The sequence below is a fragment of the Mustela putorius genome, unplaced genomic scaffold, assembly GCF_011764305.1.
Source record: "Mustela putorius furo isolate JIRA1106 unplaced genomic scaffold, ASM1176430v1.1 tig00000224_pilon_pilon_pilon, whole genome shotgun sequence".
Taxonomy (NCBI): Eukaryota; Metazoa; Chordata; class Mammalia; order Carnivora; family Mustelidae; genus Mustela; species Mustela putorius.
In genome coordinates this window covers 29,565,508-29,637,596 of record NW_025421321.1, presented here as the reverse complement: position 1 = coordinate 29,637,596, position 72,089 = coordinate 29,565,508, and the positions used below count along the sequence as shown (strand labels likewise).

Here is a 72,089-nt window from a genome sequence, read left to right as displayed (position 1 = left end):
GATAATAACAAATGCTGGTGAAGATGTGGGGAAATCAGCACTCTCCCCCTCAGCTGGTAGGAATGCAAAATGGTACAGCTACTTTGGAAAGCAGACTGGTAGTTCCTCAAGAAATTAAACATGAAGTTACTATTTGACCCAGCTCTACTTCTGTCCCATCAAACAAACTTCACATTAATTCAGCATGACATAGGGGAAGGGTAGCACTTGGGTTGGGGGACTGGAATTTTCTGGCTTTTGGAAAGAGATAATCCATATAAAAAGAATCAGCTGGTATTCTGACTTACATTTCAGCCTCCTGTGAGTTTAGTTAGCTGGAGTTTACCATAGAAAGTCTGATCATCTTGGGGTTTGTTGATCAAGTCCATTTTCAAATACCACACAGCTGAGAGTCTGGAGCTAGGCAGTTATTTATTCATGACTTTATTCATTATTTATTTATTATTTATTCACCTCAAGCAGTGAGGTCCCCTGAAGGCCCAGCAGCTGAATTTCCCTGTACAACATTATGACCTTTCTGCTCACACATCTTTCTAACTATAACCAATGTGGCCTCATGTTACATGTGTTGACATGATCATCAGTAGCCCAAGCAAAAATTCTGCCAGTGCTACGGATCAACCAGCCAGTTTTTAAGCAGGACCCTTACTTGCTGTTGCCTGACCTGACACTGTGAGAATGGACCTGTGGTCATTTGTTTGGCTGCTTTGACTTAAACGAGTGAAAAATGCACTCAGAAATGGAATAGGGTTTGACCCTGTTGGTAGGCTCAATGGCCTAGAACTTGTTACTGAGGCAATTTTGTGCATGTCTCTTCTCTCCGCCCTGCCTTCTTGGCTGGTGAGAGTGGGCAGCAGTAGGCACAGGGAGAAACAATCCCAAGCCAGCGATGAAGAAGGAGATGAGTGGACAATTCAGGACGTGGGCAGACTTGCCTGAGTGGGTACGATGGAAAGCCCATTTTGAGTTGTATAATCACTTTGGGGATTTTCATTCATACAACAAATACTGACACAGTTTCAACCCTAGACAGCAAAGAAGACCAGCTACTTCCATCAAGGAGTTTGTGTTCTGAAATGTGTGTTAGGTGACCATAGTAACTAAACTGCTAGTGGAGACACCTAGTTGGTAGCTTTGTAGGACACATTGGTACTAAATACTGAAGTCAGGGTGCTACCAGAAGGTTCAGAAGATATGAGTCTGGGGAGGGTGGGAAGGACACAGATGATGATAGAATTTGTATGCTTCACGACCGAGGCTGAGAATCCAGAGTGGGCTTGAGCAGCAGAATCCGGGCGTGAGATTGACATGTTGACTCGCATACTCCGTCGAATGCATATACATATCGCATACAGACTACAGTTTTCTGCTCCCTTCTAGAACACCCCCAAAGAGTGCCATATTTGAGGAACCCTATAATAATCACCCGATTTGCGTAATGTGCATCATGGGCGAGAACACAAAGCTTGATTTTCGAGGAAGGACAGGACCTGGGGCGGTGACTCTGGGCCTGTCAGAGGCTAAGAGAAAAGAACTAGAGAGAACATAAATTAGCGGAGAATTGGAGACAGAGGTCAAAGGGAGGGGAGAAGCTGGTCAGAGGCTGGGCGACAGGGAGAGAAGGGGCCCTGTGGGGGCTCTTCACCAGCAGAAGGCCCTGCTATGCAATGGAAGGGGTATGCACAGCCTTCTTCTATTTGCTGTTCACCAGACTCTGTTGTTGTTTACACTTTAAAATATTATGAGGTGCAGCAGAGAGAGAGGAATGCTATGAAATACAGCAGCAGTTTGACAGTAACAAATATAACTAGGTGGCAAAATGAAAACAAGAAGATAAGAATAGATTAGGATATTAAGAAAAACAAGGTATTTCTTTTTTAAAAAAGAGGAAGGGAAACTAAACTCAAAAGAGGAATTTAAAGAAGATGAATTTTATTCAAGCGCTGGGAATCAGAAGCTGGCGCAAGACAATAATTACTACTCATTGGGGGGCAGACTTGGTTTGGGGGGCCTAAAGCTTTAACAGTTTTAAGAGGAGGCTTTATAAGAGAAAGATGGAAAAATTATGAATACAGAATTTGAAAGAGGCCTTGGAGGGGGCTTGTACTGGGAGTGGGCCCTGAGCTAAAACTGCAGTAGCTTTGGAAGGAATCCTCCCCTGATGTGCTTGGGGCTTGCTGATCTCCCCAGTGCCAACCACCTTATCCCCCAACTCCCATTCCACAGGACCTCCAGCACCATCAGCAAAAGGTCCCATCCCCTTCTTTCACACCCAGCCATTGTCTCCTGGGCACAGGTGAAGCTCCTCAGTGGGCACGCCAATCCCCCTCGGGGCCGGTCTGGTCCCTCCCCTTCCCCATTGCCCATTATAGTTCACCAACCTCACATCACTTGCCACTCCCCCAAGAGTCTACCAATAACAAGCACTCATTCTATTGCCTCTGCCTAGAATGTTCCTCCATCCCCACTCTCCACCTTGAAGAAACCCCAGTCTCCCATCCCGGGCTGGGTTACCTAGCCTCATGCTTTCTTAGAATTTGGCATGGCTTTTATCATAAGACTTTCTACGTGGCATCTTATTTACCCATTATTGTCTGCTGCCTGCCCAGGCTATACACTGCAGATGGTAGTTAGGGACATGGGCACTGGAATGGACTGCTCTGCTTAAAACTCTGGTTGTGCAACTTCGAGCAAGTAGCTTAACCTCCCTGATACTTCCTCACTTATAAAAGGGGAATAAAGATTGTGCTTAGTTAGGGTTGTGCTATCACTGTTAGAGGAGATAATACATGTAAAGTGCTTATCTGGTACTTGGAGAGTGGCCCTGGGCTCTGCAGTGAGTTATTCTTGGATTCCCTGTGCCTAGCGTATTGCCTGGTTTAGAATGCATCACTGAATTAGCCAAAATGTATACTTTGCATTAATCTCCAGATGACCAATTTAAATAACGGAGACACGAACATTACAAAATGCTTCCCCCCCAATAAAAATAGCTGTTTTCTTGATGGTAAGAACAGGCCAAGATGCAAAAAATACAAGAGTAAAGTAAAACTACCATATAGGTGACCATAGGGTGGCCATATAATTTATCATATAAACAAGAACACTGTTTATATGGTAATTGAATGGGAGTAAACAGGCGTATTCTTTTAATTAGACTGTTCCAGGTACACCGGGGAATAGGGACACCTACATATAAGCTCCAGCCCCCCAGAATGGCCATGGGTAGCATATTTGTTACATTGCCTTCTAGGTTTTTTTCCCCCATATATACTTATGCTGTAAATACTATTTTCCAGCCTGCTTTTCTTTTATTTAACATTATGTCATGAAATCCTTTCATGTTGATGTATATCGGTCCTTACCATATTTCTAATGGCTGCATACTATTCCATCTGGAAGTACCATAATTTATTTAATTCATCCTGCAGTGATGGATTGATTGTTTTTGATTTTTGAGAATTATAAAATATTCAAAAAGAAATTCCCTTATTATAATAAGTTGCTTATTATCACTCTGTGAATTGGAATTTTTGAGGGATAATATCCATGAGGCCAATTATTTTCCCTAAGCTGCTTGGCCCTCCATGGTGCCTATGTCTATTACCTCCAGAGGCTCAGTTACAATCTTTGGACTGGCATATGCAAACGGAAGTTAGTGTATCCTCTCCCTCAATTAAATGGGATTTTTAAATGTAACCTTTTTATTAAAGGAACTAAGCACAGACAGTAGCTAATATTATTGACATTTGTATTTAAACGGCTGACACACCATTCATTCAAGAAACTGTAAATGCTGATGTTTAATTAGGTACCATTCTTACATGCTCTTTATTCTATTGCTGCTGCAATACTATGTTTTGCTCATTCATTCATACATTCATTCATTTAAAAACTGCTAACCATGTTCTCATGCCGGTCATAGAGAAGTCTTCTGCAATCTAAACCAAATACAGCAAAACCTCATTTGTGTGGTTTCCGCTGGTTCATCAGAGAAATTTTACTGTAATTATGTTTGGTGTCATTCATTCAAAGACTTCACTTTAATTGAGAATATTGGTTACCGGTCCTGCCAATTGCATCCTGTGTGGAACTCCGGGGTACAATAGCCTCTGGACGTAGCCAGGTGAACTTTACAATCTCCAAATCCAGAAAGTCTGCAATATCGCTTCTAGGGGATGCAGACAGGAGTGGAAAAAAAGCTGTGCTGAGATGCGCATGCTAAGCTATCAAACCCAACCTAGCAGGTCCCAGTGACGTGGGATACTGAGGATTTCCGTGGACTGAGGATTGAGCAATTGTTTCAAAGCAGGACAGGGAGCCAAGACTTGGGACCATAAAAGACAGAGAGCGCCAAACTAAAAATGGGCAGATGTGTGGGAAGTATTGGGGGAGAAAGATTAGAGATGAACAAGCTAAACAGGAACGGGTCTATGTTAAGCCCTATCTTAAAATTGATGTGATAGGAAGAAGCCCCAGCGTGAGCTCACAGCTGTAGGACTAAACCCATTTTCTTGCTGGATGTTGGCAGGGGTTGCTGTCAGTTCCTAGGGCTGCTCTCAATTCTGAGCTACATGATTCACTCCACCGGCAGTTCATAACATGGCCATTTGCTTTGGTTGCTTTTTTGCCGGGCCCAAAGGGAGTGCCTCTTGCTGCTTCCTGTCTCTTTTTAGGACCCAGTTAATCAGATCAGATGCATCCAAGATAACCCCTCTTTTGATTAACTTGAAGCCAGATTAAGGACCTTAATTACATCCGCAAAATCCCTTGTGTTATATGAGATACCATCCTATTCATGGGGATCGACAGAAGGGTGTTATAGGATCTGTACACCAGGGGGCAGAAATCTCAGGAGGTACCTTTGAGTTCTACCTACCACCATGAGATGAACCAAAACAACTAGAAAAAGCATTTTTATTGTGGGGCTTAAAGTGACTTGGGTTCTTAAACAGGAATGTGGTAAACACAATACATGCTGATATGGATGTTTTGGTGATAGCAATTACAAACCTTTGAACAGCATAATAAAAATCTCTAGGAGCCATGTCACCGGGCCATCCCTTTGGTTAAAGTGCCAGGTTGAAGGGGCAGTCAAGGATGGGGAATGTGACAGAGTTTGAGTGGAGACACAGTTCCAGTTCTTTCCGCTGGGGCCCAGTGAGCTCATTACCTAAGTGTACTGGTCTAGTCCTGAGGGACCATTCAGGTGAAAGACCACTGGGAATGCCCAGGGCCCCTAAGAGAAGGTCTTCAGGAAATGAGCTCCTAGCAGAGGGTGGTCAGGATGGTGTGTGGTTTCTGGGGATAGGCAGGTGTGTATGGGAGCAGGGGTGATGGGGAGATGTGGAAAATGTTCAATTTAACCTTCAATAGCCAAAACAGGGGTGCCCACCCTTAACCTCCACACTCACTCTTGATGGGCAGACAGCGGAGATTTTGCATATGAAAAGGCCACTGACAGGGGACAGTAGCTCTATCACTGAGCTGTTGTTCTCTCTTAACTGCCAGAGGTTCTTGTGGATGGACCAGTGAGGTACCATTGTGGAAGCTTTAAGAGTACTGGTCACCATTGTACACAAGACTATGTTTTCTCTCAAACTTCAACATTCCTTCCGTGGCCAAAGCTGAAGGAGAGGGGAAGTAAGGGGGTGTCAGGCTGTTTTGATTCTGAAGAGATGCCCTGCTTAGCCAGACTCGAGCACGGAAGAGGGTCAGGGAGGGGAGCAGAAATCCTGGTCATCACGGGAACCACTTCGATAAATCCGAATGTAAAGACTCGGGCTTTGAGTTAACCACACTGGAGTTAACGGCCTCTGAAACTCCTCTCCCTGGTAGCCGCTAGCTATCCTGTGCTGTGGATTGAACTGATTCAACTCAGGTTCGCAAAGCCAATGGACAGAATTCCATTTACAACTACTGGGTGCTGTCAGCATCACAAAAAGATCTTGGCGGAAACAAAAAGCAGCAAAATTCTGCAACACCAGGTCTGAAGGAACTAAAGCACCCACACAGGTGGGGACTTAGAGAACGGTGAAGCAGGGGAGATGTCTGCGGGAGGGGTGGGGGGGTGGGGGGGGTTGTAATCTAATGCTGGGCAATTGGTGGGCCTCACTCATTGGAGATGTTAGCACCCTCCCTGCTCCAGTGAACAGTGAAGGTCAATTCCTTTCTCTGCCTGGGCCTGTGCTAAGAATCAGAAGGGAGAAGGGGCCCAGCTCCATGCCTGTCCTCGAATGTCTTGCTGTCTGCTGAGGGCTATTGTAAGTGACGTCTGTAGGTATGCTTATCCCTATGTGACAGATGGGGAAGGTTAAGGCATACACAAGACAACTATTTGAGGTCATTATGAATAATATGTGGCAGAGCTGAGATTTGCACCAGGTCAGTGTGGGGTCAGAGTCCTTGTGCTCAGGGGCCAGGCTCTTCTGACCTCCGGCCATGCTGTGCTGCCTTATTCGAAGAACAGAGCCTTCACAGAACTTGAACCTGTTTCCAAGGCAGGTAATACTCACACCCAAGCAAGGTAAGAAACATCTAGTGGACAGAAGACTGGAAAGGGGCATGTGGGGTGCCTGGGTGGCGATGATGAGCTGAAGGAGGTGTCCTTCTTTCTCTTCCATGCACACTACCTGCAGGATGACTGCGGCATTCCAGAAATGCCACTCTCCCCTTCAGGGCCGTTGGTACGCGCAGCGCCAGATGGCTGTCCTCAGGGTTCACTGCAGCTGAACATAAATACAAAGCCCGCCATTTCTAAGGGAGGCCCCGACGATGCCCAGGTGTGTGGTTCCGGAGCAATTTTGCCTCAAGTAAATCAGTAGGTCCATATTAGGAGACACGTGTTAATTTATTACAGCAAGATTTTATGTCTTAGTCGGTCATTAGCAAAATTTCGTACCAGAAATTCTTTCCTCTTTAATCTTGGCGGGATTGGTATTACACATAACTCGACTATTAAGACAAGAAAATCTTGCAGATAGGGAGGTCATTAATCTAAAGGGTTTTTGCAGTGTGAAATGCAAATGCTCAGTGACAGGTATGCTGGGATCCCCCAAAGCCTTCTTATTCCGCCATAAAGGGATCTAAGGAAAGGTTTGATTGTTTTGTTAACACAAATAAGAAGCCCTTCTGCAGCTCAGCTCTCTTTGTGGCTCCAATTCCTTTACCATTTGTTCAGATAAACTTTCCAGCCTTTGGAGGGCTGGCTCATCAACACCTTCTTTCCCTCTGTGTTCCCAACAGCAGACCTGGGATCCAGGGTCTACATTCCCAGAAGGTGAGGGTAAAGCAAAGATGTGCCCTCTCGCTCTCCCCCCCCCCCCCATCCCCAGTATCTCTTCTGTGGGCTGCTGTGACCAGCTCTTTCTCTTGGGCTTCTCCTCCCTCTGGGGGAGCACACCTGGATCCTTCCACATATTTCTGGGTTGATGGCACCACTGGTCAATTCTGAGAATTGAGTAGTGTTGACACGTGAGTCATCCTTGCTTCAGGCCAGAAAGTTAGGAGGCCCTGATTCTAACCCAGCTCTGCCACAACTACGGTTGTGTGACCTTGAGCAAGTCATCCCTATTGCCTCAGTTTCCCGCGATGGGACTGATGCTTGCTGAAGCCCTTGCAGCTTTAAATGTGATTCTGCAACCTTGACTCCACAACATGCAGAGGCCTTCAGTGAAGAATCTCCTAGTTCTCCCATTCACAGTATGGTAAGCCTTCTAATGTGTGTGACAACTGCCCAGACAATGGGGTGGTGGAAAGTCCGTGTTAAAAGGGTGGGCTCTGGTGTTGGACAGCCTTGCTCTAAGTAACCCTGGGCAAATTTTGTGACCTGTCTGTGTCCTAGTTCTTTCATCTAATAATAGTATTGACCTCACAGAGAACTTGTGAGGTTTAAATAAACAAATGAGCATAGACAACTTGACGGAATTCTTGGTAAATACTACATGTTAGCTGAATTGTTAATTTCACTATTCTCTAGAGTTTGGAAAAACTATGGACTTAAATTTCTATTACAAGTATAACCAGCAAACCACTCTCCCTATCCAAAAAAAAAAAAATTAGTCTTTCTTTAGAGACCTTGAACTCCTTTTTCTCCTCCCCCATTCCCCAAGTTCTTAAAAGAGTGTTGCCCTCACTTGGGAGGATGAAGGTGAGAACAGGAACTTTTTTGAGTTCTGTAAGCAAGCCTATCTGAAGCTGGCTAGTGATCTGCTCCAGCCCTGCCTTTTTGAGTTCACAGATGCCCATCCATGTTCCACAAGTGCCCCAACTACGTGTAGTTTTTTGGCTTACCTACTCTCAAAACCTATGGAGCACTTATAGCATCTTCAATGGTCTTGAGGCCATAAGGGATCTTTGTACTTTTCTTTTCCCCTTCACCATTTCCTCTCCCTCCTTCTTGGCTCTTTCCACCCCCTACCATTTTCCTCCCCAGGGAGTGCCTTCTGGTTCCTCTCACCGTCTTCTCCTCATCCCCAAAGAGTCCTCCAAGGACTCATCTGCAATGGTCTCGGCTTCGTGCTTTGCAAAGAAAATTCTGTCTTTCTGCACCTTTCAGGAAAATGATCAGCCCAAAAAGTTTAGGGGAAAAAAAAATCATTATCTTTAATAGATTTTGTTACCAGCCCTGGCCAGGAGAGACCCGAGTTCCCAGGAAATCTAAATTAATAAATGCCCTACCAAGAGGCGTAGAGGGGGGTGAGCAGGAAAGCCAACCAAACCAAGATATGATTTCTTTTTGAGCTTTGCCATGGTGAGAGTCTTAAACAGAAAACCTAAAGTGCTATCTAGCTAGGAAAAAGAATTTAAAGCATCCCCGAGAACTCCAGGACTGTTTGGAATCCATTTTGAGTAAAGTGGAAATATTTGGATGAGGGAAACGGCTGCTCTCTTTTAATTGGCATCTGGTTGATCAGGGACTGCTATCTACGACCAAGAGAGGGTTGTCAGGAAAATCGGCGTATAGAACATTTCACTAACAAATTCCTAATTTCATCTGTGCCAGCCACAAAACTTATTGTGCTCATTTTGGCTCTCAAATGAAAGAGCAACTGGCGGGTACCTCTGGGGTCTTGGAAGAAGATTTAGAGAGGTTTGTTAGTCTATTAGAAGGCAGAGGGAACCGTTCTTCCCTTCAGCTGTAAACTCGAGAGAAGTCTATTAGAAACTCTCCATGTGGGGCTCAAATCCCCTTCCCTTTTGATTCAATCACCCTGACTCATTAGGCTGGTTGAACACCGCTTTAGACTGTGCACTATAAATAATTAAAGCGTACAAACATGTACGGTCACCTGATTCAGTCCCAAGAGGAAGTGGTAATGCAGAGGACGTTTGACTTTGTGCCGAGCTTCCTGCTGATGGCTAGGATTTAAAAACTGTCTCCCGTCCTAGCCCAGTCCTGCGAGCAACAGCCCTACATCACACAAGCGCCATCCTGGCATTTGCTGCACCTGACAAACTCTGTCGAGTGAAGCTTGAAATCGCAACCTACTCCTTGAGGTTGACTTGTCCTTCTGATGTGACATTGCAGGACCAGATGTCCAACCTTCAAGCCACTGAGTATGGCCGATGGTATTCTCTAAAAAGCGCTCAGTATTAGTTTCCTATCGTTGCCCTAACACATTACCACCTATTGCAGAAATGCAGTCTCTCACTGTTCGGGAAACCAGAAGTCCAAAAACAAGGTGTTGGCAGGGCCGTGTCCCTCCAAAGCATGATCCTTCTTTACCTCTTCCAGCTTCTGGGGGGCTCCTGAAGTTCCTTGGCTTGAGCCAGCATCACCCTGGTGTCTGCATCTGTCTTCACACGGTATTATTCTTCCCTGTTCCTGTCTCTTCTGTGTCTGCAGATCATCTCCTCTTTTTAAGGACAGCCATCACTGGATTTAGGGCCTACCTTAATTCACTTGGACCTCAACTTACTTACCTTTGCAAAGACCTGATTACTAAGTAAGGTCATATTCTGAGGTCCGGGGTGGATGCGAATTGTGGGGTGATACCATTCAACCCGATTCAGGCTGCAACAAACTTACCCCTTCCATTTTTGCTTCCAAAACCTTGTCACTCTCCCATTATGAGGTGAAGTCTAGGCTCCCTCCCTTTGACATGGGTGGGCCTTTTTGACAGCGGCAACTAACGGAATGGCAGAAGTGAGGTGGTATGGCTTTTGAGGCCGGGTCATGAGAGGATATTCGGCCCCACCTACCTCTGTCTCAGAATGAACTGCCACGCAGTGAGGAAGCCCAGGCACACAGAGGAGACCACCCTTCCGCCCCAACTGAGCTCCCAGTGACTGCCAGCACTGACGGTCCAGGTATGCGAGTGAGCCATCTAGGAAGAGGGTCCTCCAGTCTTCAGGCAGCCGCCCCTGCTGACCCTTCATGGAGCACAGACAAACCTTTCCTACCAAACCTTGCCCAAATCGTATATTTGTAAGTAGAATAAAGATTGTTGTTTTAAAACACGAAGTTTGGGGTGGTTTTGTGTGCAGCATTACACATCTGGAATACGGAGCCTTGTCACTCCTCTCCTCTGAGTCTTCCTTTCTACCTCTAACCTGTTAACCTGCACGTTTCTTCCTCCCTTCTGCTCTCACCTAGCTGGGCACTGAATTTTTTCACTCTGGATTACATCCTTAGTGTCTTAACTGGTCTCTGGACTTTGATCCCTACTTTCTCCATCCTACTAAGAGATGTCAGTCGCACCTTTTGGCCTTGCCACTATCCTACTCAAAATTCAGTGATGCCTCTCCATTGCTTGGAGGCTTTCCCTAAGTTCCTTACCTGAGAGATAAGACTTCATTAATCTGGTCTCAATTTACCTTTGCTGCCTTATCTTTTATTCTTTCTCTGTCTTTTTAGGCTTCCAACAAACCAGATTATTCTAAACACACCTTGAGCTAACTCTTCTGCCTCGAAAACTTGGTTTAGCTTTTCAACATATAATGTTTTTTGAGTACCTGTTCATGCCAGGCAGAGTGCAGGAAACAGAAATACTGGAACACCACCACACTTCCCACTTCATCTAACTGAAATTCTTTCCTTTTCCAAGGCTCAGCTCCAAACCTCATTTCCTCCATGAAGCCTCCCCAGATCCCGAGCTTAAATGATCTTAGCTTTTCTCTGAATTCTTCCTACATCTTCTTCACCAAAAAAACCAAATGACTTGCAGCTGACTACACCAATCTTTCCCAAGCCTCTTGGCCCTTGTGCATGCTGCATGTTTCTCCTTCACCCTTTTCTACCTAGATAACCCTCACTAACCTTCATACCTCAACTCAGATATCATTTTTTTTTTAAGATTTTATTTATTTATTTGACAGAGAGAGATCACAAGTAGGCAGAGAGGCAGGCAGAGAGAGAGAGGAGGAAGCAGGCTCCCCGCTGAGCAGAGAGCCCAATGCGGGACTCGATCCCAGGACCCTGAGATCATGACCTGAGCCGAAGGCAGCGGCTTAACCCACTGAGCCACCCAGGCGCCCCAGATATAATTTTTTTTTTTTTTTTGAGAAATTTTCTGTAATTCTACCTGGTCTGGCTTAGATGTCCCAATGTATGATTCATCTAGGCCTGGAATGGATCCTGTGTCTATGGCCTGGAAGGCATGGACTGGGTCTTCTACTCCTGTATCCCGTGTACCCAGCCCACAGAGAGTGCATCATAAATATTTATTGAATGGCTGGATGTTGACTACTTGGGAAACTCACTAGAAAAGTCTCAAAGACCTATCAACATGGCTGGATATAGGGAAAGGATTTGGAAATGAGGCTTTGTTTAGCCATTAAATGTTCATAGCTGTATTTCAGGTTCCTTGAGCTGGGTTTTTGAGCTCAGCTCCAGGTAGAGGAACTCTACACACCCCTTCATTGGTGCCCAAGCATATTTTGATAGTGAAGAAACGTTTTAACTGGAAGACATTCAATTTAGCGTTTTGCTAATTGTTCTTTGTCCTCTGTGTAAAAGTCTTATCTCGTCAACAAAATTATAAAATTTTCAGCATAAGAACTGCACATTCTATTTTTTGTTGTAGTTCTCCCACAGCCCCTATTTTATATTGGGAACACATAAGCTCCTCAATATTTATTCAGCAGATTTTTGTGGGGAGATATAACTAGCCCCCCAAATTACTGATGGTTTCCTTTGAAAATCACTGTTCTTATGTATACCAATCTACAAAGTTGCTTCCTTGCTTTGAATGGATAATGAGGCTCCTAGACTCACTGGACTCTGGGAAGAAGAGAATTCTAAAGAGAACTGCATTCTGGGAGGAATCCTCCATCTCACACTGTTTAACTTGTCTTTCATTTTGGGGGTAAGATGGTGAACCCAGAGTTTCCTGGGATGTCATTATACATCCTGGGGTTTAATCACCCAAGACTTGCCCCACCCTGCTAAAGTGAGCCTGGGGACCATGAAGACATTACTGCGGAGAGAGGTAGCTTCTTAAAAAGAATGGATTTCTTTAAAAAGGAATCCAAGCCTCAAGTGATAGTTAGACAACCTCTCTTAGGCTCTGATGTTAAATCTGAGACTCTTGAGAACATTTGCTGAGGGAATCCATCATCCTTTTATTTTGTGTTTCCTGGGTCTTACTCAACATTATGACTCTAGGAGAAAAAAATGCCATGACTAGTACTTGAAATGCTGGCACCTATAGTATCTTGAGTTAATGTTACTTGCAGCTTTATCCACGAACAATTCTGCCGTGAAATACTCAGCTGTAAAAGAAACGAGACTACTGAGAAGGATTCCTTTGAGTGTCTCTGGCATGCAGAGAGGCGATGGGGATCTGTGTGTGTACGTGTGGGAAAGTGAGGGGGGATGATAAATAGTGTGCTACCTCTCCTTTAAGAGCACGTCCTTTTATTCCTGACACTTAAAAAGACACTGTCAAAAAGATGTTTTACTGATTTGACTTTCTGTGCAGGAGAACGTGCAACAGTTACCTAGTAAGTGGTTTTATAGGGAGTTTCACCCACACGTTATAATAAACTGAGCCCGAAGATAACATATCTTTTGTGCTTTTACAGTGCTTGGATGATAACTGTGAAAAATTATCTAGTGGAGGTTAGCAAACTGTACCTGTGGTCTTTTTCTCATGACCTCTGTATGATAAAGTTTACTATCTTGGAGCATGAAGCATTGTCAAATAATAGGTTTGCTTGTCTGGCCAACAAGAAGTAATTGAGGAGTGTTATAGTTTTACAATCCATGTTTCAATGACTCTGCGGCTTTTGAGTTGTTAGACCTGAACAAAATGGGTCAATGTTGAAAGAATGAAGTTTTTTTTTTCTCTCCCTCCCTCCCCCATCTCCTACCTTCTTTATGGAGGTGTTTTTGAAAGGGAGGGATGGGGTCTAGGCCTTGGCTAGGATAGTTCTCTGCCTTGGCATCCCCAGCTTCCAGTTAGGGTTTGAGGTGGGAGATCTTGGTTTTTCTAGCTTAATGACTGAGAACAAATCTGGATTTTTACCTAACAACAAATAACTATGGAGCACCCTCGTATTCCTTCTGTCCTCATATTCCTTTCATCCTTTATTTTGGTTTAAAGAGTCTTTGGACCTCAGATGTATGTCTTTAAGGAACAATCTTCCCCTCACAGTCTTTAGATGTATTGGGAGCTGGGGCACCCGGCTGGCTCAGTCAGTTAAGTATGTGTCTTTGGCTTAGGTCATGATCTCAGGGTCCTGGGATTGAGCCCCCTCTTCTTCCTTTCCCTCTGTCCTTCCACCCTCACGCATGCTCTCACTCTCTCAATTAAATAAATAAATAAATAAATCTTTAAAAAAAAAAAGACAAAACTTATTGGAAGCAAATCAAAGCTTGGGTGATGGGACTGAGCTGGGGCAGGTGACACATTAAAGGTTTTTGCCACATTCTATTTTCTTTGGGGCTGGGTCTCACCCAGCATTTTACAGAATGTGTTATATATAAAACTAGTTGCATGAGATGCTCTGTGGTGAAGTGACTTTGGGAAACATAGCACACCTAACCTGAACCCTTATTTTAGTGCCTCACAATGAAAATTAGCTTGGGGGAGTCCAACTGTAGAGAAGCACCTTCACTCTAGCATTTCCCAAAGATTACAACAGAATCCCACCCACCCCACCCCCAACACTCTGCAGAACTAGTGTGCTGCACAATGTATTTGGGGGGAATTTAAAATAAACTGAGGTTTTGGTGATTTATAAATATAGTTGTCATTCTTTCCAGAAAGAAACCATGGGGAGGCCAATCACTGCTTTGGCCTACCCCCCACCAACATATACACATATACTTGTTTTAGCAGTGTGGTTGTTGTTGTTTTAAATAGGGCTATGAAGGGACACCTGGTTAGCTCAATTGGTTGAACATCTGCCCTTGGCTCAGGTCATGGTCCCAGAGTCCCGGGATTGAGCCCCACATCGGGCTCCTTGCTCAGGGAGAGTCTGCTTCTCCCTCTTCCTGCCATTCCCGTTGTTGCTTGTGCTCTCTCTCACTCGCTCTGTCGAATAAATAATAAAATCTTTAAAAAATAAATGTATAAATAAATAAATACGACGATGAAGAGGAGAAACTGCAAGTTTCCTCATGTGTTATTTCATTGTTATGGGGACCAAAGAGCTTCAGTCGGTAAGTGACTAGGATTTATATTGGTGTAAGAATGTTTGATGGACTTGTTGGTGTTTGCTGACGATTAAGGTCACTAAAGGTGCAAGGAGGCTGTAAAGGACCGGTATCTAAAACATGCAAAGACCTCTTACCACTCAACAGGAGGAAAACAAACAGCTTAACTAAAAATAGAGGCAAAGACCTTAACAGACACCTCGCCAACAAGATAACACAGAGAGCAAATAAGCATATGAAAAGAAGCTCCACGTCCGGTCATCAAGGAAGTGCAAATTAAAACGACAATGAGGTATCTCCACACGTCTATCAGAAGGGCCCAAATCTGGAACACCGGTAACACCAGTTGCTGGCGGGGATACGGAGCAACGGGAATCCTCGGACGCTGCTGGTGGGAGTACAAAACAGCACAGCCACTTTGGAAGACAGTTTGGCATTTCTTACAAACTAAACATACTCTTACCATATGATCTAGCAATCATGTTCCTTGGTATTTACCCAAAGGAGTTGAAAACTTATTTCCACACAAAAACCTGCACATGTATGTTGATAGCAGCTTTATTCATAATTACCCAAACCTAGAATCAACTATGATGCCCTTCAGTAGATGAATGGATAAACAAACCGTGGTTTATCCAGGCAGTGAAACATTTTTCAGCACTAAAATGAAATGAACTATCAAGCCCTGAAAAGACATGGAAGAACCTTAAACGCATGTTACTAAGTGAAAGAAGTCACACGGAAAAGGCTACTTATGTATGATTCTGACTGTGGAACATTCTGGAAAAACCATGAAGACAGTAAAAAGATCAGTGGTTACCACGAGTTGGGGTAGGGGGAGGGATGAATAGGAGATGCACACAGGATTTTAAGGGCAGTGAAAATACGCTGTATGATACCATTATGATACATACATGTCATTATACATCTGTCCATACCCATAGAATATATGGCACCAAGAACAAACCCTAAAGTAAACTCTGGGCGTGGGTGATAATGATGTGTTAGTGTAGGTCTATCGGTTGTAACAAATGTACCATTCTGGTGGGAGGTGTTGACACTGCGGGGAGGCCATGCATGTGTGAGGGAGAGGTATGTGGGAAATCTCTATATTTCCCCTCAATTTTGCTATGAACCCAAAACTGTTCTAAAAAAATAAAGTCTTAGAACAAAAAATGCAAGGAGGGGCCTACTGGGTCTGGGGGAGAATTTACTCTGAAGAACAAGTATTACATGTGATTCACCAAATTCAACAACAGGGCTGTGGGGGTCCTTCTCTGGTGGCCTGGCTGCTACCTGCACGCAACACCCCAGTGGTGGCAGTCTCCCTGCAGAGGGACGGCTGTGTGTATAGTTCAAGTAGCTCTGATTCTGCTTTGGGATACATCTAAGAGATCCTAATGGAGGGGAGGACCGCTGTTAGATAGCCCAGTATACAGTGACAATACCAGGACCCCACGGAGTGTGATTCAGTCAGTATCCAAGAGGTGGACAATGGTGGCCTCAGAAGATGAGCCTCAGAGATACACAGTGGCAGTTGTCTGGCATGTGGGAAACAGACAGGATTGAGTTGGGAGTGTTGTGGGCTTTTCCCCATCCCCCTAGGAAATTGAGAATTTTGAAAGTGGGCCTTGGGGCCAATAGAAGCTAGCTCTATTAAATACAGTAGAACTGAATTTTACTCACAGGGTCAAGGCCATGGACAAACTTCCCATTACTTGTTACCAGCCAATCCAGCCCAACTGTTTCAGAAAAACAGACAAGAATCTCAGGGAGTGCAGTCAGGATATCATATAAGAACTCATAAGATGGTTGTATTGAAAGACCCCCCCCCAGTCTTTAAATAATTAACTGCTCTTTTGTTGTGTAAGAGTACCCCTCCTCCCCTTGCAGTGAAAAGACCCTTCCCCCAGGGTTGAATTCAATGTAACTGCTCTTTTGCCTTTCTGTAACAGCTTGGCTTTTAGGGCATGACACTTGACTCCTGTTTGAACAAGATACCCTCTCCTAATAGCAGGGGCATGGTCATGTAGGCAGGGGGCCACATAGTCACGTAGACAGGATGTCTTTCTGCTGAGTAATAAGGTCTAACTTCCCCTCTTTGTTTCCCCCTTCCCACCGCTCTCTTCGCGCGCGTGGGGCCAACCCGCATACTCCAAGTATGCCTTTTTCAAAAGTTCAAACTGTCCACCAATCAGTTGCGCCCCACCCAAAACTTGTTTGTACCTGTCTATAAAAACCCGGCACCACCCCAGCCGGGTGTGCTCAGCTAGCAGGAGCTGCTGACCACCCGCAGGCGCGCGCTGACCACCCGCAGGCGCCTGCGTAACAATAAAGAACCTCTTGCTGATTGCATCCAGTGGCAGTGTTGGATTCTTGGGTAAGGGGATCCGCGGGTCTTTCAGTATTAGTAATCTATTGCATTGTAACAAATTATCCCAAATCTTAATGGCTTAAAACAATAATACATATCTCAGTAGGTCACAAACCTGGGAGTGGCTCAGTTGGGTGATTCTTTCTCAGAGACTTTTATGGATGCAAATCAAGGAGTTGGCTGAGGCTGCAGTCTTCTGATGCCTCAATGGGCAGAAGGATCCACTTTGAAGATGGTTCCCTCAAAATGTCAGGGCCAAATCCTGGCTAGCTATTGGTAGGATGTCTGAGTTCCTCAACATGAGAATCTCTCCATAGATCTGCCTGAATGGTGTCGTGATGGCAGCTGGTTTTCCTCAGAGTGAGTGATCCAAGAAGAAGGCCACAGTGCCTTTGATCCTGCAGCCTTGGAAGTCACCCACTTCCCTTTGTAAGAAGTGTGTGTTACTAAGTCCAGACCACACACGAGGAGAGGGGTATTAAGCTCCACCTTTTGAAAAGAGAAGAATTGAAGAAATCGTAGACATATTTTAAAACCACCACAATGGTGGTTCACTTAGTTTAAAGGGTTAACAAGGATGTCAGGAAGCATGGGAGAGAAGGACTTTATTTGGAGAAAGGTGTGGATAAATTTGCTAGCCTTCCCAGAGGTGAAATCTATTGTGAGTCAGAGAAACTCTTTTTTATTTATTTTGAAATCAAAAGATGGGCTCCAGACATGACTGCTTGTTAAATTGGATGAAATTAAAAATAGCTTAAACGTTTGGGAAGTGGGGGGAGCTGATTAGTTCTCAGGATATATTAAATGTCCTCACATGAGAAGGGAGTCAGCTATTGGGAAGGGCTGCTTTGGAAAACATATGCTGTGTCAAACTCCGCCAGCAGATGCAGAATCTGCTGCTAAAGTTAGCTCCCTGAGAACAGAGCTGGATGGGCTGCCATCACAGATGTCTCTGGAACCAGCACCCGAGACAAATATAATTCTTACCACTGGAAAGCAAGGCCTCACACAAGAGCCTTCTCGCCCTGGTTGGAGGGAGGTGCGAAGGCAGATTTATGACCCCAAATGTTGACTCTTCTGTGATTCTTCAGGATAACAGATGATTTCAAAGCCACGAGGCGTCCTGGTATTTTGCATTTCTAAATTTGAGAATCCCTCATAAGGTGAATTCACGTTACCTTAAGCGGAACCCATGCTATGTAAAAATCTGAGGCCTGATTGGAAAAGTTTTGAAACGTGCATTTTGAGATTTATAGTCTGAAATGTTGGAACCAGACGAGTGTTCCAAATGCCTAAAACAGCAGAGCGGGAGTTAGAAAACCACAATAATGAGAAATGATTTAAATTATTTCATTAGCGCAAGAACCAAATGCTTTCCCCAAACAAAAAGGGGACCCAGTTTCACGGCCGACAAAAGACAGATGATGTCATGTGCTGAGCTTCCAGTACATAATGGAGCGGGATTCCTCCAAAGTGGGTTTACAGAATTTAGTCTCCAGGGATGTCTCACAAAAGGATTCTCTGATAAATAATGCTGGGGAATGATGCAAACACAGTTCCTCTCTTGAAAGGTCATGGGGCACATCAGCCTTCTAACGGCCCTGAGAAGCCCTTAAATGAAGAAATCGGCTTAATTTTGTTTGGTTCCTTAGTTCCCAAACATATATCCACGGATTTTTTTTTTTCTCCTCTATATTCAATTAATCTCCCGTTTTCTATTTCTACCTTTTTAGAATATGAGCTCCACATGGGCAGGTATTTTATTCATGATTGTAAACCCACATCCTGGAATAGTTTACAAAGGCACCATGAAGTAATAGAGTTTAAGCTCTGGGATGTCCCTTCCAAGGCCCAGGACCTACTTTTGTATTTACAATTCTGTGTTCTTTCATTAGAAGGGACCTCCGTGATTGGGTGGCTTCTGGTCCCACAGAACCTAAATCTGCACCTGCCTGGAACACATGAGGTGCTCAATAAATCCTTATGGAATAAAGGAGTAAGCGACTTGGTGCTTCAAAATCACAGTTCCTTGGAATACACATTGGGAAATGTCTTCGTAGAGACAGAAGACTGCGGCAGGAGGGCCCAGTAGTTACTGATCACATTAGATTGAGAAGGTGGGAGACAGGAATAAAATCTCTCTTGGGAAAGAAAATTACTGCAAAATATTGGAGTTGGAAATAAAGTCCAATTGATTTACGATGGATGATAAGGGTTTACCAGTGTCTTGTGTTCTCACCAGTTTGGATTTATCTGATACAGCGTTAGAGAATTTCATTATGAGGGCTTAGAGGGCCAACAAAAATCACAATGCAGTATTTAGTCATCTCGCTTAGCCACCGAGGTTCCCAAGAAACCAAGTCCTGGTGCTCCTGGACAGAGACCCCCCCAGTAGCTCCCCACACAGGCTACTGCTCTGCCAGCCTACAGCAGGTCCCTCTCCAATGTGGTAAATTAGATTCTGGCAGTTTTGGATAATGACCAGAGTTCCATAAAACCCAGGGGCTGTCCTGTTCTGACCCTTCCTCCAGTTTTCCCCCCTTCCAGTTCTGAATGTAAGTTTGGCCCTTAAGGAATGAAGCAGATTTTTAATAGTTCCTCCAGACCTCACATGTCCAGGTGAACATTGTTTTTAAAGACAGTACTTTGGGGAGCAGTGCACAGACTCCAATACAGCTGTTACTAATAAAAATGTTGGGGCCCTCTTTTAGAATTGCCACTGTGTCGGTTTTGAGGCACATGAGATAAATCCATCCCCTCGGCCATATGTTGTTTTTGACCAAAAATGGTCTTACCCAGCTTATCTTGCAAAATGGCCCTGCATATTCAGCTGGCTTGATTTTAGAATCACTTTAGGATTTTTATTCAAACTCAAATTCACTGTCAAAAGACAAAAATTTGCCAGTACTGAGATCATTCCAAAATATATGCCATGCAGTCTGAAAGCAACTCCCCAAGAGGAGACCAAAACCAGTTTCAGCAAGGACAGTGTGGAGAGTTTCTGGGAGGGCTGGCATCTGGGGCATAGTCTTTGCTGTCATTTGTCAAGTTCTAATAGAGTTTTGAAAGTTCTGATTCTGAATCCTGGCTACACATCAGAATCACCTGGGGAGTTTTAAAAACCTTTCCCCAAAGGTTCAAATTCAGCTGGAGTAGGGTCCAGGGATTGATTTTGTATTTGTGTGTGTGTGATTTGAATGTGCAGCTAGGATTAGCCTCTATGCTGAAGAATCAACCTTATTAACTTTAGTCACATCTGTTCCTGTTTAATTTTTCTGTAGAGATAAAAATCTGTTATGACTAGGCCAAGAAGCACCAGTGAAGGTTAATCGGATGGGGGTAAATTGGGGGGGTCTGAATTGTCATTAGCAAAACTGGCACTGTGCGCCACAACCACTAGAGGGCAGACTCTAGCGCTTATTGATAAATGTGCAAAGAAAGTAGCTTTCATGAAAAACAAAAACAAAAACAAAACTCCAGGAAACAAAAGGAAAAGTGTTCTGAGCTTTTCCTTGTGATCAGATCCTCCCCTTAGATGTCTTATTTTACTAAGTCTCCTAAATGCCATGATTTCTTCAAAGATACCAGTCATGGAACTGCCAGTGCTAACTATGGAAAAGGGACTGGCACAGAAAGAAAAGCTACTGATGCTTTTTGAGCTCTGTGGTGTGTCAGGCACCATGTTGAGTGCATTGCATCCATTATCTCATTTAATCCTAGATAACGCTATGAAGTAGCATTATCAGCTCCTTTTTATAGATGAGGAAATTTTTTATGGATGACTGAGGCTAGAAAGGCAAAGTCTCTTACACAGCATTACACAGCCATTAGGTATATATATTTTTTTAATATCTTATTTTAAAGAGAGAGAGAGAGAGCACTCACAAGGAAGCACAAGTGGTGGAGAGGGAGAAGTGGGTTGCCCATCAAGCAGGGAGCCAGATGCTGGGCTCAATCCCAGGACCCTGGGTTCATGACCTGAGCTGAAGGCAGATGCTTAACTGACTGAGCCACCCAGGTGCCCCACAGCCGTGAGGTATTAACAATAGATCAGAGTTTCAAATCCAGGTCTTTCTGGTCCCTAAGGCTGCGCTCTTTCTTTACTCACACAACCTTACTGGGGACAGATGTTGTTTAGGTATGTGAATTTTCGTTTTTGTTTTTGTCATCACAGATCAGATGGATTAAAGTGAGTGGTGGTGCTATTGTCATTTTTGTCAGAATAGCTGTAAGTGGTGTACACAACTGCAGATGTACCATTTTCTATAGATGAGAAGAGTCAAATTTGTTGTCCAAATACCAGCTGTGAGATTTAGGGGCAGAGCGCTGGGCTGTAAATCTTTGTGGAAATGGTCCACTTATGGCCTATGTGCCCTGAGAGAATAAAAACTCTGAGGGGAGGGCTCTGTCTTATTTACATACTACTGCTCAACAGGTCACAGATACACAAAAATATTCATCAAATATCCCAGTTGAGGAATAAATGTATACAAACATACATGAAAGTTTTGAGATCTAAATTGTATTTTTGGATCTAAAACAGCCATTGTATAAATCCTGTCTCCTCCCTGGACTACAGCTTCCTTAACAAGTGAGTTGAAGTGATGATTCTAGCTGATATGTAAGATTCCTTCCAACACTTCTAGAACGCAACTTTCGTCCTCTCATTGGATAGACAATATGAGGAGGGGCTCTGGGCTTCAGCTCTGGTGTCAGAGATCTCCAGGCAGGGAAATGGTAGGAAAGACCCTCATAAGGTGATGTGGAGAAACCCCACCCTACTTGCTGATGGTTAAAAGGTCTGAATGTGGAAACGGGAAGTGACAAGAGAGGAACTGGGAAAGCATACTCATAACTTTAAATGAATCTTTGTTGTTTTATCTTTTAAAGTCAAAAGGAGATGGTGGGGCTCTAGAGGTTGAATTCTTTATATAAATTAAGTTTAATTACCAAATTTCACTATGATCTGAAGGAGAGTGGATTGGTTTCATTTTTTGCTTTACATATTAAGTCATGGTAAGGGTGGCTCAATTTCTCCTATCCTTGGCTTCCTTGACTGCCATCTAGGGCTGCGCCATCCATGTGGGACTGTCTGTGACAGCAGAGCCTGGAAAGAGGGACAGGGAGGACATTGCTTATTAAGCTGGCTTTAAAGAGCTATTTCGACAAGTTCTCTAAACATTTCTCAGCCTCCAGAAAGCTGGTTTCAGCAGAGCATGCAGCACATATGATGCCTTCATCATGTTCAAAGAGTCTGTGTAAACACACACTGATCACCAATAGATACTTTTGAAAGATTAATTTAGTTCTTATGGACTTTCTGATTTGTCTCCAGACACACCAAAAATAACTCACTTCTCATCCTGTTAATGAACATAATCACAAAAGCACATGAAGCATGGCTTTACATCATCAAGGATGGAACCTTGCAGGGAGATACCCCCAAACCCAAGTAGAATATAATTGAGAATATATATTGGCCATTTTTTCCCACCCATAGAGAAGGAATTTAATAATTCAAGACCAGCTTTCTGAATTCAGCCCTTGTTTCTGCCACAACCAGCTCAACTTTCATTCATTCAAAATGTAGTAATACTAGGTAAAAGTCATTAGTTTCGGACTATGTGTCAGACATGTTCTAAGCACTTTAGAGCTATTAATTAGTTAATTATCACAACAACTTTATGAAGTGGGTACTATTATTGTCCCTATTTTATGGAAAAGGAAACAGGGAAAAGAGATGTCAAGTAACTTACACAAAGGCACACCGTAAGTGGTGGAGCCACTGGCTTCAGGATTTGTACTCTGAACCACTATAGACCTTCTCGAAAAACATTTAGTAAGCACCATTGTATAATGGACCAGGACCATGCTGGGAAAATAGCTTTCAGAGTGTCAGGCCAAACTGGCTAGAGTTTGGGTTGTGTCCCAAGTATGCCAGGAGCTAGGAGACACACGGAGAGTGGAAGGGAAGCCCAGTTGTGCAGACTAGGCATAGGAGATTGGAGATAGTTATAAGAGATCATGGCTCCATGGGTGTGCAGGTCTTTAGGGGCTCTTTCCAGGAATAAAGCATAAACTAGCCCAGCTCCCTGCAGATCGAGGCTACCCCCAACTCTGATGCCAATCACCATCTCATTGGCTCAAACCTTGGGGAAGGGCCTATGAGGTAATGGTCTTGGTAAGGCTGGGATAAGGAGAAGGTTTTCTGCCCATGAGAAATTGGGTTGCCCAGAACCCCCTCCTGGAGCTCCAAGCCTTTTTGACCTTCTGGAGTTCATGTCATTCTTTCAGTGCTGGGATATCATGAGTAGGAGGAAAAGTCAACATCACTTTTTTCCCTGTAGCTTTGGGTCAGGGACAGCAGATTTCATGGATTAGGGTCCCTTCTAGAAGCCATTGATGTGGCTGGACTAGATAGTCTTTTTTTTTTCTTTAAAGATTCTTTATTTTTATTTATTTGATACAGAGAGAAAGAGTGAGAGAGAAAGAACAAGTAGGTAGAGTGGCAGGCAGAGGGAGAGGGAGAAGTAGTCTCCCCACTGAGCAGAAAACCCAATGTGGGACTTGATTCCAGGACCTTGGGATCATGACCTGAGCTGAAAGAACATGCATAACTGATTGAGCCACTCAAGTGTCCTCTTTTTTTTTTTTTTAAACCAAATTAGCATTAGTTTTATTTAAGTTGATAAGTGAAAGAAACATACTTTGTACACAAATATATTAAATATTATATACTAGACACTGTCTACTTTGGTGACAAAATATGTTTTAGTGTAGGTTGAAATATATTTATCCATTATGACTTATAAGTGCACATACATTTTCTGATCTGATATTAGAAATTCTATATATTACATATGAAAATAAACTTTTTGAAAAAATTTCAGTGTAGTTAACATATAGTGTTACATTCATTTCAGGTATACAGTATAGTGTTTCAGCAGTTCCATGTATTACTCAGTGCTCATCAAAATAAGTTTACTCTTAACTCCCTTCATCTATTTCACTGCCCCCACCCCTACCCTGTACTAGATATTTAATTCTTTCCTCCAGATCTCCGCCTTTATCTATGTCCTTGGAAGGCAACCTTGGCAGGTTGATTACCCTAGTTTCATTGTGTTCTGGGTTGGCCAAGAGGAGTCATGGGCAGGCAGACAGAAAGCTGGAGGAGAGCGCTCTGGTTCGAGTAGGGTTGTATCACTCTGTGAAGTTAGCTCCAGCCAGGGGGCCCCCTCCTCCAGTTCTCACTGGCATTCAGCAATTCCTCCCCTGGCCCCTTGAGGGGGGATGGAAAATGCCACCCTCTTGGCTGCAATCTGGGGCCTTCACACTCATTAAGGTTCACTTAACTCTGACTACGCCTCCCTAAAGAGGCCCTTCATTCAATACTTCAGTCAAAGCTTTTTAAGTGGCTTCTGATTCCTTCCAGGGCCCTGCTTGATATCTGGTCCTTGCCCCTTCTACCACAGCTGTCTTAGCTCCAGGTCTGATCCCTGATCTGCTGAAGCTGCTTGGCCTGCTTCTGGTTGCTGGTGCACTCCTGGGAACACCCATACTCTTATCATGGGACTTCTCTCCTCTGGCCTGCCACACAATTCCGTCTGTCCCCAGCCAACACCACCTTTGCTGGCTTTCTGCTCTGAAGTTTCTGTCCTGGCTCTTGACCCTATTTCTTTATGATAGATATATTTATGATAAATATATCTATGAGGCTCCTGCTCTGCCTGGCATTATACTAAATTCATTTATACATGTTATCTCATTTAATTCTTATAATTATCATATCTGGTTAGTGTTATACTAAGAGATGAAAAAAACCCCGAGCTTCTGTTGCCTCTGCCTGACCAGCATAATTTCTCCCTTTTCTGCTAATAGCACTCCCAGTTTCCTCTGGGAAACCACTCCTCCCTCACTCTCAGCCCTTGTGATTCAGGTAATACCAGACCCACCCAGCTCCCTGGCCAGTTAGAGACACTGTGATAGGCTCGGACAAGTGTAGATCTCCTATGCTGGACCAATTAGAGCTAACTCTGGATCTCTGGTTAAGAGAATCAGAAAAAGGACTCTTCTTCAATGGGGGGACTATAAGCCCTGCTGGTAAACTTTCTGCTCCTGATGATACAATCCACCTGGGAAAGATGCCAGCTCTGGAGGGAAGCAGAGTCAAAGACTGAAACATCATCACATGATTATATGCAGTCATTCTTGAAGCTAGTCGGCATCTTAAACTTTTGGGTTGGGGCAAAGCAGTAAATTCCATATGTAATTTAAGCTAATTTGAGTTGAATTTCCATCATTTGCAACCATAAGTAACCTTAGCATCACACATCTGGTAACTGATGGAGCTAGGCATTGAACCCAGGTTTGCTGGAGAGACTTGAGTTAGCTCCTTCAAGGGCTTAAGGTTACTAATGGTCGTGAAAGCTGCACACGTTTAGCTTTCCTCTCCAGTGATTTTCATTAGGGCCTGAAGCAGGTTGCATGAAATGGACCATTTCTTGCCTGGGTGTGATCTTGCTTCCAAGTGGTAGAGTAATGACTATCATGTTCATTCTTAGTGACCTCACTGGGAGCTCTACAGTCTTCCTTAAAGGAACTTGAGTTCTGTGGCTAATTGATTCTTACTATACACTTCCTCTCTTTCCTTAGTAACAGAAACCTTCACATTTAGTTGTTTGCATGGTCATCCAGAATAGAGACCATAGTTCTTGGTATGGCCATGTGACTAAATTCTAACCAATGGGATGCAAGCTTAAGAGATATGTGCAACTCCTAGGCACTATCCTTAAAGAGAAAAATATGCATGTCCTCCAGAAGTTGATCCTTTATGTTGGCTATAGGTGATTATTGGACTCAGGCAGCCATCTTGGGCTGTGAGGTAGAAACCATACATTAAGTATGCAACAAGATAGAAAGAGCTTGTGTCCTGGATGACCATTAAGTTGCCATGTAAACCAAACTGTCCACATTTATATGGGGAGAAGTAACCTTTTCTTTCATTTATGCCACTGGTTTGGTGGTATGGTGGTGGTGGTGGTGGTGGTGGTGGTGGTTGTCACTACTTGCAACTGAACCAAATCCTAAACAATACAGGTCTTTTCTGTAAGTTGGATTCTGGGAGGACAGGAGACTTTCACAGCTTTGTAGAAGGATCGGCAGACGGTTCCTGAAAAGAGTCTGGGCCTTATGAATGTCAGTGATTGACCAGAGGTGGGTTTATGTGATGCTAAAGATTTTTAGGGGCCTGTCCTAGAGGGCCCGGAGCATTTTTATATTTATAATTTGTATTGTTTTTTTCTTCAATATTACACATTTCAGACTCCACAAAACCTGGATCTATTGATGGCACAGACTGTTGTTTTTGTCTTGAATTGTAAAGGCAGGAGTTGAGGGCACCTCAGGTCATTTTAGGGAGGAAGGCCTGACCTTGTGCCTAAGACCTCTTCTTCCCTTTTTCTAATGCCCATCCATCCTATAGGTTCTCCCCCAAATCTTGTCTCCTTCAGGAAGCCTTCCCTGCATAACAGAACCCACTTGTGTCTTTTTCTCCTCCTGCTAAAAGTCCTCAGGATTCACCTCACTTCCTTTTCTGTTTTCATCTGGATATTGCAGAAGGAGAACTGACCAGGACACCCGGGCAACTCAGTTGTTAAGTGTCTGTCTGCCTTTGGCTCAGGTCATGATCCTAGGGTCCTGGGATCGAGTCCTGCGTCAGGCTCCTTGCTCAGCAGGGAGACTTCTTCTCCCTCTCCCACTCCCTCTGCTTGTGTTCCCTCTCCCACTGTGTCTCTCTGTATCAAATAAATAATAAAAATCTGAAGGAAAAAAAAAAAAAAAAGAAGGACACTGACCTTGGAATCAGAAGATCTGGACTTGAGACTGGGCTCAGCTTCTGCCTAGACCTAAGACTTTAACCAACTAACAGGCTCTCTGGGCTTCAGGTTTTTCATCTTTACTGAGAGGTGAGAGCACTTGCTTCCACTAGTCAGCCAGAGGGTTAAATTAGATTAAATATGTGTAATTGCTTGATTGATGATGAAGTATGATAAAATCAAACATATTATGATTACTGGTGTCATAATACTAATCCCCAAGGGTTGTGCTCTTCTTTTAGCTTTAATGGTATCTGATGAGCCATACAGACACTTGATCACCTGCTATTGTATATTGTTCTCTCATTGTTTTGTGGGTCCTATTTAATTTTCCCAAGTAGATTGGCAGGTACAAGACACCAAGGACAATACTTTATAACCTCTGGGCACCTAGAGTGGGGCTGGGCATGTGAAAAACAATTTAGGTACAAAAGGGGGTAAGGGGGAGTCAGAGTTGCTATTCAACCAAAAGATAATTTGTTGGTAAATGTACTGTTGTCTTGGGCCTGGCTCTTCACTGTATTATTATCAGAAGCTAATCGGACTTGGGGAAACAGACTCACATCAAAAAAGCTCACAGGAGACTGATGTATAGAAGTCAGACATCTTCTCAATAGTTAAAGAACTGCTTTTTAAAAAATGACTGAAATGCTAGAGCTTCCTGCCTAGCTCCTTCCTGGCATCTGTGCTTGGGAGGCCTGAATTGTCTTGAAAGGGTTGTTTGGTGAGTTTGGAATGATGGTGTAGAAAAGTGGACTGCTTTGGGGGAATATTCAGTCTTGCCCACTGTGTGGCTTCATGAGTCACCTCTGCCCCAGAGTCCACTTCTCCAGGGAACAGGAAGTTCACATTCCCTGGTCTTGGTGACTCTCCCGCCTGAACACCAATGAATAAACAGGGTTAATTTCCCCCTCCAAAGACTTCTCTTTCTACGTTCCAGGCTTTCTCCTAACTATGTATAATACCATTGATTTTTGTGTCTCCTTATTAAATCACAATTGTATTAAATTCTGCTTCCCCAAGTGTCTTAGTCAACTCAGGCTGCTACAACAAAATATCCTAGACTGGGTAGCTTAACAGAAATTTATTTCTCATAGCTTGTGAGCCTGGGACTTCAAAATCAAGGTGCCAATTTGATTCCCAATGAGAGCCCCTCCCAGGGTGCTGAGAGTCTCCCTGCTGTATCCTCAACATAGTAGAGAAGGAGAGAACTCTGGGGTTTCTTTCTCTTCTTCTAAGGACACTAATCCCTCCAGGAAGGCTCCCCTCTCAGGACCTCATCTAAACCTATTTACCTTCCAAAGACCCCACCTCCTAATACCATCACATTGGGGAGTTAGGGCTTCAATATATGAAATCTGGCAGGGAGTAGGGGTGGCACAAACATTCAGTCCATATCAATTATCAGTTGGGGTTTGAGAGTCCCAAACTTCTCAACCTCTTGGCTTTCTTCCAAAAATGGATAATCATACCAATAAGTGCAACTTAAAAAAATTATTTTAACTCTTGCAGAGAAACCTGATTTTAAGTTTTTGAGGATACCGCATTGCCATCCTTTCTGGAATCAGGGAATCTGGGACTACTTGTACATGGGATAACTGAATAACATTCGTGGTGTTGATCACTGGGCTCCGTCCTGTCTTCCAGACTTATTGGCAGGGACTGACTTGCTGATTTTTTATTGCCACCTGTTTTCAGTCCACCTGAAATGGATCATCTGAAAATTTACCCAGTCCTGAGCCATAATCCAATGCAGTTAAAAGGCACTTTTTCTCCTGCTGAGAAATTAACACCTTCTCTTTTGTCCCAACTTTCTGGGATCATTTCCAATATGTCCTGGCTAGGAGTTAATTAAATCTGTGTTGACACATACTCAATTTCAAGTGGCTTTGCACATACAGGAAACCTGTTGAGATTTTCCCTTTCGAGTCCAAACCCACTGATCTATCTCTTTATCCCAGTTTTCAGGGTAAGTATTCCACTTGCCAGGAAAGGATGGAATTTCAAGTGGGAAATTAATGGGATTCCCCACTTTAAGAAAATCATGGTTTTCTATTTTCCTACAATGCTTCCCAAATTTCGAGACATGTCTTGTGTGAAAATTGCTGTTTTCTATTAAAACAACTGGATTTATGATTACAGGAAGCCCTCAGAGGCAGGGCACAGGCAAGTAACAAACAAGGTTAGAATCCTCAACTCCACAGCAGCTGTTTCAAGAACACAGTACTCAAAACCAGAGTCAGAAGATCTAAATGTAGGTCAAGTAATTTTAAATTCTGATTGGATATTGCAAATGCACAGCCGGGAGCTTTTTTTTTTTTTTTTTCCATCTAGAGTTAGAGATTTGGGTGGCTTACAGGAAAAGTTATTAGCAGCAACATCTAGAGTCTTTGGTTCACCCCAAGAGGCACGTGTTAGTCTCATCTGATGCTATATGCTTATTTTAGTGTCCGGAGCATGGTTGGTGAACATCCAGGGAGAGCATCTTTCCACGCTGAGCTGCGGCCACCGTGCTAAAATTCCTACATATGCTGGTCCTCACATAGCTAGTCTGTCAATGCTGCTGTGTTACTTTGGGGCCGAGGTTGCAAACTAGCAGGTGTGGGCTGTATTTAGACTGCAGGTATGTCTTGTTTGGCCTATAAGGTATTCATTCGTTTTAGAAAATGAGCTAGCTTAAAAAAATTAGAACACTTCCTACAAAATCTTTATTGTGGGGTTGTTTTTTTTGTTTTTTTGTTTTTAAATTTGGGTGTTCTGGTCATCCTGGCATCACTGCTTGGTAACAAAGGGCTGTTGCTGAGTGGGGCTGCCCACTTTGGATGGAATGTGAATCTCTGGTTTGCCAATTCCCATATGGCTTACTTCATTCATATACATTTTCTGCTATATATAAGAATTCACCACTCTGCCATCAAGCAGTGTCCTACACAAATGGCCTGATACTCTTCAACAGCACAGGATAGATGCTCATGGCCCCTTTTGGATCAGAAGACGCATGTTATTCTCAGTTATTTACATGCAAGTCCAGAAGGAGCATGTCAGAACTGTTGGCCTTGAGAAAATGAGTCAAGAATTAAAGGCTAGGGGTTTTGGTGAAGAGATATAGAAGGAAGATTGGAGATTGGAGTAGGGGTGGGAAAGAAAAGGGGTGCCTCTGAGACCTGGGGGAGGGTCGTACCAGACGGGAGAAAGGAAACTGAAACTTTTGCCAAGAGGACTCTGAAAAAGCTTCCGGTTGTCTGGGATTATGCCAAGGAAGAGGTTATGATCATGAGATATTGTGCACCATTATTTGAAATAGTCTCTTCTCCTCAAGAGACTGTGTATTCCCTCAAGTCCAGAGCCCTAGGCAAAGGCCCTGTTCCATTTATTTTTGAGTATGGTATCCACACTAGGGGCTCAGTAACAGCCTTCCAACGGGACTGAAACGTATGCCTGTGCATGTGTGCACATATCTGAATGTGGGAAGGGGCAGGCTGGAGGTGTGGATGAAGGGGGGACATTAACAGAGACAGAGAGGAAAAGTGTCTTGGGAATACATAATACGTGCCAAGAAATACAGGGCTTTGTCATCAAGATGACAATGGTTCATTGAGAAATATTTCTCCTCCTTTCCTAAGGACAAGGAGTGGTGACGGTTAGTGGATTATATTCTTGCCCCTAAGGCCCAGGAACGCACAGCGACAGCTCTGAGTAATGGAGACTGGGGTGAGCGGCCTCATTTGGTGAATCACTGGATATTCACCAATCCTCTTTTCACATTCATTTTGTTTAAATCTGTCCCTGTTTCTAACTCCGAATACTCACTCTGTCCCTGCTTCCCCTTAGCTGCGTGGCCATGCCATGGGCAAGCTGCTTGCTAGCTCTGCTTTGGCTTCTTTGCTGCAAGTGGGGAGAATCACACTTTTTACTCTTAGAGAGGATGTGAAGAGGAAAGAGAGCCTAGGATTTAGTGAGTGCTCAATAAATATTCCCTATGATTATTCTCAAATCGTGGACTTTCCAATCTCTGACTTTTCTCTAAGATGATTTCGCACTGTTCTACACCATCAGAAGACAATTGGCCTGGGTGTTTCAGATGAAGTGCAGTAGTTGGTTCCCCAATACTTCAATTACTTTCCATGTTTTGGGGTGTAGATGTGCTGTGGTGGCCCATGGGGATATGACAGAGCAGACTTCTATTTGTGTGCCATGACCCTTTTCACCTCGGAATAAGGAGTTGGCTCTGGTCCCTATTGTGTCACACCAACTCTCAGATCACTTACCCTTGTTAAAAAGTGCCATCTGCCTCAGTCCTCTTTGCAGAAAGCTTCCCTGACTCCCATCGGGGTGTCCCAGGGAGCTTCCTGACCACACTGCTCAGGCCTAACCATGCTGGCTGCCCACATCACAGCGGGAGGGGTTGGCTCAAAACCTCACACCAATTTTCCCCTCCTCCTCCTTTAGAAACCTGGGACGTCTCCCAAGTGTTGACAGATACCCACTTTGGATCTGAACTAGAGAAAATTCCTTATAGCCCAACATATGAAATTGAAGACTCTTTCATGCTTTGCCCATCTCCACCCCTCCCCCCGCCCCTTCCCCATGATAGAAAGGGAAGATGAAATGCAGCATTAGCCCTGTTCCTACAGCCCAGCTCCTCGGATGAGCATGTCAGGCTGGATACTGTAGCTAAACATAAATGAACGGTTATTAATGATGGGCATAATGTTTTCTAGCAGTTAGCTGGCTGTGATTCTAGGATTTTTTTTTCCACTGTGTTTTGAAGGGTTAGGTTATTTAAACTTACCATCAAATAGAATCAAATCAAAGTGAGCTAATTTTTCTTAAACACTAATCATTTTAAGGCTATTGAACTAAATATAGAGGCAGTTCATTAAATCATTAAAACAGCCTGCAATAATGCTCACAAAGTCATTATGGAGCTATTCCCTAGCCAGAGAGGTAGTGTTGCCTTAAGCACAGTTTAATCAAATTAGATGGTGGGCTATGTCATGGGGTTTCTCCTATTGATATTCATTAAAAATACATGATTTATCACTAATCTCTGTGAGGTAGATCCCACTCTTCCAAATGAATTTTGTAAATGTCAAGGGGAAGAAAACAGAATGGCGTATTGTTATAATAATTTAAGAGTGGTGTGATCACATTTACATTTTATATACTATGCAGTTTAGGAACAGATAATAGCTTTAACAAGGCTAAACTTCTCCTTTTAGTTAAAGTTAGAACAGAAAGGCTGAACCCTGAGGATTAGCCATTACATAGAATGAGCCCCAACAGTTGAATGATCTCTAAGTATAATGGTAGCTTGTCCCATTGTTCACCAAATGCTTTTCTCCCATTCTTGGGTGGAGGGATTTCTACATAGATGTATGCTGTCCTGTTTTCAGATCCTGTCCTGATTCAGCAGCTGGGAGAGTCTGGTTGGCTTTTGCCCCTGGGAGCTCTCCTGCTGTGTTCACACTTCATTTCCTCCAGAGTTCTCTGGCCTCCAGACCTCTCCTCACAACCCTAGTGAAATTTGCCCAGCTCCTTCCTCCTCAGTGAACTGGAAAAGGGCTGATAACAGTTTAAAAATGTTACCCCACCCAGAGGTATTTGCATTTTAACTGGGATCAAAGCTGAAACGAAAGGGATTAAGTCGTAATAGTAGAATTTTAAGCATCAACCAGTGGGTGGAAGAGGGATTTTCTGTTGCTGAAGGACTCCTCCCTCTGGCCTCCATTGGAGAGGAGAGTGGTCCTTGGTGGGTAAGGTCAGACCAGAGATGGGGGAGGGAAGTTTGGTGATACTACTGCTTTATCCTTTTCTAAGTTGTATCTTTTTTTTAAAACTGGGAAATGAGCTTTCTCTGTTTCAAGAACTTTCTTCCGAAACAGATATCTTTCTAGAGGGTACACTTTGAAATATTGATATTCTGACTTGTCCTCTAAACATTTTTCCTCCCCAAACTGAGGACTAACATTTGAAACTCAAAATCACAGTTTGGTTTAAAACTCTCAGTCTTGCCTTGAAAATACCCCGGAAGGAAGGAAGACACTTATAGAAGGAGCAGCAGTACCTTTTCGATATGAAAATGTGCCGGTTCTTAGCAAGACACATGAGATGTCTCCCTACAGTTAAGACAATTATCAAAAGCTTTTCAGAATATGACTAACAGCCAGAATGGTCAGAATCAGCAGACAGAGGCACTTGACTCCTGGACGATAGGGAGCTTTTAGCATCTTGGCCATTTAACCTAATCTAAAAGAGAAACCCAGCTTAAATGAAATCCTACTTATTTTACTCTGCTGTATTGCAGAATAATGGAATGCCCACCCCTTTTCTGCACAGGAGATCTCTAACTTGACTCTTGGCTCAGTGGGATGCTCTCAGAACCATTTCCAATGCCAAACTCAAGATACAAAAGGGTCTGGCCATTAGCCCTGGAATCTCCCGCCCGTGGAGTAATGGAGATGTGAACAGGACAGTACTGAATTATCAGCAGGAACTGACTTAACATCTCAAAATAATAAACGAGGGTCCTAGCAAAGCGTCTTGTTAAGTAGCTAAACGTCTAATTCACCTGGGATATTGTTTCAAAATTCATTTCATCTTCAGTAATTTGATGAAATGAAGCTCTGTACTGGTGCTTTCTCTCATGCAAGGCTGCACGCACCTAAGGGCAGGGCACATTTATTTTGATGATTAATACCTGCAGGTTTCGTGGTTTAATGGGAAAATGCTAGATATATTTGAAATGATACTGCCTTCTCCCCCCTCTTCATTCATCAGGTAAACACCTTGATTACTTGCCTTCCAACTTTGAGCTCAGTAGAACTTATGTTATCCATTGACACTCTGGAAACATTATTCTTGCATATTTGTGGTTGGAGAAGCCTGGGAGTCACACGGTGACTGATTTCAGGTGGGCAGTGTTGGGTGTGCATTGTTTAACTCAACAGCTCTTTTCAAAGATGGATAACAGGAGGCTGGGAGAATAAATGGAATGTGATAGAGTATTTTTCCTTCTGCTCTCACCCCTGAAATCTCCCCCAGAACCACAGGGGTAGCTTCTTTGCCAGTCCCTTAAAGGCTTTTGCCCTGATTTTCATAGGTTTATTTGAACTCTGTTAGAAGTGAGAGGACTCAAATTAGAGGTCATGGAATGGAGGAGGATGAACAAGAGAGAGTGAGCAACTTATCCAGGGTTTAGCCCAGATAGTCCTGCATCTGGAGACTGCCCTCAGGCCTAGGTAAACCACCATGAAGGGCGACCCTTGAAACTCTTATGCTTTTGTCCTCCTTAAACTCCATTTTAAACAACCTGCAGGAGGGTACTGAGTCACATGCATTTTAAATATTATGTATCCAGACAAAGAACATCTCCTTTTAAAGCCTTCTTCCACTCTTACCCTTAGTAAATTGAAACATTTAAACAGAAAGCTAACCTATTAATAAAAATTGTTGTTTACATCCATGCTCATGTTCATAATTGAAAAATATTTTCATGTTATTGTCCCATGTAATCCTCAAAATTAAGGCAACAGCCCCATTTTAGAAAAGAAAGCTGAGACTAAGACTGTTCCTGTGTCCACTCTTCTCCTGCCCTTGGGTGATGGAAGGCAGACTTGCCCATTTTTCTTACATTTGAAGAGCTTCATTTGGCAAGTATTCACAGAGCACGCATTCCACTCCTGGGACATACCAAGGTGGACACCGTTTTCAAACCTGCCCTGTTGACTCCTTGTCAAGCCCTTCCTAGTTGTGATGCGGAAATTATGACCTTGCTTTAAAATCTCCCTGTAAGAAATCCTAAACCCTCTCCAGGCTAGGCTGCTGCATTTTGGTATCTTCAAATGGGTTTCACGCAATATTCAAAAGTTAAGTTCTCCCAATTTTAGCTGATGCCACAGTCATTTGAAAATCCAAAGACAGTAGAATGAGTCTCCTTGGCAAAGTGCTTGGGGTGTACACAGATGTAAGGGTGTTTGTGTGTATATGGCTTCTAATACTTACCCCTTTCCATGGTTGTATTCGGTGCACCCAAGGAGCAGTTATGGTCAATTATGTCATTGTTTTTTTTTTTTTTTAAAAAAAAAAAGGTCTATCTCTTTGTTGATACAACATAGACTTTTCAGTATATAATAGTGTCATTAACCTTCACCTTATCACCTGGCAGCCCCTCCCCACAATATCCCTGAGTGCAAGCTTGTTGGGATGTAATTAACCTCAGACCCATATCTACCTCTTTTTCACACGCTGAAGCTTCGTCCAAGACCCGGATCCCACACTCACCATGGGCCTTTGAGCTGCAGTTTCCTGTAGAGTTTGGTGTGTGCCAAGGTCCTGCAGGGAGAAGAGACACACACGTGCTATTAGCAAGAGCATCTACCACAGGGCTATGTACAGGTGGCAGCTTAATACGTACTCTTGGGTGACAGAATTGAGTTGTCAGGCCCTCTGTTCTCCTGGCTATTAATCCTTTTCTGTCATGGTTTAAAAGACAGGATGAGACAGCCAGAAAAATAAGAAACCAAAAGCTCTTAAATCCTAGCCTTCAAATGACCAGAATAGAATAAGAGTATTTCAAAAAGATGAGTGAGGTTTGAGTCATTTGCATAGAATGAATGACCACTGGACTCCCAAAGCCTGGGCATGGTCTCAGAAGGCAAGTTTTTAAACTGAAAGACAGGGATTTCCTTTCTAAAATTTACCTCTTCCCCTTTTTTCTTACATATAATAACTAGCTTTCATGGTCAAACGCATATACCCCCCTCCAGGATAGCAGGGATTTGTCTGTCTTTTCAGTGCTAATTCTTAGTGCTAACCAGTGCCTAACACATAGCAGGTGCTCAATACATGTTTTGTTGAATGAATGAATGAATGAATGAATACCATAAGCCCTGGCAAAAAAAAAAAAAAAAAGGAGTAAAGATAGTATTTGTCACTTACCTACTTCTGCAACCCTACACTCACTAATGCTAGGCAGTAGTTCTAATTATAGACTACTCTATGCAATAGCAGGCAACAAAACTGGATTTGTATGAAGCATGTTTGGTGAAATCTTGACTGTTGGGTGGTCATATTAACCACCATTCACACTTCTTCATCTACTTTAATTAAGCCTTGAAATTTCTTCTGAGCAAATACTATAACTACTAAACAAATACACTCTGGGGAGTAGGACATGGATTCTGTTTAGCATTTGACCTATAATACAAAGAGTTACCAATGGACACAACATGGTATATGTTCCTAGAATGTTGAGTGATAGAGAAAGATAGGTTGGTGTGTAGCCTTAGAGCCAGACTTGATTAGGCAGGCAAGAAATACTTAGCCAGGTGAGTGACAGCTTCCTGGAATAGGGCATAAATCCAAGCTTTCTACATATGTCTACCAAAAATAAGAGCTGTTCTTGCTCAAGGTGAGCTCTCTTTATAACCTCCTGAGCTATTTTGACTCCCAGATCAGAATCAGTGTATCACAGATGGAACGCTGGCCAAACACATCCACATTTTTTCTATGGGGAGGGGCATGGGAGTGTCCCTAGGGACAGCGGCTTTTCAACATCCAGTCTAAGAGATATTTTGTGTTCCTCCTGAGTCCTTCCAGAACACAGCCTCTGATGTTCCTGTTTTCCTTTAGATGACGGCAAAAGATGCAGTGAAGAGGAGTATAATGCTGAATACTCAAGGGAAAGGGCAGTTGTTTAAGGAAGATGGAAGCAGGAATTGAATTTAGGTTAAAGACCAGAGGGAGGAGAACCCAACCCAGAGGGTTCCAATTCTGTGAAATCAAATGCAGAGAAAATACAGTCGACCCAAAATGGACAAGGCCAATTTGGAGCTGTCTTCAACCACAATGTGTATGAATGGCATTCTGAATTGCATCTTCTCCCTTAATTTTTTGAATTGCATCCTTTCTTATCACCAACATCCCCCTGTAGATTAGAGTCTACCACTGGGTTTGAGGCTGGGTGAGATCTACCTACAAAGACATTGTCACTTACGTCTTCCACCTAATGAGACAGCAATGTCAGGGGAGGTGAAGGTGAATTCCTTTACCTAAAGGCACATAAGCAAAAGACAATCATGGCACCCCTAAGAGGGCATCAAATTGTGGCTGCTTTAAGTCTCTCTTCTCAAAAGGGAAGCCATGGTATAACGATGGAACTGAACTTGAACCTTTCTAGAAAGCCTCTAAGGTTTATCTCTTTTCCCCTCGAATATGAATGCAAGAGAACAGAAAGCTGCCATCCTCCGTGGTCAGATCTCTCTGAAAGATGGACAATTTCTTGATCATCACAAGTGATGAGCAGGTGAGTCTGAATTTATGTGTCCGTTTGGAGAGAAGTTTTATACTAGATGTGGTTCTTGCCATTCAGGGAATGATGATATTTACATTAATTGAAAATCTGAACTACGTATTTTTACTCAGTGAAAGCTCATGGCCTGATGAGAACAAATTTCTTTATATCCTTAATTCAAACGGTTGGGAACAATTTATCAATGTGATGGAACTCCTTTATGGCATGTGAAAAAGATCACTCTTAGGAACAAACAGATACAGTTTTTGTAATCATTAAACATCTTAGTTCATAAATCTTTTTTCCTCCTGACCCTCAAAGCTGAATTGAAAATAAATGCAGTAAGGTCCATGATTCTTGGAACTTCGACACTAAAAACAAACGCATACACTATAGCCTTTCCATGTTAAATATCCTCTTGGTTTTTAAATATGTTTCCTTGAAAATGGGAGCAAAATGTGTCATCCATCGACATAGACTCTTGTTTGTTTTACAAGATTTCTCATTGAGAGTAATTAAAATATACTAACTTAGGAAAGTCAGCACGTAAGAACTATTTTTATTAATGTGTCTAAAATACAGGTTTTTCCTTTCTATAGAGGAAGACATTAGAACAACAAGGATATTATAATCCCACTCTTGTAAAGTGAAATAATTACATGTGTGTTTAAAATAATTACATGTGTGTTTAAATGATCTACACCCAAAAAAGGTACTGAGAGTGGTTGCCTAGGTGCATGAAATCGTGAGCGTTTTCAGATTTCTTCTTCTTTTCTTATTTTCTCTTTTATAATGAATATGGATTGTTTGCAACAAAAATTAATCAGGATTTTAAAAAAAATACTTAAAATAATACTCATGAACAATATTCATAATACACATAAAAATTGAAAAACAATACATCATTGATTTGATATGTGTGACTTTTCTTCCCTTACCTCCTAAAGTTCTCTGAGTATAGCCAGCCTTTCCTTCTGCCTCCTTTTCCTGTGTCAGCAGACTCTGATGCTTAAATCTTTTCCAGTAGGTGAGGCAGTTCTTTAGAAATGGGAACCAGGAGCTGGCCTGGGACATGAGACAGCAGTTTACTTAGTGTCTTCCTTTTGGTGGTATTGGTACAAAAAGATAAGCTAAATCCAGTCTCTCTTTCAAAGCTTCACTTGACACCAGTTTTGTTTTGGCTTGGTTTGGTTTTTTTGGTCTGTCTTTCTTCTCTCTCTTCATTTCCCCCTCCCATTCTTTATTTTTCTCCTACTAAATTTGAAGCTTCTTTAGGGTAGGGGCCTCCTCTTAGCCTGCTGTCATGATGCTTCATACAAGGTAGTTACTCAATAAGTGTTTGTTGAATGAAGGCCCAGAGGTATTAATTGATTTGGCTAATGTCACACAGCTGGTTAGCAGCAAGGTCAGGACTAGAATTGAGGCAAAATGAGGAAGTCCACTGGCTACAGAAAGCACACTGTGCCAAAATAAAAAGAATGTTGGTGTCGTAGGCAGTACGTCTATGTTAGTAAACAGACAGGGACATGGGTGAGATATAATATATGTCATCAGGCTAAAGACAGAGATAAAGGGAGTAAAGGCAGGAATCAAGTTGATATACTTTGGTGCATATTTGCCAAAGCTCTGGTTATTATTACAATTGTGCCTTCATGGAATATCTATATTTAACTATTGCTTTCAAACTTCTCATAGACAAGAAGATATGTAACTTTGTAAAAAGTGCAGGCAGAACCACCATTATATTTTTGCAGAGACCATTCATGATAAATTTATTCAGCAAAGGGAAAAAATAAATCCATCTACATTGAAATCACAATGAACATGTCTCCATTAAAGGCCCCCAAGAGATAGAACGCCAAGTGCAAAAGCAACAAGAGTGTAGATGAGAGATTTCTCCCCATTGAACTATCTACCCCAGGAGGCAGCCAGTGCAACCTTCATACTCAGGAGGTGAAGAAAAAATCGTTTTGTTGAGTAAAAGTATTCTGAGTAACTGCCTTCTTTGAAAATGGAAGAATTTCATTTTTCCATCTGACAAATGGAGAAGAACCTGTTTGCCGTGAAGACACTAGAGTTAATCGTCCCAGGATAATGGCTACCTTTGACCAAAGACACAGCCCCAGGAGTTGTGGCTTCATTCCCTTCAAGTGTTGATCAAGTCTCAATCTTCGGGATGGTTGTGACATATTCTATTTCTGAAACTCCCTTTGAGAAAAGCATCCTATAATTTTTCTCTACTTCTCGTAGTTGCTGCTGATGGTGATTTGTATCTCCACTAGAAACATGCTGGGTGGAATTGACCCTTTGTAAGCATCCCTTCATGACACAATGAATAGGAAAATAAAGGGGTGGAAAGAGGAGAAAGCAAGCAAGCAAAGGGGGAGGTGAGAGAGAGCCCTGGGATGACAGAACCAAGAAGAATCAGGATCTCTCAACAATCTGACCCTCACATGCCTCTGCACCCACATTCAACTTGTTTTATTAAAGACATGTTGTTTTTAAAAGCCTCTAAGTACCTCAGAGCTGGGTTTAGGGTCATGAAATCACCCCAGGCATGCCAATAATTTGACTTCCCTTTAAAATAATATTTTTAAAAAATTGCTTACCTTGAATTTAATAGGATGTGGAAGACACTGATTTTCCAGAAATAAAAACTGTAGTCACAGGCCAATTTTCTTACTAATTCACTTCTACTGGCTGAAGCAGGAGCACTGCTCTGAAAGAAATCCAATATAATGTTTTTTAACCTTTCTGTTCTTGTCCTCTTTTCTGTTTTTGTTTTTAGTGATTTTCTGAACTTGACCACTCTCTGGAGAAGTCTTAAAGTATTTAAATTTTAGATAAAATATATCGCTTGCTCCTGATCATAGCACTGTGCTATTGTGTGCTATTATGTAATTTTAGAATTTTCCTGAATGTGACCATCAGCTGACTGACCTTAGGGGGTATCTCTGTCAGTGTGCAGCTTATATGGATGTGGCACAAAGATACTCAAGAGAACAACATTGGTGAGAAATGTCGTTCCAAATATTTCTGTTCAAAATCTTGTATTTTGAAATAATGACAGATGCACAAAAATTTGTAAAAACACGAGATGTCCTATGTACCCTTCCCCCAAAGGGGATATCTTGTGCAGCTATGGTATAATATCAAAACCAGAAAATGAACATTGGTATATTTCTGTTAACTAGACTACAGACCTTATTCAATTTTCACCATTTAAAAAACCTACACTCATTTGAGTGTGTGTGTGTGTGTGTGTGTGTGTGTGTGTGTAGTTCTATGCAATTTTATTCCACTTGTAGATTTGTGTAACCACCTCTATAATCAAGATCTGGAACTGTCCAATTCATCCTTACCAGACAACTCCCACATGCTACCAGGGATTTCTTCTAAAATTTCCTTTTCAGACAATTGTCTATTGATGCAGGGATTGGTTTGCTAGGGTGGCCTTGACAAAGAGTTACACACTGGGCAGCTTAAACAACAGAAATGTATTGTCTCACGATTGTGGAGAATGAAATAAAGGTCAAGGTGTCAGCAGTGTTGGTTCCTCTTGAGGCTTTGAGGGTGAATCTGTTCCATGTTTCTCTCCTGGCTTCCTAGCTACTGGTAGTTTGCCAGCAATCTTCGGCCTTCCTTGGCTTGTGGAAGCATTTTCTCAATCTCTGGTTTCACCTTCATGTGGTGTTCTTCCTTTGGGCATATCTGTATTCAGATTTCCCTTTTTTATGAGAACACCAGCCATAATGGATATTGCTCACCCTAGAGACTTTGTTTTAACCTGATCATTTCTTTAAAGATCCTATCTCCAAATAAATTAGGACTTCATATAAATTTGGGGGGGGTATAATTTACCCTATAATAGGGACTAATTTATATTTCTGCAAGCTACATTGAGTCCTGGGTGAAATCTGAGTTAACCAACGTCATATTTCCAGATTATTCTGTGATGTTGAAATGGCATACACAGATTGGTATTCTAGGTTGCTGCCTGGAAGGCCTGATCCAAGTATCCCAATGAAGGAATTCTCGGGATCTAAAAAAATTCCAACACTTGAATAAAATAAAAACAATACAGAGAAAAATGATATGTTTATTTGGAAGCTCGATAGTAAATGGAAATTTTCCATACTAGATTGCTGGTTCTCACCAAGCATGAGGTAACTTGAATCATTTCTATGTTGTATGTTTCTGAGACACTTTTTAAAAAAAGAACGCACTTCTTTTTTAAGCTTACTTATTATTATTATTTTTTTTTTTTTAGTAATCTCTACACCTAACATGGGGCTCAAACTCATGACCCTGAAATCAAGAGTCACATGTTCTTCTGACTGAGTCAGCCAGGTGCCCCAAAAAGACACAACCAAACAACAACAAAAAGAAAATGACCTAATTCAAAAATAGAACTTAAGTAGACATTTCTCCAAAGAAGATTTACAAATGCCCAATAAGCACATGAAAAGATGTTCAACATCATTAGAGGAATGCAAATCAAAACCACAGAGAGATCCTATTTCACACCTTCTAGGGCAGCTATAATTTTTTTTTTAAAAAAACAACAAGTGTTGGTGAGGATATAGAGAAATTGAAACCTTGTGCACTGCTGTTGAGAATGTAAAATGGTGCAGCCGCTATGGAAAGCAATTTGGCAGATCCTCAAAAAGTTAAACATAGAACTACATATAACCCAGAAATTCCACTCCTAGATATATATTCAAAAGGACTGAAAGCAGGGACTCAGAGAGATACTTGCACACCAGTGTTAATAGCAACATTATTCACAAGAGCCAGAAGATGGCGAATATCAACAGATAAACAGATATACAAAATGTGGTATATTACACGTGATGGAATACTCTTCAGTCAGATAAAGGAATGAAATTTTGACACATGCTACAGCATAGATGGACCTCGAAAACATTATGCTTAGTGAAATAAGGCAGACACAGAAGAACAAATTGTGTATTTATATGAGATAATGAGAACAAGCAAGTTCATAGAGACAGAAAGTACCATAAAAGTTACACAGGGTGGAGGGATTATTGTTCAATGTATCTAGAGTTTATGCTGGGGATGATGAAAAAGGTTTGGGTGTAGACAGTGGTGATGGGTACATGGTATTTTGAATATATTTAATGGTACTGAATTGTACACTTGCAAATGGTTAAAATGATAAATTGTATATTATATATATGTTTTTCCACAATAAAAAATGTAGCAAATGCATTAAAAAGATCTGTTTTGGGGAAAACAGTGCTCATAGGCTCATCTGTTTCTGCCAGATTGGTTAAAAGGACTCCTTGAAGTCCTATTCAGACATGGCTTCTCTTCACTTCATTAATTTATTGTAACTCAATATACCAAATGCTTATTCAGCACTTACTCCATATAAGGCACTGTCTATGTTCCTAATTAGTTCACATAAAGGATGGGAATTGGTGGAATGAGAGAAATATTAGCAAAGAACCATGGAAAAGAAAGGCTAACTCCAGTTCTGGGATAGAACCAGTTCAGGGAATCATTAAAGTTTTGAAAAGAAATTGATCTTGAATGGTGGATAAGATTTTACCATGTAGAGGAGAGTGGAGAGAGCATTTTGGTCTAGAGAGTGTGAATACCATGGGCAGAAACCTAGGAACAGCAAATAGTCAATGTGACTCTGAATTAGGGTGTGCTGAGGGAGAGTGAGGAGCCGAGCCTGTCAAGTATGGTTGGTGGCCTATCATAGAAAACCTGGTCACTGGGTTGAGGACATCATACAGCCTTTGGTAGCCAGTTGTGAAGAGATGAAATGATTGGAATTGTGCTTCTGCGAGACTCTTAGTGGAGTTTGCTGGGTTTAATGTGGTAGTTCAGACAAGGGCCTCAAATAGGGTGATGGCAGCAAACATGGAACAGCCCAGAGCAAGATGATGGATGTTCCTCAGAGGAACATGTCTTTGTGTGGAGGGTGGAGAAAAGAAAGTAAGAAAGTCTCAGGAAGAAGGCATTTGAGGAGAGAAATCAGAGAGTCTGATTCCCCAGCAAATGGATTGTGAGGGCTTCCCATATTGGAAGCACTACAAATGCATACTTTTAACCTTAACAAGGCCTTTGCCCATCAGTTTTCTCTCTCATTCTCTGAGGAGCTATTTCAGGCCTTCTCCACCTTTCTCAGATTTCCTCCTGTTCCACCATTTTCCTCCTCATTCTCAGCCTCCAACTTTGCCAAGAATCCTTGAAATCATCAAATCAGCATTCCTTCAGCTTCTTTGTCATCTTGGCAACAAACTGGCCTGCACCTGACCCTGCTCTCTCCCTTTCCCTCCTGCCCCATGCAACTGAACCCCCTTGGAACCTTAAATGATCAATTATTCCCACTGTCATATGAACATTGATCACTTCTCTTCTTACTTGACTACACTTGGGTTTTTCTTTTTAACAGATTGATTGAGATATTATTTATATACCATACAATATATTCATTTAAAATGTCCAATTAGTATATTCACAGAATTGTGTAACTACCTCTACAATTCATTTTTTTCAGTTATTGCTTATGTATCTTTTTTATTGTGAGATACACAAAACAAAGTTTACCATCTTAGTCATTTTTAAAAATATATTTATTATTATTATTATTATTTTAAAGCAATCTCTACACCCAATGTGGGGCTTGAACTCACAACCCCAAGATCAAGAGTCCGATGCTCCACCAACTGAACCAGCCAGGATCCCCATCATTGTAACCATTTTTAAATGTATGCTTTATGGGTCACCTGGGTGGCTCAGTGGGTTAAAGCCTCTGCCTTCGGGATCAAGCCCCACATCGGGCTCTCTGCTCTGCGGGGAGCCTGCTTCCTCCTCTCTCTCTCTGCTCTCTCATCTCTGTCTGTCAAATAAATAAATAAAATCTTTAATAAAAAAAAAATGTATGCTTCAGCATGTCACATTGTTGTGCATCACCATCTTCTCCAGAACTCTTTTCATTTTGTAAAACTGAAACTCTGTATCTACTCAACAATAACTCTCCCCTCCTTTTTCTCCCTAGCCCCTGGCAACTACAGTTCTATTTTCTGTCTTTATGAATTTGGCTACTCTAGCTATGTCATGTAAGTGGAATCATACAGTTTTTGTCCTTTTGGGATTAGCTTATTTTACTTAACATAATGTCCTTAAACATCCATGTTTAGCATGTGTCAGAGTTTCTCCTTCCTTTTAAAGGTTGAATAATATTCCGTTGTATTTTGTTCTTCCATCTCTCCTTTGATGGGATCTTGGGTTATTTCTACCTTTTGGTTATTCTGACTAATGCTACTTTGAACATTGGTGTTCAAGTAAATTCCCCATTGCCTATTCTTGGCTTTGTTTTTTTTAAGACTTTATTTATTTAGAGAGAATGAGCGGGGGGGAAGGACAGAGGGAAATAGAGAATCTCAAGCAGTCTCTGCACTGAGCATGGAGCCTGGTGAGGGCCTCAATCTCATAACCCTGAGATCATGACTTGAACTGAAATCAAGAGTCAGATGCTTAACTGACTGAGCCACCCAGGCGCCCCTTTATTCTTGGGTTTTTGACACTAATGTTTTTCCTTCCTTGAAGAAGTCTCTTGCATTGGCTTCTAGAAAATGACCCTTTTCTGGTTTCTCTCTACTTCTCTAGTTGCACCTTTGCTCCATTTCCTCTGTCATCAGTTAAACTTTGACATTTATCTGAATTCCATTCTTGACCCTTTTTTCCTCTCATTCTATACTCTCTCTGGGTGGTCTTACTTATTTTCATGATTCCTATGGTGATTTTCAAATCTCTATTTCCATTCCTAACTGCTTAAGGCCACATCTAATTTGTTTTTACTTCCTTGTTGGCTCTCACTCTTTTATTCTAAACCCACCGGCTTCTCTTCCTCTCCATTGAACTCTCTGGCTCTCAACAAGCACCATTCATCATCTCTTGCCTAGATTACCTCACTGCCTCCTACCTGGTCTGCTTATTTCCAGTCTTTGCCTTTTTCAAATATACATAGTTCCCAGAGAGATTTTCTACAGTGTGAAATCTGATCATCTTGTTCCATACTAAAGAACTGCTTCTCCAGTCACTTCAGTAAGTTTTTTCTTGCCTTAAGGTCACTACACGGGCTGTTCCTTCTGTTTGAATGTTCTTCTAAACCACCCCCCCACACCTGATTATTGACTTCACCACCTATGTCGGCTTATACCTCACTTTCTCTGGAAGGCTTTGTCCTACCCCCTACCAAGGCAGGGTGGCTCTGCTCATACCCTAGTTATCCACTTATTCTCCTGCATCTCCTACCTCAATGCAAGCTCCCTGTGTGCTTGAATGGCACACAGTAGGCCCTCAATATATATTTGCTGCATGAATTTTTGACAACTGTTTTCTAGCACAGAGTTGGAACTATTGCTCTGGAACTTGATGGAGAAAACTAGTTTGAGGCTCTAAATGGGAACCTGAGAACTAAATGCATGCAGGAAACAGTAGAAGCACTGAATTACAGTCAATGTTTATTGAATATGAATATATATATCTTACTAAAAATAAGTATGTCAATATACTATTAGTATGTATTACTAGCATATGAAGTATATGCTACAAATAGGTATGTATATATAAAATAAGTATATATGTTGTTATTAAGAATCTGAATATATACTCTACTACATAAACGTTGCTGCTGTCAGATTTTTAAGGCAAGTGCCAAGAATTTTCAAGACTCTGTTTTCAAAATTTCTATATTCGTGTTTTAAGCCCAGAGTCATTAATAACTATTTGGGCAGCTCCACATAGTCCACGTTCAGAATAGACTTGTTCAGTCTAAGATTTAAGGCATCCATTCCAGTGAACTGCATGCTCACAAAATCACCTTTGCCTGTTGTCCTGGGGTGCCTGGTGGCTCAGTCAGTTAAATTTAAATGTCTGCTCTTGATCTCAGCTCGGGTCTTGATCTCAGGGTTGTGTGTTCAAGCCCTGCACTGGGCTCCACACTGGACATGGAGCCTACTTTAAAAAAAAAAATTTTTTTTAAATGCCTAGCCACCAAAAGTATGATGATGCTATTCCTAAGCCGTCACTGGGTGTACTTCATTTCCATGACACATGTAGGCCTCCCAACAGCCCAAAGAGATAGAGATCGTTAGGCCATTTCACAGATGCAGCTGCTGAGAGTTAGACAGGTTATGTAGTTTGCCCAAGGTCACTCAGCTTAGAAATAGGGAAGCCAGAATTCAAGCTTCAGGCTGGTCCGACTCAATGCCTAGGCTCACCAGCCCTGTACTGAGAAGCTTCCTTTGCCCTGAAGCAAAGCCAGGCTGCCTGGGGTCTGATGGCGGCATGGATAAAACAGTACAATGGCAAGCACATGGCAAATGTACAGTGTTCCTCATTCATGAGGAGCTTCTAATTCCATCACCGCTTTTTGTCTTTACAAGAACCCCAGGAGTGCGAGGACAGGGCCATTATCCCCATTTTAGAGATGAAGGAACTGAGACACACAGGCAGGTTAAGCGACTTGTCCACTGTCTCACAGCAAGGCAGCATACAGCTGATATTAGAACCCAGGTCTCCTGGCTTTTAGTTAAAAAGCTTTTTTCCATTACAGCACAACCTTGTGGCCTTCAGCTTTCAGACTCCGATTGAACAGCAGCATATGAATTAACTAAGGTTACTGTATTATCCCCTAAAATGATGGCTTCCCATTTAAAAAAAAAAAAAATTCACCAATGGAACATGTGCAAAATACATTTTCACAAGGTCATTCTTACCCAGAGCTGTTTTTAAAACTATTATTTTCCATTTGGGCTTTTGGTCTATGATCCCATGGTATGTGCAGTTAAATTGTAAATTAAAATTTTAAACAAACAATGTTTCAGAATTGATTTCTGGTTAACAGGACTGGTTTGGAAAGATGGTGGGTTTGGAAGATGTACGCTAAAAGGTGTTGAGAAATCGATTCACCTGCACAGTGAGGGAATTTAGAGATGTTGATTTGGAAAGAACCACCCGAGGAGTTCTAGCCACAGGTGGGTTTGGTGATCCTGCATGCCAGTGTGATAGACACTATGTGTTAGTGACGTGTATGTCACAGAACAGGCCTGCATGACAGGCCACAATGGGGATGGCAACAGTGACACGGTTACCAAATGCCGTATATAATGTGCACCCTTAGCACACTTGTTGGGATTGGTGCTGGTTTATCTGAAAAACATTTTTGTTTGTGGAAAGTATGGTGTCTTTAAAACACTTACAGCTATATCTGTTAGATTGTGATTCAGCAATATTGATTGGAGCCCCATTCTGTTCAAGAGAGGTGCCAGGTCTTGAATCAGTATTTTTGATGTTACATGAATCTGAGCTTCAGGCAGGATGCAGGAGCTGCCCCGGTGCTGCCTGTGCCCTATCTCCTGCCCCCTGCTCTTTGTGGGGAACTTAAATCCTCACCTCATCCATAAAGGTGCTTGGGGGATTCCCAGTTTCTGAGCTTCCAGCAATCCAAGAAGCAGATGTTGGAAGGGAAGCCCCACCTACCTTTCAGCTTTGTTCCCAGGCCAAATAAAACCAGGAAAGTCTTTCTATTTTGAGAAAAGCAATTTATTCTGGACTCATGTTTTCTCCCACACTTGGGCAGGTGAGATAATCTTAATGCAGTTTTATCAGCCTTAACTCTTGAATTCTTGGCTGCTAAACTTAAAAAAAAAAAAAAAAAAAACCTCAAAGAAGCATAAACCCCCCATTTCCATACCAAAGAGTGCTAGGCTGTTCTTGGAAACTTTTATCTCTTTCATGGCGGTGCTTGTCTCATATTCTGTCGCAGAATGGTGAGAAAATCAGCTATAAGAAGAGAAAATAGTGCGACAGAAACTTAAAACTAACTCACTGATAACAATGAACCAATAAGCATATGTTCTTTCCTCTCCTCTTTCTTCAGCAAATATATTGAGAAGAAAACATGTCTTACATAAAGCAATCTTTCACATCTCCATACATGAAGACTCAAAAACATAGATAGACTTGACTTCACAGTGTATGGATTCAGAACCACTTTTGTTTTCAGCTTTTGCTCAAGTTCTTAAGAAATGCCTCTCCAGATGGATTTCAATACAAAACAGGAAAAATTAAAAGGTGCATCTGAGGAAGTAGAACACAAATCAGGGTTCATCTCCCACCAGAAAAGCATGGGTGTTTGCGTGTGGTGGAAGTTTTATGGATGCTCCGAAGGTCACCCAGATGTTAAGGGAAGTCTGCAGCTACAATTTCACGTCTGTGCTTATGTGCTATATGATAAATCACATTTATCTCTCCAAACATTTCAGCCACTTGTTATCATTTTTCAATTATTTTTACTCTGTTCTAGGGGGCTTTCTCAGGGATAATTTGTCTCTTAAATCTCCTGTTTTTTATTTGCCCCCAGTGAGAGAAGCAGGAAGTACACAGCAGATCTTGGAAATGAAGGAATTGGCTGTTCCCCACGAAACTCTGAGCAGCTCTTAACCCCTTTCCCCCAACGAGGTTGTTTTTTTTTAATCTGATGAGAGAATGGCCAACAACTGAATGGATCAAAGGATGGGAATATGAGTTCAAAAACCATGTACTTTCCCAAGTAAAGTAGTTTATACATGGGGAAGAATCAAATATGGCCACAGCTCTAAGACCCCAAAATACAGTAAGACTAAAAACATGTAGGAGAGTATGTGAAATTTATATTTATGATTTTCTATAGAGTCACAGGATTTAATTTCTATTTTTATTTTTTTTTTAAGATTTTTATTTATTTATTTGATAGAGAGACACTGCGAGAGAGGGAATACAAGCAGGGGGCGTGCAAGAGGGAGAAGCAGACTTCCCAACAGAGCAGGGAGCCTGATGTGGGGCTTGTCCCAGGACCCTGCGACCATGACCCGAGCCAAAGTCAGACACTTAACGACTGAGCCACCCAGGCACCCCTAATTTCTATTTTTAAATATTTAAGCAAAACTCTTTCCTTTCTCTCTAATTTGTGAATATCAATATTGTCATACTTAATCTGTAGGAGATTAGTCAACTCTATTGAAGGTGGTAAAGTAGGATAAAAATAGGACCTCCATGGGGCTGTGTGTGGATTAAAATATATAACGTGTTTGTAATAGGGTAGCACAGAGTAAACTGTTCTATATTTGTTGTTATTATTATTGTTATTTTATTACTTCTAAATGTATTCCCATATTTATTTTTCACACAATGGGGATCAAGTTAAATGTACTCTTTGCCACCTACTTTTTTTTTTTCCAACATAATAGCTTTTAGACAGCTTTCCATGTTAACTGTAAATTTATATTTTCTTTAAAAGAGAAAAAGAACAAAAAAGAAAGCAGACAATACTGGATATTCATTGGACTCCACCAGTCTTAAAAATAAACGCCACAAATTCACCCAGTCATTCTCCTCTAGATTCCTATCATAGGATTCAGTGTTGCCAAAAAGAGCAAAATAAATAACATCCAGGGTCTGTGAGCTGACTTGGCAGTCAGACCCCAAGCAAACAGAAAGCAGGTGGTCTGCAGGAGCATCTAAGTGGCTCATCTACACCATGGTAGGCACAACTTCCCCCTGAAAATTTTGTGATATCCTAGGGTGACAACATGGTGGAATTCCTTCTTCAGCAGAATTCACATTTCATTATTGTTTGAGGACTTGAACTTTCAACTCAGGTCCTATCCCCAAATATAAGCTGATTCTGAGGGGTAGAGGCAAGATACTCCAGAAGCCAGCTAGCCTTGCTGTCCTGTCCATGACGCTGGTTTTCATCTGAGAGGCTTCTAGAAGGGGCCCATGGAAGGGAGCAAGGGGACTGACTACATGTTTGATGGTAATTGTCCTCTGCCCAGGGTTGAATAGTGTCCCCCAAAAGTTAGTTCAAGTCTGCCTGGAACGTGTAAATATGACTTTATTTGTAAATAGAATCTTTACAGATGTAATCAAGTTAAGTTGAGGTCACATCGGGTTAGTTTGGGCCCTAAATCCAACATGACTTGTGCCCTTATAAGGAGGAGGAAATCTGGGCACAGAGACACACCCGGAAATGCCATGTGACAATGGAGGCAGAACCAGCAGTTATGCTGCCTCTAACCAAGGAGAGCCGGCACGGGACTGCTGGTAACGACCTGTAGCTAGGAGAGAGACACTGAACACAATCTCCCTCTGAGCCCCCAAGAGGGAACCTTCCATGCTGATGCCTTGATTTAGGATACCTGGTCTCCAGAACAACAAGAGAATACATTTCCATTGTTTTCACCAGCAAATTTTTGGTAATTTGTTATGGCAACCCTTGGAACCTAAAACACCTTCTTATGAATACATGCATATTGGAATGGAAAATATGCAAAGGACATACCCTGATCAGATAGACAAGTAAGAAAGGAAGGAAGGAAGGAGAGAAGGAAGAGCAGAGAAAGAACAAGTGTCGAGTTGACCAATACTGTTTAATCAGAGGAGATCAGATACTGCTTTGTTTTTTTTTTTTTTTTGTTTTTTTTTAAAGATTTTATTTATTTATTTGACAGAGAGAAATCACAAGTAGGCAGAGAGGCAGGCAGAGAGAGAGAGAGAGGAGGAAGCAGGCTCCCTGCTGAGCAGAGAGCCCGATGCGGGACTCGATCCCAGGACCCTGAGATCATGACCTGAGCCGAAGGCAGTGGCTTAACCACTGAGCCACCCAGGCGCCCAGATACTGCTTTGTTAAGATGCTAAGGCTCAATTAACTCCTCTAAGAATCTGGCCCTGAATCCACAACTGATGGAACACACACTCTGGTGGAAACCCCAGTCAGCTATAGTCAACATGTTTGATTAATAGGGGATTTATCTGTAAGCAGTATGCTACTTAGATGCTCTGTGTAAGTTTACTTTCCCACTGTTCACCCACAGCCCCCTCTCTTGAAGACCCAGGCACAAGACTGGTGGCCAGGAGGAGGCCCTTCTTGAGTATTCCTCAAGGTGCTCACTCTAAAATTACATGGAGCTCTCTTCTTTATGCAAACCAGGGGGACTTGCCCCTGCCGGTGAGAGTGTTCTGGAAACACTGGCAGCCTTGCACCCAAACTCAGTGGAGTCCCGAGCTTACTCTGGGCCCTGCTGCTGCTGCACAGAATCTGGGTGCATACTACTCACCCTTGCCTAAGAATACTTTAGCCTCTGTTAGTCCAGACCCTGCAGACCTAAGATTTAAGAGTATTTGAATGAACCCCAGGCAGATAAATGACCACATTGAAAGAGAAACCAAGAGTTTTTGTTAAATGAATTTTAGAGTGTCTTTGCTTTACAATGAGGAATAGTGACTCTGTTATTTTACTAGGGCTTCCAGACAAAGTACCACAGATTAGAAGGCTTTGACAACAGAAATGTATTGTCTCACAGTTCTGGGGGCCAGAAGTCTGAAATTAAGGTGTTGACAGAGTTGGTTCCTTCTGAGGGCTGTGAGGAAGAATCTGTTCCAGGCCTCTGTTCTTGGCTTATAGATGGCCATTTTCTTCCCTGTGTCTCTTTGTATTATCTTCTCTCTATGCATGTCTGCCGCTGTGTCCAGATTTCCCCTTTTTGTAAGGACACCAGTCATATTGGATTACCCCAGTGACCTAACTTTAATTTGGTCACCTATGCAAAGATTCTATCCTTAAAGACTCTGAGAGACTGAGAGTAGATTACAACATATCTTCATGGTGAGGGGATGCAAATTCAGTCCATAACACTAACTGAGCTGAGCAAAGAGCCTGTACACTGCCCAAGTTCATATCCTGACTGCTCTTTACTCACTTTGAATGTTTAGGTAAGTTATTTAAGCCCACAGGGCCTCAGTTTCCTCATTATACACAGGGATGGTAATACTAGAACCTGCCTTTGAGTGCAGCTGTGAAGAGTACTTGTAATAGTACTTGTCACATGCTTAGTGCACGGCAGGAAGCTACTAAACACTCAAACAGATATCAGTATTAGTATAAGGGAGGTGACAGACTGAATTGAAGAACAAGACATTAGTATGATGATATCAGGCCAACCCGATGCAAGCTGATTTACTGTTGACTGTTTTCTTAGGGGGTGGTACCCGTAGGATCATCCCAGAGTTCTTATGGCCCCAAGTCCCTTGAAGTGTCTGTGCTTTTGGAAGATTCCAGCAGGTATTCATATTACTTCCCTGAGGGTTTGACCCGAGTCCTAGTTTTACCATCCCAAGTCTACACTTGGGCTTTGGGGTGCTATTGGCTGTCTTAACTAAAATCCCCATCAAATCCAAACCAAAAGAGGTTATGTGTGTGTTTGTTCTCTTCCTTCTCCAGGAGATGGCAGAGTGCCTTGCGTTGGTATTAGAAGAGGCTCTTCCTCACTCCAGCACACAAGACACTCACTCTACATTCCACCCCTCCGTTTCTTTAAAATATATATAAACAGACAACACTTTAGATGCTAGGAAATGATGTGACCTAGAAAGTGAGATGACAGATAAAACGAGAGAAGGATCTCCAGGAACACAATCTTGTCGAGGTAGATCTTGTCAGAGCAGATTTTCTGTGACCATAATAAAGGGCTTTTAACACGAGCTGGGTTGCCTCATTTCTGAAGAGTAGAGGCTAGAGAGATTCTTAAAAGGGAAAAATAAATATTGCTCTAATTGGAGCCAGAGGTGAGGCAGGGTGGGACAATGAGCAAGCAAGGACTATTTATGTTGGAAAAGGGAAGCGTTAGAAACGATGTAGCTGAAGAATTCAGGAAGATGAAGGGCTTGGTCAAAACCAAAGCAGTCCCTCTTGTTTGAGAAGAAAGGACAGGGTCCAGGAATGAAGAGGAAGAATCAAATTACAGGGCAGTGGATGTAAGCCAAATGAAAAGAGAAACCCCTGCTTTCTGCAGGTATTGAGGCTAGGAAATTCAGTGTTAAGACAGAGCGTGCAGGCTGAATCTCCAAAGTTTGGGGAAAATTTCATGCTAATGAAAAATGTTTGTGGTTAATACAGATTAGATAATAGTTACCTGAGCAAAGGCCAAAGGTATTTTAAAAGACTATCCCCCACCAGACTAGAAATTTCTAGAAAGCTGATACAATGTTCTATATTTTTCATTTGTATTTTCCCATCCATGGGGAATGACACACTGGTCATTGCTACCTTTTCTTTTTTTAAGCAGATACATTACATGTTTTATTTCTAATTCTTACCAACAACCCCCCTTTTATATTTAGGGAAAATGAACAAAGCTCGCAGAGCCAAAATGAGTTACACACTCATGGTCCTTGGGAGGCAGAACTAGATTCAAACCCAGGTCTGTCCCGTACCTAAATGAGCACAATTTCTCAGTACATTTTATAGAACTTAGAGTACTTGAAACATGAAGTAGAAATTAGAGGCCATACAATCTGGCCACCTCTCCTCCTATTTTACAAATGAAGACGTTCAGTGTAAAGATGTGAAGGGATTGGTCTAAGCTCCCATAGGAAATGGCAGAGCAAAGTCATTTGCTAAATAAATTAATTCACAAATCTGTGGAATTTCTAGCAACTAGAAGAAAGATATTTGTACACCTTACAATTCCAAGTTCCCTCAAAATCCACGTCTGGATAAATAAAAAGGAAATTATACTCTCCTACTTTTAACAAATCTCAAATAATAGCACTGGAGGAAGTAAAAAATTTTCTTAATCTTTCTGCCTCTGCTAGTCTCAGTTTACCAGGATTCAATTTACATCAGGATTCCTCTTGGGAATAGAACTAGGTTAAAGATCGAATGTTTGAATCAAACAAAAGTGTGAATATAGAAATCTTGAAAATATTCAACAACTGGAATCTCTTTCAGCTAGCACACTTAGCCACTAATAACTCTATATGCCATGCTAAGTGTTAGGGATACTAAGTGGAATGGAAGAAGATTTCCGTCTTCAAAGTTCTTATAGCTTCATACAGATCTTTAATACAGAGATAAGTTGTCATGTGGTCTGAAAAGTGTTATTAAAAAAAGAGAGAGAATATACACAAATAAGAATTTAACCTAGTAGAGGTCCTTAGGGAATCTGTCAAATGAATACATAAATATAACTCATAATTAGCAAAGGTATATTTGTAAATTAGTGCTCCAGAAGTTCTTCAAGTATGCTTGAAATTTTTTTTCTTTTTCTTTGTGAATATTACCCTATCTTGCTTATTGCTTTGGTTGGTTATTACTGTGTACCAAATCACCACAAAGCATATCTCACAATATCCATGGATCCGGAACCTGGGTGTGGCTTGGGTCTTCTGGCTCCGGTCTCTCACAAGACTGCAAGGTATTGGCTGGGGCAATAGTCATCTTAAGGCTTACTTGGGGTGGATCCACTTGCAAGCCTACTCAAATGGCTGTTGGCAGGACTCAGCTGCTACTCTCTCTCCCCATGTGGGCTCTCCTAGGGCAGTTTACAATATGGCAGTGACTTCCCTCAGAGTGAGTGAGTGAGTGGAAAGGTAAGAGAGAGAGCGCGAATGATACCAAGACAGGAGTCACGTGGTCTTTTATAACCTAATCTTGGAAGTGACATCCCATTTCTATTGCCATATGCTATTAATTACAAACAAGTCACTACGTCTGGCCCACAGTCAAGACAGGGGTATTACATAAGGGCATTAGTGCCAGGAGGTGATCACTGGGGACCATCTCAAAAAATTGCCTATATACTTATCCTGTGAATTGATTTTCTTTATGAAAAATGTTTGCAACAACATCCTATTGGCCCAAACCGATACCTTACCCCTCACCCCAGTGAATCCATCATGATGCCTTTCCATTTCTATTCCACCTTCTAAATATCTCTCAAGGTCACACAATCAGGAGGATCATTCTCTCCATTCCTATTGCCACCACCTTGGTTAAGGCTCTCATCGCCTCTTGCCTGGATCTGGATAGAGACCAAAATCTCAGTGTTTTTCCTGGCTCCAGTCTGGGTTCCTAAAGCCATTCTGCATACCGGGCTGTACCATCATTCTAGGGCACAAATCTGGGTAGGGCAGCCTAGCTTAAAGTCCTTCAGTGGCTCCCACAGTCTCCAGATAAAGCCAGAAGCCCTCAGCATGGAGAATGAGGCCCCTCATTTGGTGCTGCTGACTTCTTTTGAGCTCTCTTCTCCCTGTCATCCAGCTTTTTGGAACAACTGGCATCTTCCAAACTGCCCATGTATTCCCTGAGTCCTTGGGATAGCAGCTCCTTTTTCTTCCTCTGAATAATTCTCACTCAGGGCACTACTCAGAGAGGGTGTTTTCTGAGAAGCCTCCTCTCTCTTCCCAAAGCAGGTGAAGGCCCCTCCCAGGGCTCCCACCGTCCCTGGGCAGACTTCTCATGATATTCGCCACCCTGCACTGCAGTGGCCAGTCTTCACACGTGCGGGCCCAGCCCTCTCCAGTCTCAAGGTTCACTGACTTCCCCAACTGTTGTTGGGGAAACTGTCTCTTTAGTCGTGTATCCCCAGAGTCTTTTAGGTGCTTGGTAACTATTAGTAAGGGAAAGAGTGATTGAAAACTCTGGGAAACTCTGCTTCTAGGTTCTCTCAGCTTCTTTTGTTCCAGTCATTAGGGACAGCTGCATGATCTGTGGGCCTGCTGCCAAATGAAAACGAGGGGTCCCTTGCTGAAAAACCATGAAAAAAGCCATTTCCTTTCTTCTTCCCTCTCTCTTGATCCATGGAGGTGTTTTCTATTGCTAGTTAACGTTGCATACCCTTCTGTATGGGGATAGTTTCCGGGAGAGTGAAGACCCTCACTGGTGGCTAAGGGTTTGTACCCCGCTCCCCAGCCTCACTTGTGCCCATGCCCTCTCACTCACTCCCTCTGGGCAGGGCAACGCTTTTTGGGTGGGGTGAAGAGGGAGGGGCCAAGAGCCCCTCCTGGGGAGGCAGTAGGAGGCAGGCCCGCATTTGAGCCAAGGCTCCAAGCCCTTGGTGCCTTCTCCATTGTCCCATCAGACTTCACTTACAAAATATAAAGCCAAAGATGAGATTGACAGTTTTAAGACTGTGACCACAGAGCTGTAAGCCCCAAGCACAGGACCCCTTCTGAGCACAGGGTGTTGTGTGACCATATGGGTCGCAAGGCCATGAAGCCAGGCCAGCCAGTTATCCCTATGTTACTGAACCCCTTCCTATGGAATTTGGGTCATTCCCACTGTTTTTGTTTCTGCATCCATCAGTTTTTGTAGGACCAGGCTTTGGAAACTTCGTAAGGCAGATAGATCTGCGTGCTTGGGAGGAAGTAGCAGTAGCTTTACAGGGAATAACAGAGAAGACCAGAAGCCTTGAACACATCCCTGAACGCATCCAGAAGGCCCAGAGTTCTCCTCCACATTAATGAATTATTAGCAAATATTATCCTCAAAGTATAATAAGATAAGATTAAGGCAGAATAGAATGGAAAAACCTATTCCCTCTGAAAGCCACTTTCCATTAATTTCTTCTGCCTTCCTCCTTGTGTCTAAGCTAATCCCCCCACTCTGGGCTCTGGACCCCGTCCCCTGCTCCCTTCTCAGTAACACTCCCCTGATGTTACCCTGCACCTTCAATCTCAACCCTCTGTGGGTTCCTCTCAATGCTCCAGTCCCTTCTATCTTAAACTCCCAATCCCCTATCCACCCAAAGTCTCCCTACAGCTATCCATGTGTTTCTCTCTTCCTTTCCCAACTGATGTCTTGTAAGAGCTTCTGCTCTAGCGTCCTCTGCAGTCTACCTCTGGCCCCAAGCCCAGGAACTCTAAGTACTCTTGCTTCTCCTCTTTCCTCTCTAGTGCCCCCCTCCCTCTTTGCCTGCCCTGTCAGCTTCTTTTCCTCTGCCTATATTTTAGAACATGGTTTCCCCAGGGTTCTTGCTAGGACTAATCTCTTCTTGCTTATTCTCTGGGCCAACAGCCTGCACCCTGGTTCCAGTTTTGCCCTAATGTTCTTTTCTTTTCTTTTCTTTTTTAAGATTTTTATTTATTTGACAGAGAGAGACACAGTGAGAGAGGGAACACAAGCAGAGGGAGTAGGAGAGGGAGAAGCAGGCCTCCCACTGAGTAGGGAGCCCAGGGGCTCGATCCCAGGATCATGAGATCATGACCTGAGCTGAAGGCAGATGCCCAATGACTGAGCCACCCAGGTGCCCCTTGCCCTAATGTTCTTAGTGACCTTGTGAATCACTTGAACTCTCCAGGCCTCAAGTGTCTTTAAAAGAGGGTTTCTGAAACTTGGCAATATTGACATTTTGAGCCAGATAATTCTTTGTTGGGGGAGACTGTTCTGTGCATTGCAGGATGTTTAACAGCATTCCTGGCATCTATCCCCTGGATGCCAGTAGCACCTCTGGATGTGACAACTAGAAGAAATGTCTTCAGACATTGCCAAATGCTCCCTGGGGGGGGGGGGCGGAATTCCCCCATTGAGAACTATTGCTCAAAAATGAAGAACTATTGCTCAAAAATGAACCAGGCTGTCTAAATTTGTTTGCTATGGCTCCCAGAGCAAAGTGACACAAATCAGGGGGCTTAAATGACAGAAATTTATTGTTTCACAGTTTTGGCAGCTGGAATTCCAAGATCAAGGTGTGAGCAGAGCTGGTTCTTAAGGGCTCTGAGAGATTCTCACGCATATTTTTATTCTACTTTCTGGTGGTTTGCTGGCTACCTTTGATACTCCTTGGCTGATCTCTGACTACACGTTCATGTGTGCCTGTCTCTGGCCAAATTTCCCCATTTATCAAAACACAAGTCATGGGGCGCCTGGGTGGCTCAGTGGGTTAGGCCTCTGCCTTCAGCTCAGGTCATGATCCTAGGGTCCTAGGATTGGCTCTCTGCTCAGCAGGGAGCCTGCTTCCCCCCCCCCCCCACCTCCCCCTACCTTGCCTGCCTCTCTGTCTACTTGTGATCTCTGTCTGTCAAATAAATAAATAAAATCTTTAAACACACACACACACAAGTCATATTGGATTAGGGGGCATACCCTATTTCCATGTGACCTCAACTTAACCAATTATATTTGCAATGACCCTATTTACAAATAAAGTCACAATCTGAAATACTGGGGGTTAGAACTATAAATTAATTTTGGAGGCACACAATTCAGCCCATAACATCATCATTTATGCTCCTTGTGAGCTCTAATGTTCTGTAATCTAATGAAAAGAAAGGAAATATTGGTCTTTGCAGACCCAGTGTAGATTCAGATTCTTTCTGCTGAGTTTTTTCTTGCACCAGCCACATCTTTGGACACTTCTCTATGGGCAAACCATTCCTTCTCACTTCAGATAAATTTCAAAGGAAGTGATGAAGAAATGGGAATTTCAACTGCAGCTAGTCTACACAGACTCTAGTAGGTAAGACTGACATGGACCTCAAAGAATGTGATGGGCTACCATTACAAAGCTCATCTCCCATCCTATGTTACTGTAAATACACATCACTGAACTAATAATATGAATTAGTCTGCATATATGTTATAGAAATTATGTTTTTTGGAATTATTCAATGACCTCCCTCCACCCCTCTAACTTGCATCCTCTCTCTCATCACAAAAAGGATACAGCTACAGATCTGCCCAATCTGTCCAAAGAGACACCGTTTGTAGAGTAGAATGATGAACAACTTGGTTGAAGTATTAACATTTGGGGGCTGGTTATGCTTATGTACTAATCACTCCCCTCTGCTTAGTCTGATAGGGGCACTTCAGAAACACATAAACAGTATACAACAATAAGATAACTTCACATATAGAGAAGTCCTTTGAGGAAGACAAACTAGGGTAATGTGGTAGAACATAACTGGGGAGTGGAGCTGGAAAGGATGTCTCAGTGAAGGTGACATCCAGTTGAGACCTGAACAATAAGAAGGATGGAACCATGTGAGGATCTGAGAAAAGAGCAATCAAAGCAGGAGGAAGAGCAGGTGTCAAGACCCTTGGGCTGGTAGAGGCACATCTGAGAGTGGTGCATATCTAAAGACAGACAATAAGTGGGTGAGCATAAGGACAGAGCATCAGGGGCCAAAGTATGTATAACCCTCCAGAATTTTCTATTTATATTTTTATTGCAATGGGAAGCTATGGGGGGTTCTAAAATGATGGGGAGGGGGAAGCTCTGTGATTTAAGCTTTAAGAAGATTCTCTGGTTACTGTGTGGAGGATGGACACACAGTATGGAATGGAGGGAGAGGGGAGCTGGAAGTGTAGTTGAGAGATGGTTACGGTTGTCCACATGAAAGTGGGTAGAACTAGGGTTGTAGAAATGAGTGTGGTGAGAAGCAGTCAGGAGGGCAATGTAATTTGGAGATAGAGCTAATAGGACAAATTGATGATTTGTTTTGTGGTTTCCCTTGTGTTAACTAGGATGGAGAGTACTATGGGGAGAGGTCATGGAACAATTCTGCCTGGGCCACATGATATCTGAGGCACCTTTTGGACATCTGTGTCTTTCAGAGTTTAACCAGAGAAGTAGAGGCACTAGAATATGTATCTTCTAGAGTAGGCATCCTGCAGAAGCTGGGGCCCTTTGTCACAAAGCTAAACAGACACCTGACTCAGGATCTAGAGAAGCCAAAGGAAGGCCCAGAGGAAGGTAGAACAGTTGCAGGCCTCACTGCTGTTTCATACCAAAAACTGAGCCAGTAGGTCAGCAATAATCCCTGGGAACTAGGAATTGTTGGGGTTGTTGCTTTCCTTCCACCCTCCAAAATCTTCCAAGAATCTCTCCTGTACCCCAGCCTATCTGGAAATATAACAGAAAGGGGAGCCTTGGAAATGTAGCTCAGTCTAGTCAATAGGACTCATTGCAAAGCTGCCACCATAGCCACATGGAGTGGTTGAGTGAGTGTTTGGAAATATGAGTCTGGAATTCAGGGAAGAGGTCCAGGCAGGAAGGAGACATTTGGCAGTCATCATGAAGCCAGGGTTCATGAAGCCATGGAGCTGGAGAAGGTTGTCTAGGGAGAGAAGGAGGACAGAGAATAAGAAGAACAAAAGACAGAGCACTGAGGCACTTTAACATTTACAGGTTTATTAGAAAAGGAGGAAACATCAAAGGAGAATGAAAAGAAGCCAGCGAGGTGTGAGGAAAGGTAGGCAAGTAAAGTAGCATGGAGGTCAGGGGAAGATAGGAGGGTGTGGTCACACACATCACACACTTGGAAAATGGAAGTCGGATGAAGATGGTATCAGTATGACTCTGGGAAGATAGCACTCAAGGGTTACTTAAGATGTCACCTGCTATAGTGTGCATGTTTGTGTCCCTCCACCCCAAACATATACAGTGAAATCCTAACCCCCAAGGACGATGGTATTAGGACCTTTAGGGGATGCTTAAGTCACGAGGTGGAGCCCTCATGAATGGAACTGATGCCTTATAAGCAAGTCTCCAGAAAGATCCTTAGCCCCCTTCCATGCGAGGGCACAGCAAGGAGGCACAAGCCACGAGCAAGGAAGAGGGCCTTCAGCAGCATGGGACCATGCTGGCACCTTGATTTTGGACTCCTCAGTCCCCAGAACTGGTAGGTGTAGATTTCTGTTGTTTATTAGCTATCCAGTCTGTGGTATTTTGTTTTAGCAGCCCAATGGACCAAGACATGATCCAAGGATAAGTACAGTATTGAATAAAGGGATCGTAGGGGGTCAGCAGTGGGAAGGATCAATCTGCATGGACCTCTGAATTACTGGGGAACACCTCAGAAACTAGTGCATGTTTAAGAAGGGCTCAGAAGGTCAGGAGGAATTGGAGCATCTGTGACGAATAGGATCTGCAGGGGCTTGTTCATCTCCAAACATTTTCAAGAGCCACTTAAAAGTCACAAATCCCTAACCATTTCCCAACAACCCACACAGAGACCTCTCAGCCTCCTATGCACATCTAAGAATAGCCTACTTGGCTGCAGTTGGCCTGAAATTCTTGCTTTTTGCGTCAAAACACTTGGCCACTATTTTCAGGCTGACGCTCCCGTCTACAAATGAGAAGAGGTGCCATTGCTCATTGGAAGTGTTCTCACTTATTTGTTGTTGGCAAAGGAATGTGTCAGAACCTGGACAGTAAGTCAAAGAGTTTGCTGAAAGGAATCACTTTGGTTCTCTGCCTGTGGGAGAATCTTGATTTCAGTAGCTCAAGAACAGGCAGAAGCAGGATTAAAAGATTTTAAAAAAACCAAAAAACCCAAAAAACCTCTTAGTTTATTTAGCTTCCAAGTAATCCAGAAATCTCCAACAGGGCCTTTCAAACAAAAGGAATCCTCGATTATAAATGTGGAAGCACCACTAATTTTTTGGGAAGCCCACTTCTGCACAATGGAAGACTGTACGAGAAAAACAGAGGCAGACCCAGCCTCCTTTATTATAAATAAATCACTTGGATGTGTTTGGGTGAATAAATTTAGCACATTTTAAAATTCTATTTAGAAATATTGGTTTTTGACGGATTTATAATAAGTAGCCAGAATGGTGGCTTGAAACAGATTGGTGGATTGTTTAGTTCTGCTTTAGACTGTACGTTCTTGTCTGTCTTATTGGTCTAGAATTGCTAAGTGGGGGTGGGAATCCTTGTGATCAGTGCTACTCGAATCAAGGGTGCTTGTGACTTTAGGGCCCCTGGCACTTTTGCCTTTGGGGACACCTTCCTCCATTAAAAAAAAAAAATCTATCTCTAACTACATTGGTATAATGATGACTGTGATAAAATTATATTTTAAAATTTTTTCTTTTTTTTTCTTCTTCTGAAAAGTACACATTTTTTGCGGGCCCCGTGTTAGTTTCTTCTTGCTGCTGTAACAAATTACCACAAATTAAGCAGCTTAAACAACACAAGTTTATTTACCTTACAATTCTGGTTGTCAGAAGTCCAAAATCCATCTCACTGGGCTGAAGTCAAGGTGTTGGCAGTTCTGGTCGCTCCTGGAGACAATCAGAGAGAGGCTGTGCCAGCTTTGCCCGGCTTCTCCGAGCTGTCCACATTCCTTTGCTTGTGGTCTCTTCTTCCATCTTCAAAGCCAGCAGATTAACATCTTGAAACCTCTCTCCAACCCTGACCTCTGTTTCCATCAGCACATCTTCTCCAACTCTTCCCCTCTGGCCTCCCGCTTCTAAGGGGCTTTGCAATTATTTGGGGCCCACCCAGATAACCAGGGATAATTTCATTGTCTCAAAATCCTTAATGTCATCACACCCACAAAGTTTCTTTTACTGTGTAAAACCTACAGGTTCTGAAAATTAGGATGTGGACATCTGCGGCAGGGGGCATTTTTAGGTTACCCCTGCCCCTAACCTTATTGTGGGACCGAGGCAGGGTGCCTGTTGTGACAGGGATAGATTGGTCCTGACCCAAAGTGCAGATCCAGGAACTCTTTGCAGCCGAATGTAAAATGCACTGCTTCCTTCACTGAGAAAGTCTTGCTATGAAAAAACCGCTTAGTGACACAGTCTATTTACAGTCTGGTGCGAGCTCCTCATCTCCTAGCAGGCCAGGAACCAGCGATTAGGGGGCTGACAGACTGACGTGGGTGGATGAGGTCTGTGTTAAATAGCTACAGGAATCTTCCCATTATATTACTCGCTCTCTTTCTCTGTGGTGCTTTGGGCTCTCCTCGGGTGCACCTGTGAGCACACTGTGTTTCCTCGCTGGCAGCCTGCACTGGCGATAATGCAGGCCTGATCTCTGGTTGGTGCTGGGCCCTGGCTGGGGGTTCCACTGAGGCTTGTCGAAATGGGTGAGTGCATAGATTCAAATGAATGGAATTCGAGTATCCAGTGACTCTGGGCCCACCAAGGAAGTAGTCTGTTTCCAAGTTGGTCTACAATGATCTTGAAAGAGAGGAAAGTTCTGTGCAAACGTCTTAGAGGGCATGCGTTGGGGAAGAGGGTGAGCTTCTTGGTCGCCTGGATGGAGGCTTCCAAGTGGTGGCGCCAGTGTGAGGCCCCTCCGCGTCACGGCCTTCCAGGCTGCGTCTCCACCCGTGGAGAGGGCTCTCTGGCTCCCCCAGGCCAGTGGTGGCGGCCTGCAATGCGGTGGGGGGCCGGGAGAAGAGGGCGCGGTGGCAGCGGCGGTGGCCGCGGAGGCCTAACAACACGTAATTTTCTTCTCACTTCACGCGTCCTTCTCCATCCGACGTGGCAGGTGCGCTGAGAAGGAACGGTGTGTGAATCGATTCGGAGAGGGTCAGGGACACGGCAGCGAGCCCCGGCCGCGCCCCGAGCCATCGATCGCCTCCAAATCAATTTGCACACCGCTCCCACTTAGGTCACCTGCCATTTCAGACAGGGACGCAACCGTGAAGTGAGAAGGAAATTATGCCGGGGTGTCCGGGGACCCTCTCTCAAGAACGTGGGGGTCAGCCTTCAGCTGCTCTAGTATCCACAGCCTTCAGAGGGGACAGAGCTCCCCAGCCCAGGCACCTCGCTGTCGCTCAACCCCGCCCTGAAGGGAAGGGAAGCTGGAAGGCTGCAGCAAAATGGGGCCACTCAGAAAATCTATCAGCCTTGAGCTCACCTCTGGGGTTTGGGCTGCCACAGTCATAATCCTAAGAGCTATTTCAGAAAACCCAAATTGCCAACAGTAATAATCTCTCCGCCGCGGGACTGGTTTTCATTTGTGCCTCTCAATGCACTTTACAATTAATTCTCACCAACCTCTGCCTCCCATGAGCCAGGAGCCCAAGGGGAGCCCAAGGCAAGGCTTGGAAGCTTCATGGCTCCCCCACTGAGAGGGCAAAGGGCTTTCCCACTGGGAAGACAGGCACCAAGGCCCAAGTCTTCCTCAAGGAGCCAATGACAGCAATCTTTTTTGAGGGGAGAGAAGACAAGGTTGGATAAGGATCTGGAAGACGTCTCTGGCTCCTGGTATGTCCAATCAGCCTTCCATCAGTTGAGGGAAGGGCATCTTAACTACTTACAAGGCGGAAGACCTGATCAGTAAGCAATTTCCAAGGATGCTGTCCAACCAAACCCTGACTGTGCTATGGCGATGATGTCTTCTCCAGAGCTATGGAGAGATAGGGGTCCACTACCACCCTATTAGGTCACAGGAATCTCAATAAACAAAATGGAAGATGATTCCCTGCCTGCAAGTGCTCAGCACAGTGCAGGACACTGAGCGGGTACTCAGGAAATGGACACTGAATCTGAATCTGCTTCATGTTGACTTGGTCCCCTGCCCCACGTAGACGGTTTAGATTATCAATACATTCCAGTTGGCTAGGCAGATTTTCTAGGCAGTGGGCTTCTTACTGTTACTAATTCCTTTTGTCTACCCCACGGGAAGCAGGACCAAGGCAGGTCCACAAGAGATCTTATGGCCGGAGCAGAGAAAGTGCAAGGATGCACCCACCTGGAGTTCTAAGAAGAAAACAGGAAATTCAACTCACCTACCTTGTGCCTCATGCAGTGCTCAAGTACACTTGTAGTGCTTTCCTTCGCTGTGAAGGCAATGCTGATCAGGTTCACGCTGTCCTGCCAAGCCCCCTCCTGCTTGTGCTTTGGATTTGTCAGAGCTCCAGGAGAAGGATGGGGGTCAGGATTTGCATTTTTGGAAACTTGCATGGGGGGGGGGCACGAAAATAAAGCAATAGACTGTGACTCAAAAAGGTCTCACTCGCCTGCTCCCCAAATCAGGCCTTTTGCTCCCCACAGGTTGGTTTGGTGAAGCAGGGCTCCCGAGTGCTCACTGCCCAGACCCAGCCACACTGGCAAGCTCACATGCGTGCGCACACGGATGCGCGCGCGCACACAAACAAACACAGACCCCTCTGCTCAGCCCAAGGTCACGCTTTAGCAGCCTGGCTGGATTCTCTCTTGGGCAAGGCCTTCTTTCCTCAATCCCTGCTCTCAGGACTCTAGCTGTTTCCCCTTTGCATGGAGATTAAGTCTTCTTTACAAATCAGGAGAGACTCTTTCAAACCCTAGTTTGAAACCCTGCTGCCCAGCATACTCTGTCCAGCCCAACTGCTGGGAAGCTGATCTTCCTGTCCTATCATTTCTTTGACCTCATGGAGCCCTTCCAGGGTAAATAAAGAACAAGTTTAGAGTTTGGTTCAGTGAAATTAGACTGGGCCCTGGGATCACCAAGAAGTTGATGGAACAGTCCCCGCCTGGAAGAGCTCTACTGGTCTGTGGCATATTCCTTGACTCCTTGGCTAGATTTAATGCTCTTGGGGGCCAGTCTTGTCTGCATCCGTGTCACAAGGCCCAGTTCAACAAATATGTGACAGAATCAAGGCTGTGGGGATTGGAAGCTTAACCGTAACCAATTCTAACTTGCTAAATGACCTCGTAGGTTTAATTTGTTGGAATCCATGCTGGAAGATGGAGTTGGAGGTTTAGGAGGAAAGACTGAGTTGGAAAGAGATAAAGCATCACTGTACTTCTGCCTTCGAAAGCAAGCCAGGGGGTCAATGCTCCTTTTCTGCTTATCTTCCCCAGTGAGCAATTTCTGAGGCAAAAGCCATGTGAGAGGCGTTTGGTCCACCAAGTGAAGACAACGGATACATTCTGCATCCTCACCAAGTAAGACTGCAAGAGCCTCGCCTGCTGACAGGGTCCTTCACCCCAGGAAAACCTCCTCTTGACCAAGGGCCGTGGGACATGCGGGCTAACTCCCTTCCTGTGACTTGTGCGGTCGTCTGTGGAGACTCTGGGTCCCCAGAGCGCAGGAAGCTGGTGTGCTTACCTATTTGCCTCATCTCTGGCTCCAGCCACCTCCGCACGTGGTGCATACCACAGACGCATTGTATTAAACGTATCTTTATGTTACCAGACACTTTCGTGTTGAACAGGAAAGATGTGCTTTTGGCACAAGAGTCGGAAGAACCAGGAGCCACCCTTTCACATTGGTTCCCAGGCCCGCGGCCGTCTTAGCTCACCGGGCAAGTACTCGACCCAGTTTCTTCTGCGACGCCTCAGAGCTGTTCCACACAGACGCAAGCAACCATACTAACAAGGGTTCTTGATCTGACTGGATTCTTTTTACTCATTCTACGGAGACAAGTATGTCCACTTTCTACTTTTTCTGTTGGCCTTACCTCAGACGCCTTTATGAGAAGTGCGATGCGTTTCCCTGACGCACAGCGTAGCTCGCAGAACGCACCCGAGCCGCGGAAGCGGTCGCTGTCGCGATGACACCGCCCGCCCCGCGAGGGTTCCGGCCAAGCTTGGGGGTTCTGGCCGCGCGAAGGTCGCGCCGCGCCTCCGGGGCTGCAGTGCCCGGCTCCGGCCGCACGATGGCGCGCGCTTCCTGCGGACCCGGCCCTCCGCGGTGGCGCAGACAAAGGCGGGCGCCGGGCCTCCCCCGCCGGGCCGCGGAGGCGGCGGGCGCTCCGGGTGGCCGAGGCCGCCCCTGCGCGCGGATCTGGGCAGCTGCCGCCTGCGCCTTTGTCCTGCGCTGCCCGCCCTTGTGCTAAAGGACAGGCGAGAGGACGCCGGGCGCAGGCGGCGCGGGCAAGCATCCACCCGAGTCCCGACCCGGCTCCCACGCTCGGAGCCTGGCCGGGCTGGAGCTGGGGGTAAGGGCGAGAAGCTGGCAGCGCCGGAGTGGGACCCAAACGCCTGCCCGGGAAGCTTCCTTGCCGTCCTCCCCTTAGCAAAGAATTTGCCCCAGAATTCCGCTCTGTGGAGGCTTTTCACCATGGCCCTGACTCCCCTCTTGAAATGCGGTAGGAACTGGGTGTCACAAAGGCAGAGAAGGAGAGAGCATTTAGATTTAAGTGCAAACTAGTGAGCGCCTGGGTCTGGATCCCGGGCTCTCATCTGCAGGGTTCAGGAAAACTTCTCTGCTCTCTTGGCCTTTAGTCCCACTATACCGTAGAACTTTCTGCGATGATGGAAATGTACTGTATCCTCATGGTCCAGTATTTGGTAGTCATGAGCCCCATGTAACTAACTACTGAGTGCTTGAAGTGTGGCTGAAGTACTGAATTTTTAATTGTATTTAATTTTAATGAACTTAGAGGAGCCGCATGTGCTTCCATGCATGTAGGTACATGGCCGTGCCCTTTGGACCCTGCTACCCGCTTTGGACCCTTAAGGGCTCAAGTTTGTCTGGGCGGTTGAATATGTAGTTACACTGTTAAGATCAAAATTTTACATTCACGTAAAGGATGGAGCGCATGCCTGTTGCACCCGAGAAGATGCCTTGGAAGTAGCTGGCCTGGGAGAAAGAAAAAGTGGTGTTAGCCAAGTTTATCTTGGTTGTTTGGGGAGATGAGTAGGGGGTGAGCTCTGTGCTGGGTAAGGTGAATTGGAAAAAAGGTAAAGAGGAAATGGATCTTTAAAAGACCCTGCTGCTATTGCCAAGTGGGACTGGCCCAACTTGATTTGTATTTAGAGAAAACTGGGGCTCATAATCACTGTCATGTGACTTAGCATACACCTCTCACATGCTGGGCTTCCTGAGACAAGTTAATCAAACTCAGAAACAACTTCAGCAGAATTTGGGCTCTTCTTCAGTCCTGTGTGCTTGTAACCAGGCCCGGAGGAGGACCTGTGCCTGCATCACTGGCTGGTGGAGGCTGGGGTTCTGTTGCTGCTGTTCTTCCTGGGTATGTGATAAATAATGAAAAAAAAAAAAAACAGTAAGACAGTATCACTGCAGGTTCGGAGAGTGTGTATCCGTGGGATGGAAGACACTTCCTGATCGGGAAACTGGAGGATTAGAAGTATTTCTTCGTGGGCAGAATGTCTGAGGTTGCAAGCCGACTTCTCACTCATTGTCTTTTTTATGTTCAAGGAGGTAGTGAAATGTAAAATTCACAAGTTACCTGCAGCCCAAAACTGCCTAATCACTGGTCTCCTCCAAGAATGTACACCGATCAACAACTTCCATTTATTTTTATTGAGCATAAACATGTACAGCTCAATAGGTCTAGTTTATTCATCTAGTTTATTGAACATTTCCAATAGCAATCCGACGATGTGGATTCTACAATCTGAGGTGGATTCTCCCTTTTGATCTTTTAAATACATTGGTGTGTGTGTGTGTGTGTGTGTGTGTGTGTTGGAGGTAAATGAGGGAAGGGGTAAAGATGGACCAAGAAATTGTCTTGTATTATCTTTGCAGATTCAGAGTGCCCTTTAACCTATTCTAAAGTATCCAGAAATCGACCTGTGCACACTGACATCCTTGTAGAGGGAAAGCTGGTGGAAGTGTCTTGGTGGGGCTCCTTGCCCATAGTAGGCATTCAGTAAATATTTGGTGAATTTTTATGAGAGGGAAAAATGGGCTGTGATACCATATCCAAACTATCTTTGTGGGTTGTCCATCCCTTTTTGTTTTGTTTTGTTTTTCCCCTGGAGATGTTCCCAACCACAAATAAAGGACAAGGGGGAAAATAGTTAAGCACACCTAGAGCTGCGTCCAAACAAAAGAGGCAAGAGACTAAACAAACTAAGGTTTTCTATTTCTCCCTGAGCCACGTAATCCCTTTGATTACATCTAATACCTGCCAAAACCCAGATGGTGTGCCCACCCATCTCCTGTGTGATAATGCCACATTGTGAAATCTACCCATTAATATTAATTGTCAGCTAGAGAATCTGTCTGAACTACTAAAGCTTGAGATTGCCTTGAGAAAGCAGGCCCTGCTTTAGCAGGGATTTTAAGATAATTCTCATTCTTTCATTCTGTATCTCACATATGTAGAATGTTAAATAATAGCCGGAGAATGCTTTTCTAATTTTGGCACATGTCTGCCTCTCACAATCCAGGTCTTAAACCACTGTTCATTTGGGGTCTACACCTGCTGACCAAAATATTACCTTAAACTGCTGTGGGCTTGCCAGCGACATGTAGGCACCCACTGTTCACCATATAGAGAGAATTTTAACTCCCTGGGAGCTGTTTGAATTGAATGTGCCCTAGCATGAGATGCTCAACTAGTTCCCCTTTATTTTTCTCCCTCTCCATAATTGACTTGGTAATCCTTGAAAAGTATTACAAAAATCTCATTTTTATTTTTTCAATTATTGCCTGAGCCTTCCTGAGAAAGCAAGGCAGGGGCAGGAGAGAAGGCCTGAGAAGAGAATTTAGGGTCTGGGTGCCTTTGGGGTGCCGCTCCTGGCTGATAATGCCATCAGTGATGCGTGATTGGGACTATGACCATAAACATGCCCAGGGAGGCTCCATGATCCCCATCCATTGCAGCTTCCAGTTCTCCAGGTTGAAATGTCTCAGTGTAGCAGTTTCTGCTGTGTTCACTGAACTTTTTTTTTTTCAAGCCACAAAATTTTAGAATCCATTTATGCCTGAAATAGATATGAAAATTTAGTAGGTGTGAGATTGAGTTTTTCCTCTGGAGTCTCCCCCTCCCCTGAATTCTCATGGGTTATGGTACAAACGCCTTTTGACAGTCGTTCTTATAGCCAACACCTTCAACTTTATGAGTAAAAGCAGAATCCAGCCCACACACTGCCTTTATTTTTGCCAGGAGCATATAGGGCTGGTAAAAGGAATTAATTCGCTATTCTGTGTCCTTTTTTCAAGGAGGTAGCTTCCTGTCATCTTGAGCTTGATGCCCACCTCTGGCCAGCATGGCAGCTATGTGGATTGCTGACTGACTGGGACCGAGGGACAGTGCGCAGATGAAAACTGGTGACGTTCTGTTCTTTTGGGTACATAAATGAATGTTTACTTCAAAGCCCTGACAGTTCTTTTATTAGCAAATATTAATTTCAACTGAAAAAACCAGAAGACCTTCCTGGAGCAGCATGTCTAAATAGACATTGAGATAATTTTTAAAAACACCTATTGGTATGTAAAGCAACCTTCCTCATGAAAAGAAGTAACTGTGCAAGTGGCAGAAGCCAGTTTACACAGCTAAATATTATGATTATTTAATTTATTGCCATTATTTTACAAAACGTAAAAAAAGCAATTGAATTGCAATTTTGTTCCCTTTCCTGGCCAACTTCGCAATTCTGTTTTGTATGAATGATGATTTTGTAAAGAAATGAGGGACAAGAGAGCAAATGGCTTTCTGTAGAGAGAGGTGAGTTGTCCTGGCCACTAAGTCTTCTGTTTCCACAGGACTCATAAAGTGGAGTTAAAGTCCTGCCTTGAGGAGACACAGTCACTGGCTGTTCATCAGAAGGCCTTGTGAAATAGTGATGTCCTTCCACTTCTGTCCTGCCTGTGGCGATTTTGCAAAGAATTCTCTGCCTTCTTCAGAAAGAGCATTAGATGGGTGGCACGTGTGCAGGGTGAGGGGGATGGCTCTCTCTGTGTCTCCTCCCCTCTTACTGGAAACCAGCTTTCTCATGCCAAAGATGGGGACAAGTTGTTCTAAAGGCACTCAGAAGGCAGAAATTAGCGCTTTTAAAACTGAAGGTGAATCAGAAGGTCTATTTCTGCCTCATACGCTTCTGTTCAGCCATTTAAAAGGACCAAAATTAACTTCTGAACACATCCATTCTTTGCACAAATAATAGTGGGAGGTGGACCAAATCGCTTTGTGAGACAGAAATCCTCTCTGAGGGTTTGTTTTCAGCGTCTGTGTTTTCAAATGATCAAAATTCAGGTTCTTATGGTGTTTGAAAGAGTTCACCCACAGGAGCAGACCCTAACATTTCAAGCTTAGCTTTGAGCAAATTTTTATGGCTGGCTTAGAGACCTTTGAAAAACACACTTAATTATAACAAGGCAGCATTGTGCAAACATATGGGGATGTTGTTTACACTACTCCATTCTTATCAGTTAGAAGAAACACAATAAAAATATTAAAGAGCAAACAAGCCAAAATCAATGTGAAAGGAGATCAAAGTATAATTAATTGAAAAGGAAAGTGCATGCAAAAATACTGTAAAGTATCACCACACTTAAGGTAATATCCCATTATCATAATCATCTCTAAGCCTTAATAGAGAGTACACAGGGGGTGCCTGGGTGGTTCAGCGGGTTAAGGACTCTGCCTTCAGCTCGGGTCATGATTCCAGGGTCCTGGGATCGAGTTCCGCGTCAGGCTCTCTGCTCAGCAGGGAGCCTATTTCCTCCTCTCTCTCTCTCTCTCTCTGCCTGCCTCTCTGCCTACTTGTGATCTCTGTCAAATAAATAAAATCTTTAAAAAAAAAAAAAAGAGAGAGAGAGAGTACACAGTGCCAATACAATGTGTTTCTCAATGTGTGAGGGCTGTCTGCTGTTTTATGTATTTATGTATTTCAGTTGCTGGACACTGAGCCATTTTAAACCTCTTGGTAAACCAGTCAGTACCTTCGTTTTATGCTGTGCCTTCTCAAAGGAATTTCCTGAAATCTGCAAGCATTTCTGATGCTCCTCATGAGAATTCTGGATGGCCAAGTCCAAAGAGAAGCATAAGTGGTTCTAACTAAATATTCCTTTTTAGGGAAGAGCATGTCTTGAAATGAGAAGGTCAATTTGAAAAACAGTGTGAAGATGTATTCAAGGTGCATTATGGCTGTGTCTGTGGATGTCATTGAATACCACTCCCCCCTCACCCCCTGGCCAGCTTATTTGATTTCCCCTGTAGAGGTCACCTACTGAGGAGCAGTGCTAACCCCTACCCACCCACACCCACTGTCCTGAAGCCAGAGCTGAAGACTGCAAAATTCAAATGTCCTGGAGGCCATGGGTCTTTAAAATATTTGTTTGCAGTTCCTACTCTGGTTGGAGCAGAACCCAAGCCAGGGCCTCTGAGCTGAGACCCTAGGAGTTCTAGAGGGCTCCCTGCTCCCACTCCAGAATGGAGCTGCTGATATCTTCTTATAAATCCAAATGAAAAGAAATCTCTTTGATGTCTAATCTATAGTATCTGAAACCAAGTTTTCTTTTACATCAGTAAATTGAGGGGTAAAAACTTGGAAAAAAACCTACTTCCTACCAAATCAGAAAAACAAACAGACATGAAACAGACTTCTATACTTCATTGCCTAGGACCCTGACATTTTTAATGGCTGGCAGAAACCTATCTAATTATAATGGGCAGGGCAAAACAAATATGTAATTTGATAGTCTGTTAGCAACTCCTTTT

The 72,089-nt window shown here is 43.3% G+C and overlaps 1 long non-coding RNA gene across 2 annotated transcripts; it reads right to left on the bottom strand.

Moving 5' to 3' along the window:
• Positions 1 to 21,899: 21,899 nt before the first annotated feature.
• On the bottom strand, positions 21,900 to 66,248 carry LOC101688418. 2 transcript variants are annotated; one of them, XR_006606041.1, is made up of 7 exons: positions 66,135 to 66,248; positions 61,940 to 64,649; positions 47,884 to 47,972; positions 39,755 to 39,864; positions 38,084 to 38,210; positions 35,135 to 35,185; positions 21,900 to 22,083 (listed from the first exon to the last, which is right to left on the bottom strand). It is a non-coding gene; the product is annotated as an uncharacterized LOC101688418 (long non-coding RNA). The 2 variants fall into 2 exon arrangements; XR_198672.3 differs by lacking the exon at positions 61,940 to 64,649.
• Positions 66,249 to 72,089: the final 5,841 nt, after the last annotated feature.